Source organism: Triticum urartu, chromosome 2A (assembly GCF_056163025.1).
Source record: "Triticum urartu cultivar PI428250 chromosome 2A, HENAU_Tu73, whole genome shotgun sequence".
NCBI lineage: Eukaryota > Viridiplantae > Streptophyta > Magnoliopsida > Poales > Poaceae > Triticum > Triticum urartu.
The window spans coordinates 740,062,187-740,133,248 of record NC_141874.1 but is presented as its reverse complement, the minus strand read 5'-3'; the positions used below and the strand labels follow the sequence as shown (position 1 = coordinate 740,133,248).

At 45.3% G+C, this 71,062-nt stretch overlaps 4 protein-coding genes, 1 long non-coding RNA gene and 1 pseudogene across 25 annotated transcripts; 4 read left to right on the top strand and 2 right to left on the bottom strand.

Annotated features, from left to right (window-relative positions):
* Positions 1 to 2,792: 2,792 nt before the first annotated feature.
* On the bottom strand, positions 2,793 to 5,099 carry LOC147987505 (uncharacterized). Its single transcript, XR_015615294.1, has 3 exons — positions 4,687 to 5,099; positions 4,098 to 4,247; positions 2,793 to 3,033 (listed from the first exon to the last, which is right to left on the bottom strand). It is a non-coding gene; the product is annotated as an uncharacterized LOC147987505 (long non-coding RNA).
* Positions 5,100 to 8,632: 3,533 nt separating this feature from the next.
* LOC125540246 (uncharacterized) lies at positions 8,633 to 9,871 on the top strand. The gene has a single exon (XM_048703822.2). The coding sequence runs from the start codon at positions 8,712 to 8,714 to the stop codon at positions 9,657 to 9,659; it is 948 nt and encodes a 315-aa protein (XP_048559779.2). The 5' UTR covers positions 8,633 to 8,711; the 3' UTR covers positions 9,660 to 9,871.
* Positions 9,872 to 22,968: 13,097 nt separating this feature from the next.
* Positions 22,969 to 51,542, top strand: LOC125538319 (WAT1-related protein At5g64700-like; annotated as a pseudogene). The gene is made up of 8 exons (XR_015615293.1): positions 22,969 to 23,170; positions 48,179 to 48,350; positions 48,446 to 48,508; positions 49,036 to 49,152; positions 49,327 to 49,566; positions 49,693 to 49,851; positions 50,302 to 50,453; positions 51,009 to 51,542. The product of XR_015615293.1 is annotated as a WAT1-related protein At5g64700-like (transcript).
* On the top strand, positions 24,114 to 34,673 carry LOC147987504 (uncharacterized). The gene is made up of 2 exons (XM_087540354.1): positions 24,114 to 25,302; positions 34,007 to 34,673. Exons 1-2 carry the CDS (start codon positions 24,798 to 24,800, stop codon positions 34,354 to 34,356), a joined length of 855 nt encoding a protein of 284 aa, XP_087396480.1. The 5' UTR covers positions 24,114 to 24,797; the 3' UTR covers positions 34,357 to 34,673.
* Positions 51,543 to 55,587: 4,045 nt separating the features above from the next.
* LOC125540245 (WAT1-related protein At5g64700-like) lies at positions 55,588 to 62,030 on the top strand. Its single transcript, XM_087545362.1, has 9 exons — positions 55,588 to 55,960; positions 57,859 to 58,030; positions 58,142 to 58,204; positions 58,729 to 58,845; positions 59,048 to 59,288; positions 59,361 to 59,519; positions 59,951 to 60,102; positions 60,921 to 61,010; positions 61,300 to 62,030. Exons 1-9 carry the CDS (start codon positions 55,864 to 55,866, stop codon positions 61,346 to 61,348), a joined length of 1,140 nt encoding a protein of 379 aa, XP_087401488.1. The 5' UTR covers positions 55,588 to 55,863; the 3' UTR covers positions 61,349 to 62,030.
* Positions 62,031 to 62,173: 143 nt separating this feature from the next.
* LOC125538318 (uncharacterized) lies at positions 62,174 to 70,601 on the bottom strand. 20 transcript variants are annotated; one of them, XM_087545348.1, is made up of 12 exons: positions 70,071 to 70,601; positions 69,496 to 69,544; positions 69,329 to 69,416; positions 69,160 to 69,237; positions 68,882 to 69,048; positions 68,401 to 68,587; positions 68,140 to 68,275; positions 67,953 to 68,019; positions 66,666 to 66,843; positions 66,378 to 66,465; positions 66,040 to 66,091; positions 64,674 to 64,933 (listed from the first exon to the last, which is right to left on the bottom strand). In XM_087545348.1, the coding sequence occupies exons 1-7, from the start codon at positions 70,596 to 70,598 to the stop codon at positions 68,194 to 68,196; spliced, it is 1,179 nt and encodes a 392-aa protein (XP_087401474.1). In that variant the 5' UTR covers positions 70,599 to 70,601; the 3' UTR covers positions 64,674 to 64,933; positions 66,040 to 66,091; positions 66,378 to 66,465; positions 66,666 to 66,843; positions 67,953 to 68,019; positions 68,140 to 68,193. The 20 variants fall into 20 exon arrangements, with proteins under 20 accessions (XP_087401485.1, XP_087401486.1, XP_087401474.1 ...); XM_087545343.1 differs by lacking the exon at positions 66,040 to 66,091; XM_087545342.1 differs by lacking the exon at positions 66,666 to 66,843.
* Positions 70,602 to 71,062: the final 461 nt, after the last annotated feature.

Sequence of the window (71,062 nt, the reverse complement as noted above, 5' to 3'; positions counted from 1 at the left end):
CGACAACCCCGGCGACGCCGCATCGCAGCCCCGGCGGCCCCGTCGACGCTGCATAGAAACACCGGCTACCCCGGCGATGCGCCATAGCAACACCTGCGAGGCGGCGACCCCCGCGATGCTGCACCGGCGGCCACGACGACTCAACACCGACGAGCCCCTCGCCGCAGCACCCGCAGCCCGCTTGAAGCACATGCACCGCAGATCGGCGGCACGCAACTTTTCCCCGCCGACGGCAGCATCGCCCGTCATGCTTTGCCTTGCAGGAGCGGTTGGTGCTTGCGGCAAGATGTGCACGCCATGGTTGGAAGCAACGATGGTGAGCCATTGTATTGTATCGAGCCCCACTCATCCCTGTCACAGCCTGTGAAAAAATGAGAGAGAGAGAGAGAGAGAGGGGATGGGGGACGAACCAAGAAGACGAGAAAGGAAGAGGATAAGGCTGGGATGGAAAGCGGTGAGCCGGGCCCGCATGCTACGCGTGTAGTGGATAGACGACGCACGCGCGTGAGACGAGCGCCACACGATCGGCTTTGATCGCACGGCTAGCGACACGGTTTACGCGAGGCAAACATCAGTCGGTTTAAAACAAACAATTTCCATGAAAAAAAGATCACTAGGATCTCGCCTGAATTGGACGGCGGGAGGCCCGCGGGGCTGCAGGGTGTCGATAATGGTGTGTAGTAGCCGGTTGAGGCAAGGAGGACAACGCCAAAGTGGATGCGTCCGAGTGGGGCAGAGCGGTGGGGGAGAATGGAGGCATTTTTTACTCCAAGCATGGGCTGTGAGTATATTTTAGGGTCACGAAGGCCACTGAGGATAAATTATCCTCCATAACCCGTTATAAGTGATCTGTTAGGTGCACATTAGAGAAGAAAACGTGAATTTATTCTTCAGTAACCGATTATAAGGGATCTTAGAGATGCTCTAAGGCTCCAATTACTGTTTGACTCTACTCAAATCCACGGACAAGGATAAATGGGGATTGTAAGAAGAAAGGAGAGATTAACATACTGAAAAATCATTGATCATCAAACAATCTCCTTCTGCTTATTACGTCCATAGCTTTGCACATCAACTTCAATTGATACGTATTGCCCTACTCTAGACCTATTGTTACCTGGTGGTGTTCTAATTATAGAACTACTGTTCACATTATCACTATTAGCGTGTATCAACAATGCTTTGAGTACTCATAAGTATGAGAAATAATACGTTACACCTCACGCGAGTAGAAAAAAGTAGTGTGTGATGCTTCTTATTCTTATGTACACAAATCTTGTTGAAGATCAAACTGGTTTAATCCAATACAGATAAATGATGGTCATTTTAGAGGGAAAATATATCTTGATGTTATTAGATTATCCAACATCTTAACAATAGATTAAATGAGTTCAATACGGAGTTTCTTATTTACATGTTAACTTTGAGTCCCTTTGATTCATTTGCTTCTTGTGATGCATAGATGGTAATGAATGAGAATTGCCGAATTAAATCTCAAGAACATGTCAAGTACTAATTTGGTATGATTTGAATTTCAACTTGCCAACTCTGTTGATGGTATGAGAAAAGATTATAGGTGCAAATTCCTTAAAAATTCTAGTGAGCTCTCTATTAAGCTTGTCGAAACAAAATCGTGTGCTTTATGATTTCGTGTATTTACTTATCGAATTGGTGTTGATCTTAACGGCGTCCATTGAGAGCCTTGAAAGAGTTCCAGGAAATGAGCCTAGTGAAGAATAAGTTGAGAAATAGTACGGGTGGTGATCTATTGAGCCATTGCTTAGTGACTTTCAATGAGGGAGCTCTATTTTCAGAAGTATAGTCGATGCTTTCATGGCAACGTGAATGTGTATAAGTAGCTAGTGTTATAACTTTCTACACATGTTATCTTGAGTAGGGCGTTTTGGAGCTCGGCCTTCATGGAGGCCGGTTTTTTGAAAAAAAAAAATCAAAATTCGCACTTTTCAATTTCAAAAAAATCTGAAAAAAATCATACAAGTAAACAAGGATGGTATGTGTATGTATGTAAAATTTGAGGATGAAATACCCTAAAATGCGATCTGTGCAAAAAAATACAAATTCATGGACTTTGAGGATGAATAGTGCATCTACTAAAAGCCTCATATTTGTTCTTTTTGTGTAGCACTCATTTTAAGGTGTTTCGTCCTGAAAATTTACACACATATGCTTTATGTCTCTAAGTATGTGTGTATTTTTTTTCAAAAAAATTTGAAACGTGAAAGTTTGAATTTTGACCAAGCCACTACAACAGGAACCCCCCTACAGCAACGCATCTATGCGTTGTTGTATGTCCGTATAAGTGTTGCACTGGTCTACACCAACGGATTAATATGTGTTGCCGTTGGTGGCGTTGCAAGGGTCTACAACAACGTATATGCATCCGTTGGTAAACGACGTCTAGAAATGTTGCTATCTAGCAACGTATAGGGTTAGAGTCTAACAACACTACATATGCGTTGCTGGTCACCGTGCACAAAAGGCTTTTCAAATGGATATCCAACCCAATCCAGCCCAATATTGGTTGGGCTTTTCTAATGGGCATATATATGATATTGCCATCCAGCCCAATATGGGTTGATTAGTCAACATTTCTATTAGGCCATTACCATCTCTGCTATTTTCTATTGAAAAAATCTCTACAATTATTAGCTGGCTCAATTCCATAGAGGCTACTTTTCCATTGACCAAGTCAATTACCCAACAAAGGGTATTTTCACATCACATGACAAATAATTACTATATAAATATCAATGCCAATTCCATATCACGTTTCATAGTTCACATTCCCCATAAGCCAAAATAACACAAGCTATATATCAACCTGATACAACATGTAGCATCAACAGACACTAAGAAATATATTAACAAACGAGTGTTCTCTTGACTCTCAAACACAATTGTATAGCTATGGCATCTTGAAGGCGGCTAGGGTTGCTTTGGTCTTTATTTGTCCATCGCAACTTCTTGAAAGATGAGCTGCATATCATCCCATCAAAAGAATATGGCTAGAATCTGCAAAAAAGATTTTAACATATCAGTAACCATGAGTTACAAAAATATATCTACCATTGCAACAAAATTCTGAGTTTAGAATTAACCATGTTTTCCTTACTGTAGCTTATATAAATATTACCTAACAAAACACTACTTTTCATAATATTCATGATGACATTTTACATATGCTGATAAGGGAACCATATCCAAATGAAAATGATAAGTAAAGCTAGTGGCTCGAGATATTACTTTATCAGCTAATAAGAACAAAAGAAGTCATGATCTTCCTAAGACAAACCACCAAGATCATTACCATCAGGGATCTGCTTGTCACCAATTTTTTAACACCCATTTGTTCAAAAGCAAGCATCACTCTGCCTCGATAACCATAGCTTGCCCCCCCCCCCCCCCCCCCCAAAGACCAACCAAAAGATTTATGAACTTGTATATGTTCAGAATATGGTCATCGTGACAAAAAGGCAGTCTATGTTTTGTCCGAACTCTAATACACACATATATAGTCAAGACAACAAATTCATTATTGTTACAAATGAGGTGATAATTGTTGATTGAGTTCTACAATGAATTCTGCCATCGTCGTAGTTTTCGCTGTAATTGACTCTTCCCTTGTCCTTGCACACTCAATATTGTGTGATTTATTACGTGATCTTGTCACAAGGTTTTTTTTTGCTGTCTCTGGAGATAACAGCTCATGCTCCATAATCTGCAATTGTATCAATGGCGCCTTTGTCATGTATAATGCAGTGTTGCTACTATAGTAACTAATCAGTTCGTAACCTGTTAGATCTGAATGGTGATCCAAAGCTACTACTTGAAAATATGCTAAACTGGACATGTATACATTTAGAAATCAACCAGATTAGTTGGGGATTCCCTCGTGGGTTGGGTAGCATAGTTGGGAGAATAATATATATTTCGACACTTGCATTTGCCATTGCAAAATTAATCAGATATGCATGCACCTTATCCCTAGCTAGGATTTGACGCGCAGAAATCAATCAGACAGACTAGCTATAGACTACAACATATACTTGTGGAGAAGTACTACTACTTATTAGTACCTGGTGAGTATCCTGAGAGTACAAGAATTCAGCCATCTCACCGGAGTGGAACTGCAATAGTAATCTGTAAAATATCCTGAGCGGTTCCTCTGGCCAAATTTGGATGACCTTTGATGAAGCTAGCATTATCGATCTCACACCTCATTTACCCTGCGAAGGAGAATAGAGCAGATTAGATCACATAAAATGGTTAGTGAACTGCAAGTTTGCTACTTGAGTAGAGGACCGTACTGCCGCAGGGGATGCCTATTAGTAGTAATTGAGTTGGCACTTAAGCAGATCCATGAAGTTATCAAAAGTATGAGGATTAGGTATGGACGAGAGGAAAAATGCATATCAGTGTGGAGCAGTTAGCAAAGGTGAGTTAGCCTAAAAAAAGTTAACAAAGGTGAGTTGAAAATCCATTGGTGAATTAGTTTAAGTTGTTAGCAAACAATCAAACAAGCGGGCGACGGGGGGAGTAAGCATCTGGACTACTGCGGGTTGAGCCATACAGCGGCCTTGAAGGTGCACGTACCATGCCGGCGGTGCTGCCGCGGCGGGAAATAGGCGAAGCGACTACAAGGAGGCATTGGCGAGGTGGAGATACCTGAGGCGAATGGACGTGCGCCACGAGCAGAGCTGCTGGCCGGAGACCATTGAGGAGGTGATGCGGATGGAGCCCGAACTTACGCCGTCCAACATCGGAGGTGGCCCAGCGCCGTGGACCTTGCCATTGCCGCATGATCCAGGAGAAAGGAGGGGGTGGATGAGAACGACGGAGGCAGTGAGGGTATGGGTGGCGACCAAGACTTCCCCACGGTGCTCCTCTTTGTCTCGGCGGCGCAAGGTAAACGAGCGGCGAGAGAACGACGGGGAGGGATTAACCGGATGGAGAGGAAAAACACAGGAGAGGCTAGATTCGGCGGGGAGGCGAGCCATGAAGGCACGAGTAGTGGCGGGTCAGATGAGAGCGGCAGCGCTAGTATAGGGGGCGGTTGCAGCGAGAGAGCCGGCGGCGTTGCGGAGGTGTTGCGGTAGTGGGTTTGTGGGAGATAAAATTTCTTTTAGATCTAGAAGTAATAATATATGGTCACCTGAAATTTCCTAGATCCCGCCACGCACGTCCAAAAACATCTCGCATCGTGCGCTCATTTTTTTATATACGATGTTTTTTTCTGTTGGGTTGCCACGTTACATTATTATTAGTTTTGACTAATCTGGTTGGTTAAAAAATTCTTAGATATACCACTTACTTTGTTCATATCATCAAATTTACCAAAATACTATCCGTATAAGATGTTGTTTTAAGTTTTGAACTACAAAACCGTCTTATATTTAGATATAGAGGACATAAATATTTAGGGTATTTTCAAAGCAGACCCTTAAAATGCACATCCGAACCATGATGTCCGGGTGTAATTTTTCATCTAATATGAACCCCTATTTGTATGTGCGCACGTCCGTGTCCATTTTCCGTAAAGCGGAAGGTTTGTGGGCGTCCGACCAATGCCACATACGCGTCTGACACCCCGGTCTTACCAAAAAATAATTCTGGCACCCTTGCCCTCTCACACGCAACCGCCCTCCGCTAGTCGTGCCACATTCATGATGGCCCAACGCGGACATGACCTGTCACTGGAACCGGAATTGAAGTGGCACGACAGCCGAAAGCGCCGCCCGCGTCGCGGCCCGGTCTCTACGCATGTTCCATGCCGGAGGAACATGATGGCATGGGGAGACAAGACGACTATCTAACGCATTGAAGTCGGTTGACCGTCCATCCGCCCACCGACATTGAACTGTCACGGAGATTGGGAAACCCACTCCGATCGCCCACATTGAAACAACACATTGCACGTGATTGCGCACTCCACGATCTCTTTTGTTCCTCCTCTGTGCACCACCTCCGCCATGACGGCGAGCTCTAGCGCGTTGTGGGAGACCCTCTCGACGGAGCAGAAGTACGAGTTAGCTGGTCTTGCGGCCGGCTTGCCAGCGAGTTCGTCTGAGGTGAGCGACAATGACCCTATGATGGAGAAGGCGTCCGACGATGAGCCGGTGCCCGTGCCCACGCTGGTCCATGCCATCTTCACCATGGAGTAGGCGTAGTGCACACTTCAACATCGTCATGAAGAAGGAGCAGCTGGCGCCACCAGTGTTGGGGTTTCGGCTAGCGCAGAAGGACCAACGCTACAAACCTCACCCTCCTCATGCATCATCGGTTGGTGGAGAGCCAAATCTATGGCGAGTTCATGAGCGAGGGGGGCGTGGTGGATGATTACCTTTGCCGCCACCACCATGTGCCATTGTCGCCACCACCATGTCTATGTCACCAAGGAACCAATACCCAAGCGAAAGTGATGACGTACTAGAACTAATAACAGAGGAAAGGGAGGGGTCACCACTCCTCAAGACAACGACGACGTTGTTGGACCAAAGAAAGGAAAGGCACCGAGACAGTGACAAGGAACCCTAGGCTTTTTTTTTGTTTTTCATGTTTTTTATTTAGAATATTTTTATATATGATTTTTTAAATAACATTTTTGAATATGTGATGAACATTTCTAAAACACGATAAACAGTTTGAAATATATATTAAACATTTTTAAATACATGATGAACATTCTGAAATACACAACGAACATGTTTAAAATACATGATGTGCTTTTTTTTCCTCAGATACGTATTTTCCTTTGAAATATGTGAGTATTTTTTAAAATACATGATGAATAAAATTTGAATACACAATAAATATTTTTAAAATTCACTATGACTTTTTGGTAATACATGATGAACATTATTCAAATATACGATGAACAATTGCTAAATACATGATATGTTTTCATGAAATGGAGCATGTATAATTAAAAATGCACGATGAACATTATGAAAATACACGAAGGTTTCTTTTCTAAAAAATTAAAAATTCCATGTTTTCTGAGAAACACGAACTCTCCAAAATTACAAGGACAATTTTCACTTGCATGAACAAAATTTGCACTACTTGTATTTTGACATGGTTATATAAAATTATTAAAATACAAATATTTTTATAAATAGATTCTTTATTTGATAAAATGTCGGATTTCAAGTGAACATACACGTACAAGTAGCAACTTCATTTTGAGTGTAACATACAAGTAGCAATTTCATTTTGAATGTAACGTACAAGTAGCAATCATTTTTTAGAGAATTTGTACAAATAGATATTTTTTGTGAGTAAATTGCAAGTAGCAACTGAGCGACATTAAAAATCAGCGGCAGCCCATTTCGCTAGGCCCCGTGTGCACGTTCCTGGGCCTGGACTTGCTTTCGTTTTTAGAAGCGGACCTGGACTTGCTATGTCCCAGGTGTGTGTGCGTTGGTTCATTTATAAGGAATCTTACTGGAAACAATGTGAGATAGTTGTCTCAGGTTAATAACCGTGAGGTTGCTGGTTCGAGTATCATGTGCCACTTTTTCCTTTTTAATTCATGTGATGGAATGATAACATGTGATCTGCACAGTGCATCTAATCGTTATTAAACTACATTTTAAAGTAGCAACGCATAGCGTGCATCACATAGTATCCGTTGTTGTTCACACCACTAGCAACAAACAGGGTACCAACACATATATGCGTAGGTATAGAAGATACATGACAACCCATCCTTAAAGCGTTGCAAATTATGCGTTGTTAAAGGGGGGTTCTTGTTGTAGTGAAGTTAAACTCGGGCTCCATGGAGCCCGAGCTCTAAAGAGCATTTTCATGTTATCTTTTATTCATATAAGACTACTTCTCTTGCCAACTATTTGTATTGTATTTTTTTGTGCATATCTGCCATATTTAGTGAACTACAATGTTGTGACACCTTATTAAGCTATTAACATTGTTATTATGTTGGTATAAACTTTATATTAAACGTGTGATATCACATTTTCTAACACACCCTTTGGCAAATTCTTTTTTTAAGGCTGTGGCAAATTCTTTTTTTAAAGGCCGTGGCAAATTCTTATCTCCACCACTACTGATAATGATGCAGTCTACATAGATCATGTCGTGGAAGTGGTCTTGATTGACTTAGAAGTCCTCTTGCCTAACGTAGAGGTCATCCCTTGTATCGCTTTCCCCATGACTACTAGCATATATCCAATCTCTAGAAGACTCTCTTTTTCATAGAATAGCAAAGGTAGACGGGCAATGCACGTCGTAGAGACAAATAATGTACAGAAATCATACATGGTTCATGACTAAGGAAATAATCTTTATTAGAAAAAAAAGGTTAAAGATGTATATCTTAATCATTACGGTGTTATTAAAGGATGAAATGTGTAATTAGGAACACTAAGACAAATTTTTAGATATTCAACATAATTTTAGAGTTGTTGGACTAATCAAAATCCCACATTACAACACCCTTAATTACTTTGATGACACTTCATGTTACAATAGCATATCGTGGACTGATTTTTCCAAGTCTTCCATTGGGTACAATACAACAACGTGCCCTAGGTTTCTAATTTCTCCACTAACTGCCGAGCACACATCAGGGGTTAGCCCTCAATCAACTATATAAACCCTCCACAGCACTAGCCAATCGATCCACAATAATCCTCTCTTCCCAGACCTTGAAGAAGCTTCAACAACTGGCCATGGCTGCCAAAACCCCAAGCTCGTGGTGCTTTAGTTTCCTAAAGGAAGCTCTGATCCTCCCCACGCGAAACCCTAAGCTCTTCACGCCGGTGTTCCTTGTGTTGGCCGTCGCCACCTTCCTTGCCCGCTCAGTCCATGTCGTGTTCATCCAGCCTCTCGTCGACGACATGGTCAGGTCCATCTATCTCATCGAGATGAGGAACACCGGCTTCTCCTGCGCAGAGGGTGCCAAGCTCGAAGAGGGCGCCATAAAGATCATGCTGATCTCCATCGCCCAAGTGATCCTCATGCTGGCGCTTGGCTTCGTCAAGAAGGCTCTCGCCTTCTTCGCGGCCTCCACGACCTACTCCGGCGACCGCTACTCGCTGGCCGAGCTCGTCCGCAAGGTGATCTGCAAGGGGAACACCCTGAAGGGCCCTGCTATCACCTTCGCCGTGGTCACCGCGCTCGACCTGGCGTGGACGGCCGTACTGGTCGCCATGCGTGCTGGTACTGCCGTGATGATGCGCGGTGGGCAGTCGCGGGTCCTCTCCGTCCAGGGCCTCGTCTTCCTCCTCACGCTCCTCGCCGAGCTATGCTTCGCCGTCCTCGCGCTGGTGAGCGTTGCCGCGTCGGTGGTCGACGGGGAGCGCCGCGGCGTGCGCGCGCTCAGGCAGGCGTGGCGGCTCATGACGCGGGTGAGGAGGAAGGAGGGCCTCCTGCTGGTGCTCCTGACGTATCTCCTGCCCACCGTCGTGGCTCCGGTGTACCGGGCTGCTCTTGCGTACTCGAGGAGGAGCATGGCGGCGGGCCTGTGCGTGCTCGCTGGGTATGCTTTTATGTTCGGTGCGCTGCAGCTGGTCTATCTGGCGGCGGCCACGGTGTTCTACTACGAAGCCATGGAGAGCAAGGAGGTGGTGCCTTGTGACGCTTATGCCAAGATTCCTTCCGGTGAAGGAGATGTCTGATTCGTCTCTAAGTGGTCGCTCGCTAGACTGATGAGTTACATGGGAGGCTTTATCCTGCAATAATGTACTAATAGTATCTCTGTAAGATTATACGTAGCCAGAGCCCAGAGGGGTACTATACTACTAGTTCTCTTGGCTTTGGCTTGTGGATAAAACCGTATTCCTATGTTTTCTTTACTAAATGATGATGCGCCACGGGGTTACTATGAGAATCGGTTGCAATATACCTCCTCCGTTTTTAAATATTTGTTTTTTAGAGATTTCAAATGGACTATCACATACAGATCTATATAGACATATTTTCGGGTGTAGATTCACTCCTGCTCTGTATGTAGTCACTTGTCGAAATCTCTACAAAGACAAATATTTAGAAACGAAGAGAGTATTTTATAAAGACTGCAACATGAATATTTCGATAGATAATCTAAAAACAAAAACTGAAAACAGTGGGTAGGCGCAGCGCGTGCCCATGAGATGGTGGGTATGCGATTTGATTTTTAGAGGTCGATTTGACGTGCGCTGCGTCAAACTGCCGGTGCTTCGCACAAGCAAGCAGCCGAGCAATGCGATGGACCGTCCCATTTGCGTAGATACAAGCACAGCCGTTTTTTTCCTTTTACCGGTCTTTCTTATTCTTTTCGTGTTTATATATTTTCACTTTTTCTTTTTATTTCTCTCATTTTTATCTTTCTTTTTCTCCTTTCTTTTTATTTTTTCTTATCTTTTCCCATTTCCCCTTTTTTTCTCTTTTCATTTCTTTTTCTTTTTCATGTTTACTTTTATTTTTTCAAAAAACTGTTAATTTTTTTGAAAATGTTCTGAAATATCAAAAAATGGTCATGCTTTAAAAAAATATTCAAAGCTTCAAAAATATTCGTATTTTCCAAAGTAATTCCTAAATTCGGAAAATGTTCGCATTTTACAAAAAATGTTTGGGATTTAAAAAAATGTTCTGTTTTTTAAAGGAATAATCTTATTGGTGGGCATCGAGAGCCTTGATATAGTTCCAAGAAATGATACTAGTGAAGAATAAGTTGAGAAATCGTATGGGTGATAATCTATTGAGCCATTGCTTAGTGACTTTCAATGGGGGAGCTCTAGTTTTGGAAGTAAACAAAGATGATATAGTTAATGCTTTCATGGCAAAGTGAATGCGTAAAAGTAGCTAGTGTTACACCTTTCTACTCATGTTATCTTTTATTCATATATGATTATTTCTCTTTCCAACCATATTTGTATTGTATTTTTTGTGAATTTCTGACATATTTAGTGATAAGTAATGTTGTAACACTTTATTAAGCTATTTACGTTGTTATATTGGTAAGCTTTTGTATTACACATGTGATGTCGCATTTTTACAGGCTTTGGCAAATTCCTAGCTCCACCAGTACTGATAATGATGCAGTCTACATAGAGAATGTTGTAGAAGTGTTCTTTCCTGACTTAGAAGTCCTCCTGCCTGACGTAGAGGTAGCTTATATCCAATAGCTAGGAAGACTCTCTTTTTCATAGAATAGCAAAGATAGACGGGCAATGCACGTCGCAGAGACAAACAATGTAAATAAATCATACATAGTTCAACACTAAGGAAGTGATCATTACTAGAAAAACAAGGGTTGAAGATATACATAGTGATCATTATGTTGTACCCAATGGAAGACTTGGAAAAATCAGTCCACCATATACTATTGTAACATGAAGGAAGAGTAATCAAAGTAAGGTTGTTGTAACGTGGGCTTTGATTGACATGTCAATGCATCGACCAGAGTTACAAAATATTTATACCAATATATAAAAAACATGAGTTTAATTTCTTGGCCCTCCAATCTAATCTAACTCTAGTCGACCAGAGTTACAAAATATTTAAATTTTTCACAAATTTGTGAGTACTTTTAGATTTATGAACTTTTTGCAAATTTATGAACAATTTTTTTATTGTTGAACAATTTTTAATTTGGAAACATTTTTTGAATTTAGCAAATATTTTTCTAGACAATTTAATTTTCATAATTATTTGGATTTTTTTAAAAAAATTATTTTTCAAAAAATACATATGAAAAAATGGTATTATTCTCAAATTTTGTTCACGAATTCTCTAAATTGTTTGGATTTTTCAAAAATATTCATGTTTTACAAAAAAATTTCACCAATTCAAAAAATGCTTGTGGTTCCAAGAATTGTTCAGAAACTTTCAAAAAATGTTCTTATTTTTATAATTCATGCAGATTGTTTAAATGACTGAGTAGTTTTTTTAATTCATGACTATGCAAAAAACCACGACAGGAAACCAAACTAAAAAAACACTAAAAGCGAGCCGATGAGCGAGCAGTCTTATATCTCGCACAAATGGGCTGGCCCACCCACGCTACCGAGTAAGCGAGGCTGTAGACGATCGCTCGTAAGTATCACTATAAGCGATACATTATCAAAGACCCGGATCAGCTAAAGTACCCTTCTGCTCGCGAGTTCATATGCACCCTCGTAAACAGTAAAATTGAAAAAATATAACAAATAAAAAAATCTGAATCTTTCTGAGACAAACATTGACGAATTTTCAAGATGTGTGCAAATTTCAGGAGGAAAAAACATTCCAAAATGCTTCCATCAAAAGAAAAGAATTGATGCTAAAAAAACAGACTTTTTGGAGCATCAATTTTGTTTTTGATTGGGAGCATTTTTGGAATCTTGTTTCTTCATGAAAACTTGCATGCATATTCAAAATTTCTCGTTTGTTCCCAAACCAATTCTTTTTTTAATTGGTTTACATTTTAGTTTTCGATTTTTCTGTTCACAATGGTGCATATGAGATCGCAAGCAGAAAATCCATGTCCCTCTGATGAGCTCCTTGCTAGCTATTCAGTGACTGCTTATTATTTGAGGTTTGTCTATTTGCTTGCTGCAGCTCTGCTAGCTCGGAGACTTTACATGCGCTTGGCTTAAAAAAGAAAGATAGGACACACATATTGCGCACAGCTTAGAGCAACTCTAGAGAGAACCCCTATATGTTGTAAACCCGCAAAATTCTGGCGAGTATACGGGCTCGGCCCAATTTTCTGGTCAGAACAGAGCCCGTATACTCGCCCGGCCCGTAAATTGTTTTACCGCGGCCAGCAAACCCCCTCCCCCTCCCCCTCCCCCCCCCCCCCCCCGAAGCAGTATATCTATGGGTTCGCGAGGCATATGCGGGTCGAAACCCTATCCTCCCGCCGCCGCGTCTCGCTGCAATTCCCCACTCTCCCCTCACATTTCTTGCCGCCGGTGAGCCCCCTTCCGCCTCCAGCCGCCTTATGGGGCTGCATGTGAAGCTCCGGCGGGGGCGGCGACCCCCAGCGCGAGCGGCGTGTCCGCTCGGACGGCGCTAGGAAGCAAGCGGCGAGGAAATGGAGGAACAAGGGCCTCGAGCCGCCGCCGAGCTTCCTCGTTCGCGAGACAGAGGAGTACGACCGTCGGCACGGGCGTACGCCCTCCTCGGCAGCGGTCTCGTCCTCCGCTGCGAGCTCTTCCCACGGCGTGAGCTCTTCCTCTTCCGGCGCGAGGCTTCTCCCCGTGAAGAGGGAGTCGTCGGAGGAGCCATAGGAGATCGAGGTCGTCGCCGTCAAGTAGGAGCCGGAGGAGATCGAGCGCCGAGGGGTTGTCGGGCCCGAAGATTTCGTGGCCGATTTCGACGTGGTCGCGGACGCCATTGCCGAAGGGAGCTTGCGCGAGGAGGTGGAGCGCCGGCGCCACGACGAGAACTGAGCTCCTCCACCACGTCGTCCTGGCCGCGAGCTTGTCCATTTTGGTATATCGACCTTGGCCTCGCCGCCGCGAGCCCCCCCCCCCCCCCCCCCCCCCGCCCCTCTAGTAGTAGTAGTAGTAGAATGTAGTGTGTATGATAATGTAGGCCGTGAAAGTTTTTTCCAAATACGAGCTCTACTCTGCCGCGCACAATTTTGACCCGTAAAACAGTTCTTCGTCTAACTGCAAACGCGTTTTGCGGGTCATGATTTTACGGGGTCTACTAGAGTTGCTCTTAACCGGTCAACCCATCATCGGCTTTGCGACATTCACCTCACCTAAAATCTAAACTACGTGCGTGTAGTCGGGCACGGCAGAGTGCAGAGAAAAAATAAAACAAGAAAATGGTCATAGGCCGAAACTGCACAACCCAGACCAGCAGCCCAAGCCACTCTTTTTTTTGTCTTTTTTAACATGCATCCGCCAACGCCCGGCCTGTAAATTGTTTTACCGCGGCCAGCAAACCCCCTCCCTCTCCCCCCTGAAGCAGTATATCTATGGATTCGCGAGGCATATGCGGGTCGAAACCCTATCCTCCCGCCTCCGCGCCTTGCTGCAATTCCCCACTCCCCCTCACATTTCTCGCCGCCGGTGAGCCCCCTTCCGCCTCCAGCCGCCTTATGGGGCCACATGTGGAGCTCCAGCCGCAGCTCCAGTGGCAGCTCCGGCAGGGGCGGCGACCCCAAGCGCGAGCGGCGTGTCCGCTCGAAAGGCGCTAAGAAGCAAGCGGCGAGGAAGTGGAGGAACAAGGGCCTCGAGCCGCCGCCGAGCTTCCTCGTTCGCGAGACAGAGGAGTACGACCGTCGGCACGGGCGTATGCCCTCCTCGGCAGCGGTCTCGTCCTCCGCTGCGAGCTCTTCCCACGGCGTGAGCTCCTCCTCTTCCGGCGCGAGGCTTCTCCCCGTGAAGAGGGAGTTGTCGGAGGAGCCAGAGGAGATCGAGGTCGTCGCCGTCAAGTAGGAGCCGGAGGAGATCGAGCGTCGAGGGGTTGTCGGGCCCGAAGATTTCGTGGCCGATTTTGACTCGCGGACGCCATTGCCGAAGGGAGCTTGCGCGAGGAGGTGGAGCGCCGGCGCCACGACGAGGAGCTGGACGACCTCATCCTCCAACAGGCTGTCGCGGCCAACCTTGCCGCGAAGAAGAAGGACAACGAGTGGAGGCGCATCCGCGAGTCGCAGAGGTAGAAGTTCATCGATCTCGTCAGCTCCGACGAGAACTGAGCTCCTCCACCGTGTCGTCCTGGCCGCGAGCTTGTCCATTTTGGTATATCGACCTTGGCCTCGCCGCCGGGAGACCCCCCCTCTAGTAGTAGTAGAATGTAGTGTATGATAATGTAGGCCGCGAAAGTTTTTTTTCAAATACGAGTTCTACTCTGCTGCGTACAATTTCGACCCGCAAAATAGTTCTTCGTCTAACTGCAAACGCGTTTTGCGGGTCACAGTTTTACGGGGTCTACTAGAGTTGCTCTTAACCGGTCAACCCATCATCGGCTTTGCGAGATTCACCTCACCTAAAATCTAAACTACGTGCGTGTAGTCAGGCACGGCAGAGTGCAAAGAAAAAATAAAACAAGAAAATGGTCATAGGCCGAAACTGCACAACCCAGACCAGCAGCCCATGCCACTCTTTTTTTGTCTTTTTTAACATGCATCCGCCAATGCCTCCTCTCACCCCCCAAAATGTTCCTTCGCCTCCCGCCGGCACCAACGTCAGCTCGCCTCTTCTCCGGTGGCATTTGGGACATGGGTCGCGGTGGATCCCGGCCCTTGCCGTCGGGGAGGGCCTTGTTGTTAGACGTTTCTTTGAGTTTTGTTAAAGTTTATGTCTTGTTCAGGAAAGTGAGACGGCGGCTTCCTAATGATGAAATAATGTTATCCCCACCTAGCCCTCGTTCCGGGTGCATCTAGCGATGTCGGTGGGCGTGTGGAGGCGTATCTTCGGTGAATTCTGTCTTTGATGGATCTGCTAAGATCTGGTTGTCGTTCGTCTACCTTTGTGTGTCTTCAAATTAGATTCTCCCGATCTACGCTACTCTTTCTCAGCGGCGGTTGCTGTTCCGGTGCGCTGGTCCTATGGGGCCTTAGCACGACGACTTCCCAACAGTTCACTACAATAAGTTTTGCCCGGCTCTGGAGATGACGGCGGCGTGCCTTTAGCTCGCTTCAGTGTTTGTAGTCGTTGCTAAATAGTCTATAGATCTGGACGTAATATTTATTATTTCTAGTGTACATCATACTTCATAATTGAAAATGAATAGATCAAAAGTTTTCTTGCAAAAGAAAAACACGCATCAGAGGAAGCGCGTGAGCCCTCGGTCCTTTCGGCCATTGGGCCGAAATCTTCTAATGGGATAAAACAACCTGGGACTTAGCCTTCCTGGCATTTGCTACTTGCCAGCCTAAGAGCATGTCTAGTAGAATCCTCAAATCTTCAAACCCTTAAAGCAGTTTTAAGGGTTGAGAAGTGCCAGTTTTTGACACTTTTAAGGGTTGAAAAACAGGGGAAAGACTAGAGCCCTCAAACCCAACCCTTAAACTGCTTTAAGGGTTGGGTTTGAGGGTTCTAGTCTTTGCCTCAACCCTAATCTTTAAATCTATCATTTCACATATCACACATTTCATCATATGACATATCACAAATTCCATCACATTTGACATAAAACAATAATCATTCTAGTTATTATTACACCACTGAATAAAACAATAATCATTCAAATTATTACAACAATGTTTGAGAAAATTACAATAATTGTTCGAATCAAATAGGACATAGAAAAGTAAAACAAAGATACATCATGGGCCAATGCGCCGCCCATCCAACTGTCAGTGGTGCTCTACTAGATCATCCTGGAACCGATCATGAGTGGTTGCATCCTCAATCTCACGATGTGCTTGAAGAAAAGCGTGTATGCGAGAAGGGTTTCTTTCCGGTTCCACACGGGTACCAACATTGTCATAGAAACAAGGGAGGTTTAACCCTCTCTCATCCTCTAGGATCATGTTGTGTAGAATCACACAACATTTCATGATGTTCACCAAGGTTTTTTTGTCCCAAAACCGAGCTGGACCCCGACTATGGCAAACCTTGCTTGCAAAACACCGAAAGCTCTCTCAATATCCTTGCGGACTGCCTCTTGTGCCTTGGTGAAATGAGTCTCTTTTCTTGTTAAGGGCACCCCATTTTTCTCCTTGATGGACTTCACAAGAGTTGCCCATTCGGGATAGATGCCATCGGTGAGATAGTATCCCACTGAGTACTCATTGTCCATGATTTTGTAGTTGCAGGCTGGAGCATCCCCAGAAATTAATCTTTTGAACAAAGGAGATCTATTGAGGACATTGATATCATTGAGTGTTCCCGGCAACCCAAAGAATGCATGCCAAATCCATGTATCTTCCTCGTTTGGTGCCTGAAGATACTGCTCACCATACAACCGGACGACCAACTTGGCAAACCTACGGACGGACTCCGTGGTTGTATCTTGCCCAATGCGAAGATACTCGTCGGTATAATCCGCGGGTATGCCATAAGCGAGTAGCCGCATTGCCGCCGGTATCTTTTGATATGCACTAAACCCCATGATATCGGCGGCAGATCTACGACATTTAAAGTAATCGGAGGTGGCCTCACAATCGGTGACAATCTTCACAAACAAACTACGATGCATTCGGTACCTTTTGCGAAAGAGACGAGGAGGGTATGTAGGTACCTCCGCGAAGTAGTCTTGCATCAAATGCTCGTGTCCGAGAGCGCGGTTCCGGTAGATGGTGATTCACCCCATATTCGACCCTCTCCTCTGATCCATAAGCTTCACGCGGTCTTCAGACGCTTGCACGTCGACGAGGAGGCTCATCATCTCGATGTCGTCGTCTTGCAACAACTCGTCAATGTCCGAATCGTCGGATGACGACCAATCCGACGAATCGGACAACGAGTCCATGTCGTCGTTGTTCACCTCCATCTACATACCGAGTGGCAACAATGTGAGTGCCAATGAAGCAAAAATTAAAAGCTGAAAAATAAAAAAATCTCACCTTCGGGATCCGGGGGCCGGCGTCGAGCGGGGCGGGGCCGGCGTCGGAGGCCGGCGTCGAGCCGGGCGGGGACGTGTCGGGGGCCGGCGTCGAGCGGGGCGGGGACGCGGGCGGGTGGCCGGGGCGGGGCGCGGGCGGGGCACGGAGGGGCGGCGGGCGGGCGGCCGGGGCGGGGCGCTGAGGGGCGGCGGGCGGGCGGCCGGGGCAGGGCGCGGAGGGGCGGCGGGCAGGCGGGGCGCGGAGGGGCGGCGGGCTGGTGGCGGCGGCAGCGGGATCGGGGAAGGGCGCGGCGCGGGGATGAAACTTCCCTCCCGCGCGAGGGTGGAAGAGGAGTGCGGGTTGGGGGGAGTTTTTCCTCCCAACCCTCACTTGTACAGGTTATGAAAATGTTCAAGGGTTGGACCTCTAATTTTTTTTATGGGTTTAAGGGTTCTAGTTTACGGCCTTTTTTAACGAAAACTGTAAAAAAAAAGCAGTTAGTTTAGGGGTTTGAGGGTTTGAGGACTCTACTAGACTTGCTCGAGCGATAGCAGGGATCAACTATTTTCCCCGCATGGTCACCCTCAGTTCCCTCAGTCGGGGAGCAACTAATTTTTTTGAACACAGTATAGACGCAAGCGCTCATATAAATGCGCATATACTCACTCCTATGAACACACACACGCACACCCTACCTCTATAAGCACCTCCGAGAGACTGGGCCGGCATATCATCTTGAGATTTTACGATGTCACCGTAGACGCCTCGTAGTCGATGGGAATGTCTCCTCCCACTGAAAGCGTATTGCCGGAATTCCTGAAATAAATCCAGGATATATAAATGCGAGCACTAGGATTTAAACCCTGATGGATTGAGGATACCATTGTTCACCTAACCATCTCAACCAGAGGTTGGTTCGCAGGGAGCAACTAATTGACAGGTACCCACTCCGACTTTTTTTTAGCTGGTACTAGCACGGGAACGTCCCAGCATGCCATGTAGTGCCTTTGAACGCTGCCACGTATCCCGTGCTTGGCGCTTTAGCGGCAGCACAATTTTTTTAAAAGTGCACACATTTTTGGGTGTTTTTTGGGCTTTTGGATTTTGCTTAGCTTTTGTTAGGTTTCATTGATATTTTTTCCTGGAATTCTTGTGTGAAGCACATGATGTGAAAATCACAAGTGTGCTTCATGGTGAATAACAAGTGTGCTTTTCACATGAAGCACACGTGCCGCTAAAAAGTAAAAAAAAGCACATTTGTGTTGTCCCTATTTTGGATTTTTCCTACTTCTGTTATTATCCCATGGTTTTTTGTTTCCATTCTTTTCTAGTTTTTTGTATTGTTTTTTCCTTTTTCCTGGTTTTGGTATTTTTCCTGATTTTTTTTCGCTTTTCGATTTTTTACAGCTCTTTTCATGGGATCTAATTTTTAAGATATCGACAAAAGAAACTCAATGGTGAAAATAGTACTTAATTTGGACGCACAATTCAAGAATAAAAATTAAAATGTTTCAAAAACAATGTATATACAAAGAAAATCACAACTTCCAGGTTATAACAAGTGTACATGTAGTACACCACTTGTCACCCACATAGAAGGCTACCCTTAAACTAAAGTTGTGATTTCACCCAACTGAGAATGTTTCCACAGCCGTGGCAGCCAGCGGCCGTAGCATGGTCGCATAGTCTAGCAGCCCCGCTCACACAACCCATAGCCCCAACACCAAACTTGGCATTCATGCCGCCGCAACACCGACCTCCACGGCCACCTCAATGCCCTGTAAGCCGTGCCCCAGCCTTGTCGATGAGTTGCACAGTACGTCCAGTCATCCTTGCGCAACCTGCCTTGCTTCCAAGTGCCATTTCACCCCAACGCCTTGTTGCGTGCACGCCAGCCTGTTGGGTCTGGCTAACAGTGCCATGCCATGCACCACGGCGCACTAAGCACTGCGCACTAGCTCTAGAATTGCCACGGCTGATGTACCTAGCAACCCGTGACTAGCACGCACTAGGCACTGCTGTCGTTCCCGTTGGCTAGATCAGTGAGCGGCATTGGTGGCTATCGTGCATACTGGCACCAAGGGCTTCCGCCGACGGGGTTGCGCCCGCCTTTGTCTGAGAGGATGAGTTCACGCCGTAAATCATTACACTTCAGCCTGCTTCCGCTAGGGGAGTTACCGCGCCCAGCCGATCTTGATGCCTCCCCGCGGACTTTCTGTGCCATCGTAGCGAGGTCACGCATGCGTTTGCCATCATCGGTGATGCCCTGAATGATGGACGGGCGATGGTGCTTCTTTTCTCGTTGTGTATAGGCTCGGATGGAATAGATATGCATGAGTGAAGAGACGTGCAAGAGAAAATTAACAATCAAATCAATGGTTAAACGATCATGAGAAGATCATTTCGAATATGAAAACTCTAGATGGTGCTCTAAAGTTGGCCGGGCCTATGAACAGATAGGAAAAAAACTCATGTCTTGTCCCCTATCAGGTAAACAGCCCGGCTGCGCGACAGCTGTGACCCGCCAGCAAGCCCCTCCCCACCCCAATCCCCTCCACCCAAAGTAGTCCTGCTTGCCTGATCTCCCACTCCCCTCTCCCCCTCCTGATCGCCGTCATCGAAGTGCCTCTCTTGGAACTCGAGACGCTGCTGGCTCTCCAGATCCTAATCGACGCGTTCAGGATGGAGATGGCCCATGCCGGAGCTCGCGCTGCTGACATGTGTCGGTGCGCCCATAATGGAGATGACGCCGCGTTGGTCCTGGGGAGGCTGTCGTGCGGATCCGGCCCTTGATGCTTCGTCCTCGTAACACCTAGATTTGGACATATCGGTGGGTGGCACCTATTGCGCGCATGATGCCTTGGCTCCCTATTCGTACTGAATGCCTCGTTATCCTCTTTTGCTCTGATAAACTGTTGTTGCTTCAACCCCCTTCCACCCTAAGGACCGCCTTAAGTTGGTGGTGGTTCGGGAGCATGCCTTGTCGTCCGCGGAGATGCTTCGGCTACCACTTACAGAGGTAGTTCGGTTAAGGTGAAGGGCCACAAGGATTCTGTGGATGTGTATAGGGAAGTCATGTTGTGCTGTCACCCTCCCCGTCCTTCCACACGGCTTCCCCACCTGCGTTTGCCCCTCTGTCTCGCCTCAAATCTGTGGTGGTCCAGGAGCTCGCCGTAGCGATGTGCGTTGCTGGCCGCCCCTTGCCGCTTGGGTCGCTGCCGACCTTCCGAGGGGTGCCTGTAGTGAGTGGGTTAGTCTAGATGAAGATGTCATTGCTACTTCACCCTCCCCTCCGCGGCCTCGCCTCAGTTCGGTGGTTTTCAAGGACGAAGCAATGGCGACTGGGATAGGGGATTTGTTGGCTGCCACAGACTATGGAGACTGGGTTGACGTGTGGGGGAGTAGGGGATGCCCGGATACTGCTACGGGCAGGCGGGTTGCGCCACCGCATCTGCGTCCGGTGATTAGCCCGTCCGAGCGCATTTTGCGGTGGACTACCAGGAACCTCTGAAGTTTTGGCGCTACTAGAAGGATTTCCATCTTCCTAGCCAGTGCCCTGGCCCTTCATCGGATCCCTCCTCATCGGCGCCTCCATCCGGTCCTCGACTCGGTGTTGGGGTTGGTTTGTGGCGTGCTAGCCAACCTTGCTTCTAGGATGCGTTCGTACGTTGAGGCTCTCTTGGTGCCATTCCTTGGAGATCGCTCATCTCGTGCCATGCACTGTTGTATCTTCCCTCACCCTCCTTACAATTCGAGCATGATCTCCTTGTTGCTATGCTCTCGGTTTGGATGGTGGGCATCGATGCGCAGCATCGTAATCCTATGCTTGATGAAGCATTGGTGCCTTCTACTCAAGTGTTGTCTGCCGTCAACTGTCTTGTGGGCTACTCTGCTTGGGGCAATTATGTGTGGTTGACACTTGGTGGATAGTCGGCGGGGACTGAGAAATCCATTGATCCAATGTGCTCGGAGGCTAAGTTCTGGTTGTCCTGACCCGATGGCTGCTCCATGTCTTCCAATGTGCGGAGCCTTGCATGTCTGATTCTTCAGAGGAACCACTTGGTTTCAATGCCTTTCGCAAGCTTGGCTTTCTAGTTGAGCCTCTGGTTGAGGTGAGCGGTGTTGTTGCGAAGGCGGCGCAGGTAAAAGCACCACCATTATCTCCAGATGACTTTCTTAACAAGGTTACTTGTGCGGTCCCATGACCTCTACTTAGGACATCGATGCCTTAGCATAGCTAGAAGGATGACTAGCGAAAAAGTGGGCGTCTAGAAAAGAAGAACAATTTGTGCAACATTTCGATGTCCAAGCACGTGGAGCATAGGTTGTTGAAGGCTTTTGGTGAGCTTCCGGAGATGAGCAAAGCGGAGGGGGCAAGCAGAATATGAAAGCATACCTAGACATGCACAAAAAACCGCTCTCACCGCAAGTGATTGAGGCGTTGCAAACTTTTGCAGGCATCGTGGGGAAGTTGAAGATGGGTCTTTCAGGATGTTTTTCGCCTGATAATGTTAGCACATGATGCTTTTAGGCTGATACAGAAGAGCCATACGACATGAATGGTTTCTCTTCGGGAACGTGGTTAGTTCGGTTGCACTTGAGCCACACCTAATTGCTTTGGGCCATGGTGCTCTAGTGTCTAGCTCTAACAATGTTCCTTGATGTTGCATTTGACCAAGCTCTAGTGATTTTTTTCTCCTTTTTGATTTTTATTAATTAATTGAGAATGTTAAGTTTTTGGGTCTGTTTTTTCTCATAAACTACACCATCTCTCTTCTCTTAATGAAATGCAGAAACACCTTGCCCTCCGTGATGAGGTCTCTCAAGAAACAAAACTTCAGATCGATTCCTCTATGGACCCATGCATTCTGCCGTGGAAAACCTGGTTCGCTCCGGCGTTCAGTGCCGAGGGTGATGGCACCACACAGAGGCAATTCTTCTCGTCTGTTTCTTGTGTCGATTGATTGTTCCTTTGCCGAAGCGATGAGCACTGTCGCCGTGATTCTTTGTTCCCGTCTTGCCATGAATGGTGGCCTTCCGCCGTTGTGTGTGGGTAACTGCCTGGATGGCCTCTCTCTATGAGCACAGAGCAACGTGTTTCTTTTCGTATATACTATAAAGAAATCTTTGAGAGAGTGAATCAACCGCATCCTTTATCGATGATGATTTGGACAATGCATGGTCCACATGCAAAAGCCGAAGGTCTTCATCTTTTTCTAAAAAAATCGATGATGATTTGGACACCCTGCAGGTACGTGTCCAACAGACACCACCGCTTTGGAGAGACGGGAGGAGATTATCCACATAATTATTTACACGTTAATTATTTTTCTAATAATTTGGTACACATTAAATGTCGGTAGAGACACAACGTTAAATTATTCCAGCTGGCCAGCACGTGTTTGGGCGGTGGCGTAAATGTGGGTACTGTTAGCCGACGGGGACGTACTACCAGCTGCCCAATCAAGGTCGTCCATGCTACTAATTTGTGCCATCGCTTCCAGCCATCTTTCTCTAGCACGGTTGTCATGGCAGCATCCACCCTAGCGGACACCTTGCTCGACTCTTCCCACCCCATCGCTTCTGACTCTGGCGCGCTCGCGTCCATAGCCAACCGCAGCCAGCCGCGCCCTCCAACCCTCCTACCGGCGGCATTGTCTGGACCTGGCACGAGCGCGGTGTGTGCTCTCCACGGCCCAGACATAACCATCCAAGTCCAAGGTATTCAATTTGGTGAACAGTATAGTAATATCAAGTATGAAAGTTCTTCAACGTCTTTTTTATCAAAGGACCATATAGTGATCCGATATAGTAATATTTTTGCAAAACAAAAAATGATTTATGAAAAGCCACGATATATTTGTTTGTGTTTTCTTTTAAGACGGTCCCAAATTGATACGAGCCGTTCATTTGTAGCAATCCAATAGTTAGTAGTCCCTCCGTTTTTAAATATAAGTCATTTTGCTAGCAAGGTAAATAGTGTTTGTACATAAACAAAAATAATACTTGCACCCAGCTTGGCAAGGGGGGTGTCATGCCCTTCGTCTTGCTAGTTACAAAACTAAAAGCAAATAGATAGATAGTGATACAAATAAAGTAAGACAAATATAAAAAAGCAATTTTGGGGAGTTTGTATTGATCGAAGAATAGAACCCGGAGCCATAGGTTCACTAGAGGTATTTCTCTTGAAAAGAAGGCAAACGACATGATAACAAATTGCGGTTGGACAATTGTCAAGAATAGCAACGAGTATGACTATGATCATTCATGGTGTAACTAATCCCATATAGGCAAGTAGATCGTTAATACAACTACATCTACTATTATTACTCCGCCACAAGACCGCTCCTCCAGCATGCATCTCAAAGTTTTGATATGTATATCCCGACGCTAGCTTCATCGCTTCCACTCCGTCGAGCCATCTTGCCAGATTGCACGGATTTTGATAGAAATTATATATACACGCACACACACTCATCACTGAGGCTCAATACAACACACATCATATTACGCCAATTCTTCTTTCTAATCCTTTTACTTGGTATCTGTCGCAAGTTCCTGATCTATCTCCACCCTAGCTTCTGCGTAGCGCGGCCCCCATGGAGGTCGATGGGGTGGGGGGGGGGGGGTACTCATCCAAGGGGGGGGGGCACTCATCCAATGACTGATATACGTTTTTTGTTTTGTTTTTCATTCTAAGATAGATTTGCGCCGCCTGTCGTCTGTGGACCCTATGTGCGCCACACTGGCTTCGACTACACCGACCTCCAACTCATTCATCCAGTTGCATCCAAGGCGATCCAGCGTAGGTGCGTGTGGCCGGGGGTGCTCCGTCCGCCACTCACATCCAGCGAGCTTCCGTGTCCTGCTAAGAGCATCTCTAACAGGCGCGCCAAACTAGCGCCGCGCCGCAAAATTCTCCCTTTTAACGCGCGCAACCAAAATAGCTGCTCCAGCGGGCGCGCGAAAATCGCGCGCGCGGGCCGAAACGCAATCGCGCGCCGCTTATTTGCTGCGCCCGCTCCCGCGCGCTGGACTCTCGCGCGCTCGCTCGCACCTCCCACCCCCCTCCAGCCGCGCCACCGCCGCCGACCGCGCCACCCGGCGACCGTTCCGGCGCTTCCCCGGCCTATCCTTGCCCCGCGCGCGCTTTCTCCGGCCCCCCTCTAGGCCCGCCGCCCCGCGCACGTGCTGGTCCGCCGACGAACAACGTCCGCGCGCTCGCTGCCGCTCGGAGCCCGCTAGGCGTTCGACAAAACGCCTAGAAGGTATGTATTGCTCAAAAGCCATGAATTTCGTGTATGTTGATTGTAGTTTTTTATTTATAGCATAGTATTCAACATTGTAGATGAGTTCGTCGTATGATTCTTCCGAAGAAGAATTTGATATGGAAGTGGAGGAGGATCTTGCAATGATCCGAGCTATGCATATTAATAAAAAACCGAAACACGGTGGTTCGGTTATGGGTCGGCAAAAAATTTGGAGGGATAGGATCGATGCCCACAACAGATTGATCAGGCATTATTTTGCGGAGAATCCCACATACCCCGAATCGTATTTTCGTCGCCGGTTTAGGATGAGCACCGAGTTGTTCAGGCGCATTGCAGAGAAACTAGCGAGTCATGACCGCTTTTTTCAGCAAAGGAGGAATGCCGCCGGAGAGCTCGGGCATAGCACTTTTCAGAAGGTGACAGCCGCTTTGCGTATGTTGGCAATCGGTATACCGGCTGATCTAGTTGATGATCACTTGGCTATGGGTGAGAGCCAAGCCATCATGTGTGTCAAGCGCTTCGCTGTCGGAATTGTGCAAGTGTTTGGCGAGGAGTATTTGAGATCTCCAAACGCTGAAGACTGTTGGGTTTCGTAGTAATTTCAAAATTTTCCTACGCACACGCAAGATCATGGTGATGCATAGCAACGAGAGGGGGAGAGTGTGATCTACGTACCCTTGTAGATCGACAACGGAAGCGTTAACTTGGTTGATGCAGTCGTACGTCTTCACGACCCGACCGATCAAGCACCGAAACTACGGCACCTCCGAGTTCTAGCACACGTTCAGCTCGGTGACGATCCCCGGACTCCGATCCAGCAAAGTGTCGGGGAAGAGTTCCGTCAGCGCGACGGTGTGGTGACGATCTTGATGTACTACTGTCGCAGGGCTTCGCCTAAGCACCGCTACAATATTATCGAGGACTATGGTGGAAGGGGGCACCGCACACGGCTAAGAATATGATCACGTGGATCAACTTGTGTGTCTAGGGGGTGCCCCTGCCTCCGTATATAAAGGCTCAAGGGAGGGGGGCCGGCCGGCCAGGAGAGGCGCGCCAGGAGGAGTCCTACTCCCTCCGGGAGTAGGACTCCCCCCCTTTCCTAGTTGGAATAGGATTCGCGGAGGGGGAAAAAGAGGAGAGAGAGGAGGAAGGGGGGTCGGCCCCCTCTCCTTGTCCTATTCGGACCAAGGGGGGAGGGGCGCGCGGCCCATCTCTGGCCACCTCTCCTCTCTTCCACTAAGGCCCACTAAGGCCCATATACCTCCCGGGGGGTTCCGGTAACCTCCCGGTACTCCGGTAAAATCCCGATTTCACCCGGAACACTTCCGATATCCAAACATAGGCTTCCAATATATCAATCTTTATGTCTCGACCATTTCGAGACTCCTCGTCATGTCCGTGATCACATCCGGGACTCCGAACAACCTTCGGTACATCAAAATGCATAAACTCATAATATAACTGTCATCGTAACCTTAAGCGTGCGGACCCTACGGGTTCGAGAACAATGTAGACATGACCGAGACACGTCTCCGGTTAATAACCAATAGCGGAACCTGGATGCTCATATTGGCTCCTACATATTCTACGAAGATCTTTTATCGGTCAGACCGCATAACAACATACGTTCTTCCCTTTGTCATCGGTATGTTACTTGCCCGAGATTCGATCGTCGGTATCCTATACCTAGTTCAATCTCGTTACCGGCAAGTCTCTTTACTCGTTCTGTAATACATCATCCCACAACTAACTCATTAGTTGCAATGCTTGCAAGGCTTAAGTGATGTGCATTACCGAGAGGGCCCAGAGATACCTCTCCGACAATCGGAGTGACAAATCCTAATCTCGAAATACGCCAACCCAACATGTACCTTTGGAGACACCTGTAGAGCTCCTTTATAATCACCCAGTTACGTTGTGACGTTTGGTAGCACACAAAGTGTTCCTCTGGCAAACGGGAGTTGCAAAATCTCATAGTCATAGGAACATGTATAAGTCATGAAGAAAGCAATAGCAACATACTAAACGATCGGGTGCTAAGCTAATGGAATGGGTCATGTCAATCAGATCATTCAACTAATGATGTGATCCCGTTAATCAAATAACAACTCTTTGTCCATGGTTAGGAAACATAACCATCTTTGATTAACGAGCTAGTCAAGTAGAGGCATACTAGTGACACTCTGTTTGTCTATGTATTCACACATGTATTATGTTTCCGGTTAATACAATTCTAGCATGAATAATAAACTTTTATCATGATATAAGGAAATAAATAATAACTTTATTATAGCCTCTAGGGCATATTTCCTTCAGTCTCCCACTTGCACTAGAGTCAATAATCTAGATTACACAGTAATGATTCTAACACCCATGGAGCCTTGGTGCTGATCATGTTTTGCTCGTGGAAGAGGCTTAGTCAACGGGTCTGCAACATTCAGATCTGTATGTATCTTGCAAATCTCTATGTCTCCCACCTGGACTAGATCCCGGATGGAATTGAAGCGTCTCTTGATGTGCTTGGTTCTCTTGTGAAATCTGGATTCCTTCGCCAAGGCAATTGCACCAGTATTGTCACAAAAGATTTTCATTGGACCCGATGCACTAGGTATGACGCCTAGATCGGATATGAACTCCTTCATCCAGACTCCTTCATTCGCTGCTTCCGAAGCAGCTATGTATTCCGCTTCACACGTAGATCCCGCCACGACGCTCTGTTTAGAACTGCACCAACTGACAGCTCCACCGTTTAATGTAAACACGTATCCGTTTTGCGATTTAGAATCGTCCGGATCAGTGTCAAAGCTTGCATCAACGTAACCGTTTACGATGAGCTCTTTGTCACCTCCATATACGAGAAACATATCCTTAGTCCTTTTCAGGTATTTCAGGATGTTCTTGACCGCTGTCCAGTGATCCACTCCTGGATTACTTTGGTACCTCCCTGCTAGACTTATAGCAAGGCACACATCAGGTCTGGTACACAGCATTGCATACATGATAGAGCCTATGGCTGAAGCATAGGGAACATCTTTCATTTTCTCTCTATCTTCTGCAGTGGTCGGGCATTGAGTCTGACTCAACTTCACACCTTGTAACACAGGCAAGAACCCTTTCTTTGCTTGATCCATTTTGAACTTCTTCAAAATCTTGTCAAGGTATGTGCTTTGTGAAAGTCCAATTAAACGTCTTGATCTATCTCTATAGATCTTTATGCCTAATATGTAAGCAGCTTCACCGAGGTCTTTCATTGAAAAACTCTTATTCAAGTATCCCTTTATGCTATCCAGAAATTCTATATCATTTCCAATCAGTAATATGTCATCCACATATAATATCAGAAATGCTACAGAGCTCCCACTCACTTTCTTGTAAATACAGACTTCTCCAAAAGTCTGTATAAAACCAAATGCTTTGATCACACTATCAAAGCGTTTATTCCAACTCCGAGAGGCTTGCACCAGTCCATAAATGGATCGCTGTAGCTTGCACACTTTGTTAGCTCCCTTTGGATCGACAAAACCTTCCGGTTGCATCATATACAACTCTTCTTCCAGAAATCCATTCAGGAATGCAGTTTTGACATCCATCTGCCAAATTTCATAATCATAAAATACAGCAATTGCTAACATGATTCGGACAGACTTAAGCATCACTACGAGTGAGAAGGTCTCATCGTAGTCAACCCCTTGAACTTGCCGAAACCCTTTTGCGACAAGTCGAGCTTTGTAGACAGTAATATTACCGTCGACGTCAGTCTTCTTCTTGAAGATCCATTTATTCTCAATTGCTTGCTGATCATTGGACAAGTCAACCAAAGTCCACACTTTGTTCTCATACATGTATCCCATCTCAGATTTCATGGCTTCAAACCATTTTGCGGAATCTGGGCTCACCATCGCTTCTTCATAGTTCGTAGGTTCATCATGATCTACTAGCATGACTTCCAGAACTGGATTATCGTACCACTCTGGCGCGGATCTCACTCTGGTTGATCTACGAGGTTCAGTAGTATCTTGTTCTGAAGTTTCATGATCATTATCATTAGCTTCCTCACTAATTGGTGTAGGTGTCACAGAAACAGTTTTCTGTGATGCATTACTTTCCAATAAGGGAGCAGGTACAGTTACCTCGTCAAGTTCTACTTTCCTCCCACTCACTTCTTTCGAGATAAACTCCTTCTCTAGAAAGTTTCCGAACTTAGCAACAAAAGTCTTGCCTTCGGATCTGTGATAGAAGGTGTATCCAATAGTCTCCTTTGGATATCCTATGAAGACACATTTCTCCGATTTGGGTTCGAGCTTATCAGGTTGAAGCTTTTTCACATAAGTATCGCAGCCCCAAACTTTCAGAAACAACAACTTTGGTTTCTTTCCAAACCATAGTTCATAAGGCGTCGTCTCAACGGATTTTGATGGTGCCCTATTTAACGTGAATGCGGCCGTCTCCAAAGCATAACCCCAAAATGATAGCGGTAAATCAGTAAGAGACATCATAGATCGCACCATATCTAGTAAAGTACGATTACGACGTTCGGACACACCATTACGCTGTGGTGTTCCGGGTGACGTGAGTTGCGAAACTATTCCGCATTGTTTCAAATGTACACCAAACTCGTAACTCAAATATTCTCCTCCACGATCAGATCGTAGAAACTTTATTTTCTTGTTACGATGATTTTCAACTTCACTCTGAAATTCTTTAAACTTTTCAAACGTTTCAGACTTATGTTTCATTAAGTAGATATACCCATATCTGCTTAAGTCATCTGTGAAGGTGAGAAAATAACGATATCCGCCACGAGCCTCAATATTCATTGGACCACATACATCTGTATGTATGATTTCCAACAAATCTGTTGCTCTCTCCATAGTACCGGAGAACGGCGTTTTAGTCATCTTGCCCATGAGGCACGGTTCGCAAGTACCAAGTGATTCATAATCAAGTGGTTCCAAAAGTCCATCAGTACGGAGTTTCTTCATGCGCTTTACACCGATATGACCTAAACGGCAGTGCCACAAATAAGTTGCACTATCATTATCAACTCTGCATCTTTTGGCTTCAACATTATGAATATGTGTGTTACTACTATCGAGATTCAATAAGAATAGACCACTCTTCAAGGGTGCATGACCATAAAAGATATTACTCATATAAATAGAACAACCATTATTCTCTGATTTAAATGAATAACCGTCTCGCATCAAACAAGATCCAGATATAATGTTCATGCTTAACGCTGGCACCAAATAACAATTATTTAGGTCTAATATTAATCCCGAAGGTAGATGTAGAGGTAGCGTGCCGACCGCGATCACATCGACTTTGGAACCGTTTCCCACGCGCATCGTCACCTCGTCCTTAGACAATCTTCGCTTAATCTGTAGTCCCTGTTTCGAGTTGCAAATATTAGCAACAGAACCAGTATCAAATACCCAGGTGCTACTGCGAGCATTATTAAGGTACACATCAATAACATGTATATCACATATACCTTTGTTCACCTTGCCATCCTTCTTATCCGCCAAATACTTGGGGCAGTTCCGCTTCCAGTGACCAGTCTGCTTGCAGTAGAAGCACTCAGTTTCAGGCTTAGGTCCAGACTTGGGTTTCTTCTCTTGAGCAGCAACTTGCTTGATGTTCTTCTTGAAGTTCCCCTTCTTCTTCCCTTTGCCCTTTTTCTTGAAACTAGTGGTCTTGTTGACCATCAACACTTGATGCTCCTTTTTGATTTCTACCTCCGCAGCTCTCAGCATTGCGAAGAGCTCGGGAATAGTCTTATTCATCCCTTGCATATTATAGTTCATCACGAAGCTCTTGTAGCTTGGTGGCAGTGATTGGAGAATTCTGTCAATGACGCAATCATCTGGAAGATTAACTCCCATTTGAATCAAGTGATTATTATACCCAGACATTTTGAGTATATATACTCACTGACAGAACTGTTCTCCTCTATCTTGCAGCTATAGAACTTATTGGATACTTCATATCTCTCAATCCGGGCATTTGCTTGAAATATTAACTTCAACTCCTGGAACATCTCATATGCTCCATGACGTTCAAAACGTCGTTGAAGTCCCGGTTCTAAGCCGTAAAGCATGGCACACTGAACTATCGAGTAGTCATCAGCTTTGCTCTGCCAGACGTTCACAACATCTGGTGTTGCTCCAGCAGCAGGCCTGGCACCCAGCGGTGCTTCCAGGACGTAATTCTTCTGTGCAGCAATGAGGATAATCCTCAAGTTACGGACCCAGTCCGTGTAATTGCTACCATCATCTTTCAACTTTGCTTTCTCAAGGAACGCATTAAAATTCAACGGAACAACAGCACGGGCCATTTATCTACAATCATACATAAACAAGCAAGATACTATCAGGTACTAAGTTCATGATAAATTTAAGTTCAATTAATCATATTACTTAAAGAACTCCCACTTAGATAGACATCCCTCTAATCCTCTAAGTGATTACGTGATCCAAATCAACTAAACCATGTCCGATCATCACGTGAGATGGAGTAGTTTCATTGGTGAACATCACTATGTTGATCATATCTACTATATGATTCACGCTCGACCTTTCGGTCTCCGTGTTCCGAGGCCATATCTGTATATGCTTGGCTCGTCAAGTATAACCTGAGTATTCCGCGTGTGCAACTGTTTTGCACCCGTTGTATTTGAACGTAGAGCCTATCACACCCAATCATCACGTGGTGTCTCAGCACGAAGAAATTTCACAACGGTGCATACTCAGGGAGAACACTTCTTGATAATTAGTGAGAGATCATCTTATAATGCTACCGTCAATCAAAGAAAGATAAGATGCATAAAAGATAAACATCACATGCAATCAATATAAGTGATATGATATGGCCATCATCATCTTGTGCTTGTGATCTCCATCTCCGAAGCACCGTCATGATCACCATCGTCACCGGCGCGACACCTTGATCTCCATCGTAGCATCGTTGTCGTCTCGCCAATCTTATGCTTCCACGACTATCGCTACCGCTTAGTGATAAAGTAAAGCATTACAACGCGATTGCATTGCATACAATAAAGCGACAACCATATGGCTCCTGCCAGTTGTCGATAACTCGGTTACAAAACACGATCATCTCATACAATAAAATTTAGCATCATGTCTTGACCATATCACATCACAACATGCCCTGCAAAAACAAGTTAGACGTCCTCTACTTTGTTGTTGCATGTTTTACGTGGCTGCTACGGGCTTAAGCAAGAACCAATCTTACCTACGCATCAAAACCACAACGATAGTTTGTCATGTTGGTGCTGTTTTAACCTTCACAAGGACCGGGCGTAGCCACACTCGGTTCAACTAAAGTTGGAGAAACTGTCACCCGCAAGCCACCTATGTGCAAAGCACGTCGGGAGAACCGGTCTCGCATAAGCGTACGCGTAATGTCGGTCCGGGACGCTTCGTCCAACAATACCGCCGAACCAAAGTATGACATGCTGGTAAGCAGTATGACTTATATCGCCCACAACTCACTTGTGTTCTACTCGTGCATATAACATCAACATATAAAACCTGGCTCGGATGCCACTGTTGGGTTTCGTAGTAATTTCAAAATTTTCCTACGCACACGCAAGATCATGGTGATGCATAGAAACGAGAGGGGGAGAGTGTGATCTACGTACCCTTGTAGATCGACAACGGAAGCGTTAACTTGGTTGATGTAGTCGTACGTCTTCACGGCCCGACCGATCAAGCACCGAAACTACGGCACCTCCGAGTTCTAGCACACATTCAGCTCGATGACGATCCCCGGACTCCGATCCAGCAACGTGTCGGGGAAGAGTTCCGTCAGCACGACGGTGTGGTGACGATCTTGATGTACTACTGTCGCAGGGCTTCGCCTAAGCACCGCTACAATATTATCGAGGACTATGGTGGAAGGGGGCACCGCACACGGCTAAGAATATGATCACATGGATCAACTTGTGTGTCTAGGGGGTGCCCCTGCCTCCGTATATAAAGGCTCAAGGGAGGGGGGCTGGCCGGCCAGGAGAGGCGCGCCAGGAGGAGTCCTACTCCCTCCGGGAGTAGGACTCCCCCCTTTCCTAGTTGGAATAGGATTCGCGGAGGGGGGAAAAGAGGAAAGAGAGGAGGAAGGGGGGCCGGCCCCCTCTCCTTGTCCTATTCGGGCCAAGGGGGGGAGGGGCGCGCGGCCCATCTCTGGCCACCTCTCCTCTCTTCCACTAAGGCCCACTAAGGCCCATATACCTCCCGGTACTCCGGTAAAAATCCCGATTTCACCCGGAACACTTCCGATATCCAAACATAGGCTTCCAATATATCAATCTTTATGTATCGACCATTTTGAGACTCCTCGTCATGTCCGTGATCACATCCGGGACTCCGAACAACCTTCGGTACATCAAAATGCATAAACTCATAATATAACTGTCATCGTAACCTTAAGCGTGCAGACCCTACGGGTTCGAGAACAATGTAGACATGACCAAGACACGTCTCCGGTCAATAACCAATAGCGGAACCTGGATGCTCATATTGGCTCCTACATATTCTACGAAAATCTTTTATCGGTCAGACCGCATAACAACATACGTTGTTCCCTTTATCATCGGTATGTTACTTGCCCGAGATTCGATCGTCGGTATCCTATACCTAGTTCAATCTCGTTACCGGCAAGTCTCTTTACTCGTTCTGTAATACATCATCCCGCAACTAACTCATTAGTTGCAATGCTTGCAAGGCTTAAGTGATGTGCATTACCGAGAGGGCCCAGAGATACCTCTCCGACAATCGGAGTGACAAATCCTAATCTCGAAATACGCCAACCCAACATGTACCTTTGGAGACACCTGTAGAGCTCCTTTATAATCACCCAGTTACGTTGTGACGTTTGGTAGCACACAAAGTGTTCCTCTGGCAAACGGGAGTTGCATAATCTCATAGTCATAGGAACATGTATAAGTCATGAAGAAAGCAATAGCAACATACTAAACGATCGGGTGCTAAGCTAATGGAATGGGTCATGTCAATCAGATCATTCAACTAATGATGTGATCCCGTTAATCAAATAACAACTCTTTGTCCATGGTTAGGAAACATAACCATCTTTGATTAACGAGCTAGTCAAGTAGAGGCATACTACTGACACTCTGTTTGTCTATGTATTCACACATGTATTATGTTTCCGGTTAATACAATTCTAGCATGAATAATAAACTTTTATCATGATATAAGGAAATAAATAATAACTTTATTGTTGCCTCTAGGGCATATTTCCTTCAAAGACGTCGCAAGGCTTTTAGCGATGAACAAAGCTCGCGGCTTTCCTGGCATGCTTGGCTCAATAGATTGCATGCATTGGACTTGGAAGAATTGTCCAAAGGCATGGCATGGGCAATTCCATGGCCAAAAAAAGGGTTCCACTATAATCCTTAAAGCGGTGGCCGATCAAGAGACTTGGATTTGGCATGCATTCTTTGGAATGCCTGGATCTTTGAATGACATCAATGTTGTCAACCAGTCACCGCTGATGAGTAAGATTGTAAATGGGGAGTTGCCACCGGTGCAGTTTGTAGCAAATGGTCGTACATACAACTATGGCTATTATCTAGCGGATGGCATCTATCCAAAGTGACAAACCTTTGTCAAGCTGTTGAAAAAGCCAGAAGGTAGTGTAGAAACTTTATAGGTCCGTCCCTAGGATGACGGTTGGTTGTTTAGGTCTGGCGATAGAGTCGATCCAGGTTTTTCGTGCGCCGCCGCCTGTGTGCCAGTCCACCACCGCGATTCGGTCCCCGACCTCCGTCCTTTCCCGCCCCCCGCCGTGGGTGGTTCTGTGATCGTCTCCCCTCGTCGTAACCCATCCATCAGAGGCCTTTCACATGAGCTAGGGCGTGTGATCGTACACCAATTTAAACCCTAGTTTGTCTTGGTCTGATCTTGGGTTGAGCGGCCATGGAGAAGGTAGAACACTAGTGCAGAACCGGGCAATAGCACCGATTCGTAAGGTCCTTTAGTGCCGGTTCAGGAACCGGCACTAAAGTTTCGGCACTAAAGCCCCCCCCTTTAGTACCGGTTCAGCACGAACCGGTGCTAAAGGGGAACCACGTGGCACGAGCCAGCTCCGGGGGCCGGGAGCCCTTTAGTACCGGTTGGTAACACCAACCGGTACTAAATGGTTGTGGATTTTTGTTTTATTTTGTATTTTTCAATTAAATTTGTGTTATCAATTTAATTTAGGATTGTTTTACGTTATAATGAGTTGTAGTCGTCATCATCATCATCATCATCGCATATTAATAAATAAATAAACTCTAGCTAGCTAAAAATCATCGTAGTCGTCTAATTACCACTATTTAATCATCATAGTCATTACCGCTAGCTATCTAATCATCATCAACGCTGGCTAGCTTAAAGAGGAAACATTCACTTTGTAACAGAAGCAAAGATATCATCAAGTTCAACATAATCATCACCAACATCGAAGTTCAGGACACGGACATGAGACAAGTACTAATTAAGAGCATGAACTAGTAGCTACTGATCCTGCTGCTCCCTCTCAGGTAGAATAGCATAGAACATGTATAGCTCTCCTGATTCATCATACTGGAGCATGCAGATGAATCTGTCTCCTAATCTTGGGTTGCGCTTCTCCTTACTGCCCCCTAGTACTTCTCTGCGATCGTTAACAATTTTGCTCCAATCTTTCACTATTAAGCATTGTTCGCTTTCAGAAATCCTGAATGCACTCATGTGCAATGTAGGAAATCTTGGTCGTAAGCTAACCATTGACATGCGACCTTTTGTCTCGATCCACTGAGGCACAACTGTCATTGGAAGTCCCTTTTGAACAACATCGTATAGTAATTAATATACTAAGCAATGAAAGTTTAGCTTCAAAAATAATGTATGCAAAAGATGCACTAATTAAGGACAAATATTTAAAATCTTACCATCTTTTGATTATAGATGTGACCGTAGTTCAATACAATCACCATTGGTCGCACGTTTTGAGTACTAACATTTCTAAGTTTAGGAAAAAAATTTGTCTTGACAGTATTAAGATCCTCAAGCCATGAAACATAATGACTTATCTCCTCGCAGTTTAGTTGAGCCCCGGGGCAGTAGTAGGTCCTGTCTACCAAGCGCCGGACATGTTTGCTTGAACCGAAATAAGCTGACAATACAAATTAGTTGTCAACTATTTTTGAATAAACTGTATGAAAGACATAAACATATGCATGCATGGTTGAGAAAAACTCACCAAATGGTAGAACTGGAGGCGTTTGCACATCGACCCAGATGTCTATATTACCTTCAATATCATCTTCCGAACGAATATCAAAGGTGATAACCATATCAGGCTCAAATGCATAAGCCTTGCATAGTGCTTGCCAAGTTTTGCATTCGAAATGGGTGTATGTGTCTCCATTATGTAATTTGACGTTGAAAGTATACCCATGCTCCGTCTTCAAGTAAACTCTCTTTACCTCCATATCATCTATAGCACTATATATTTAACTTTTCTATCTAATTCATCTAACATTCGACATTAATCTAACATTTATATAAACTCAAAATATATAAAAATTAAATAAACAGAAAAACTCATTAACAAATAATATTTTAATTAGATCATCAAATCTCATATACCTAAATTTTCTTACTAAAAATAAACTAGTTATATTAATTATTCAACTAGTTCTAATCTCATATACCTAAATTTTCTTACTAAAAATAAACTAGTTATATTAATTATTCAACTAGGTCTAATCTCTAGTTCGACAATTTTTCTATCTAGCTAGCTAATTCATCTAACATTCGACATTAATCTAACATTCGATCATCTAATTAACTTTTCTAAAAAACAGAAAATAAGTAAAAAAATGTCTGTGTGTGTATGTGTGTGTATGCTTGTGTGTGTATATATACGTATATGTGTGTACGTATGTGTGTATGCGTGTGTGTGTGGTATATGTGTGTGTGTGTGTGCGGCCCCGTACGCCGCCGCCCCGTACGTACGAGCGGGGGCGCCGGCGTACGGGGCGGGGGCGCCGGTGTGTGTGTATGTGTGTGTATGTATGTGTGTGTATGTGTGTGCGGGAGCGAGAGAGAGACGTACGGCCGCGGCGATGACGACGGACGGCGGCGGCGTTCGGGGCGGCAGCGCGAGACGACGACGACGACGGGCGGCGGCGGGGACAGCGACGATGACGACGGACGACGGTACGGGCGACGGGCGGCGACGACGGGATCGAGCGGCGCGCGCGGCGGAGGTTGGAGACGAAGTGGGGAGATGAAACTGAAATTTTCGTAAGTGTTATATATATAGGATGGGCCTTTAGTACCGGTTCGTGGCTCCAACCGGTACTAAAGGCCTATTTTCGCCAGGCCAAGCGGCAGGAAACAAAGGCCTTTAGTACCGGTTGGAGCCACCAACCGGTACTAAAGGCCTTGCGCTGCCACCCTAAAGTTTAGTCCCACCTCGCCCGGCGCAGGGCTGCCGCACTGGTTTATAAATCCAGCCGCGGCTACCTCTTCGAACTCCTCTATATAGCAGGCTTCTCGGCCTAATTAATTAGGGCACGCTGCCCTGTGAGCCTGCTGGCCCGTCTGGGCCTGCATTTGCACACCCTAGGTTTGGCAGGCCCACTGGGCAGCGTGCCAACAAATTTTTTATATAATTTTTTTTCTGCATTACTTATTTTCTTCTGTTTATTTTTGAGTAGTTTTTTATATAGTTTTTTCTTTTCTGCATTATTTATTTTCTTCTATTTATTTTCTTCTGGAAATTGAATGCTGCATACTGAACAATTAGGTAAATGACCGAAAAACAACAAATGATGTCAGAACATGTTGAAAATTGATGACGTCGCATTAAATGCTGCATACTGAACACAAAAGAAGTCCGGAGTTTAAATAAGTTATTAAAAATAAAAAAGAGGTGCAATGCTGATTAATTTGCTTCAAGCCTTTCGAAATAGTGTAGACTGCACTGCACATAGCTCAGTGCAATCTATGCTATTCCGCAAGGCTTGAAACTAATCAACATGGATCACAAGATAGTTTGGTTAAATTGCATTACTTGTAAGTCCAGTTAACATGGATGCTTATGATGCAAGAGCAATAGCAAAAGTAAAAATTTGGCACAAATAGGTAGTTGTGTAACTAAAATAGGTAGGAGGAGAGATCGATAGCTCTTATGTCATAAAAAAGAAGTTGTATCAAACCTTTTATGTCGGATCTAGAACAAACCAATCGGTATCGCCATCATACAGCCCAACCGTTGCTCGTGATGCATATATATGCATATCAAATGCACGGTTGGACGTATGATGGCGAATCCGAATGATTTGTATTCAGTCGATGAACTGGTAGATGTATGCAGTCGATGAACTGGTATATGTATGTAGTCGATGAACTGAAAGACTTATGCAGGGAAGGCGAGAGGTGGGCTATATATAGGGTCGTCTGGCTCACAAAGTGATTGTGGTAGTTTCGATCCAACGACTCACATGAGCTAGGAAGAAACACAACCTTGATCCAACGACTCGCAAGAGCTAGAAAGAAACACACGATCCGTGTGATTCTTCCTGATTGGTGGGATGCACATTAGTACCCACTCCGTACTCCGAAACCCTGATACTCGGAAAGAGTTTGTCCAGTTTGTACACGAAGTGCGTCCAGTTTTTGCCGTGACCCTCTCTACTCTTTCGCGCATGCTATGCGGGTGATATGATGATACCATGCCAAGTTTCAACATTTTCAGGATTCATTTTGTAGTGATTTTCAATTTCACGGTCATTTAGCTCTCTAAACAATTAGGTAAATGACCGAAAAACAACAAATGATGTCAGAACATGTTGAAAATTGATGACGTTGCTTTAAATGCTGCATACTAAACACAAAAGAAGTCCGGAGTTCAAATAAGTTTAAAAAACATTGAAGTGGCCATGTAACAGATGAGTTCTCGTCCGAAACCCTGATACTCGGAAAGAGTATATCCAGTTTGTACACGAAGTGCGTCCAGTTTTTGCCGTGACCCTCTCTACTCTTTCGCGCATGCTATGCGGGTGATATGATGATACCATGCCAAGTTTCAACATTTTCAGGATTCATTTTGTAGTGATTTTCAATTTCACGGTCATTTAGCTCTCTAAACAATTAGGTAAATGACCAAAAAACAACAAATGATGTCAGAACATGTTGGAAATTGATGACGTCGCTTTAAATGCTGCATACTGAACACAAAAGAAGTCCGGAGTTTAAATAAGTTATTAAAAATAAAAAAGAGGTGCAATGCTGGTTAATTTGCTTCAAGCCTTTCGGAATAGTGTAGACTGCACTGCACATAGCTCAGTGCAATCTATGCTATTCCGCAAGGCTTGAAGCTAATCAACATGTAGATGAGCATTGCAACTCTTCGTCATTGTCTGTGCACTCACGGCTTATAAACCGCTCATACTGCCTCTCTCTTGGCGAGGTGGGACTAAAAACAGCTTGCCATAACCTCATTAGTACCGGTTCGTGGTACGAACCGGCACTAAATGGTGATGGTGGGGCCATAGCCTGACCACAGGCTGACACAGCCTCTTTAGTACCGGTTCATGGCATGAACCGGTACTAAAGGTTCGCCACGAATCGGTACTATTGATTGCCGCCACGAACCGGCACTAATGTACACATTAGTGCCGGCTCTAATTCAAACCAGCACTAATGTGCTTCACGTTTGACCCTTTTTCTACTAGTGGAAGGTCTACTGCAGAATCTCAAGCTGTCCGAGAAGGAAAAGAAGAGCATCAAGATCGGCTGGAAGGGGGCAGGGAAGATGGGAGTTGTGGAGCCGCAGGCCCTGGCAAAACTTCTGTCAGAGAAACCGGTTTTCGTGGAAGCGATGGCGGAGACCCTGGGTAGGATCTGGTGTCCGATCAAAGGCCTGGATTGTAAGGAGGTGGGGGACAATACGTTCATTTTTACCTTTGGCCAGGAATCAGGGAAGAGGATGGCTTTGGAGGGCGGCCCTTGGGAGTTTGGCAATGATCTGTTGGTTCTTGAAGATTTCGATCCGAAAAACGTATTGAGGATTATCGTTTCGATACGATCCCGATCTGGGTGAGGATCCTGCGTCTCCCCCTCGGTATGATGAATAGGGAGGTGGGGAAAACCATTGACTCAGAGATTGGTGAGGTTGTGGATGTTGAAGCTCGGGCAGATGGGCGTGCGGTGGGGAAGTTTCTGCGGGTGAAGGTTAAGCTAAATATAAAGTTGCCGTTGATGCGGGGTCTCACTTTGGATGTTGAGGGGGGGAAGGCAGAGGCGACTAGTAGTGTTGAGGTGTCGGGAAAGCCAGTGGTGGAGGAGGAGGAGGGAAAGAACTGGTGCCCACTGGAATATGAGTTTCTGCCTGATTTCTGCTATGTGTGTGGTATCCTGGGTCATATCGATAAAGCATGCTCTCGAAAGCTGAAGAGGGGTGAGAAGCAACAATTTGGGCCATGGCTCAGAGCTTTTATTCCACGCCATTATGGTGAGTCTGGTGGGAAATGGATGGGGCCTAGAGCAAATACCAGCGGTCGCAGTTTTGGGAATTGGAGGGAGGATGCTCGCCATGGTAAGTCGCGTTCTGCAAGTGACGCACCATCATGGAGGAAGGGGAAGAAGAGCTGGGGGGAGATTGCTGTTGATGAAGAGAAGGGGCAGGGGGTGACAAACCCTCTAAAATTGGGGGATAGAGAGGCTACGGATAAGGGTGCCTCCCGGGGGGTGAATAAACAATGGACCTTTTCTAGGGACCCACTGGGGCACCATGAGGAGGAAGAAGGTGGGGGGAGGAGGCACGGTTTGTCGGAATTAGGGGAGGCAGGGATGGAAAAGCACATCAGTGGGCAGAGAGAGGTGGAAGGCGGGAAGAGTACGTCGTGCATGGACACTGGGACCGAGGTCATGCAGCCCCTGACTATGGTCGACGTAAACAGCGCCACTCTTGTTGAAGGACGGGAGACGGAGGTTGGGAGTCAGACAGTGCGGGAAGCTACAAGGGGCCAAAATACCAATGGGCGCTACAAGAAACTGAAGCATCGCAAGCATAATGGAACGGGTAAGGGAGATGGGTCAGTGGTTGGTGATGGTAGAGGCAGTGGTAGTAAGCGGGGGCTCGACGATGCCCTAATGACGGAGGGGGCGGTGGAAAGAAGCAGAAGGTGGTCGAAGGTGCTGGGGTGCAGTGTCACGGTCTATCCGATGTGGCGGGGCTGCCAATGCAGTCCTGCGAGCCCCAATGAAAATGGTTGCTTGGAACTGCCGGGGACTGGGGAATAGGCCGGCAGTTCGTGGTCTTCTAGAGCTCCAGAGGAAGGAGGATCCCGACATCCTGTTCTTGTCTGAGACCAGACTTGACGAGAGGAGGATGTGTAGGTTTCGTGATCTGTTAGGACTTCACCATATGAAGGTGCAGAATAATAATGGCAAGAGCGGAGGTTTAGCTTTGTTCTGGCGGCGTGGAATAAATGTGTCTGTTAGGTGGTCTGGGAGGATGCACATTGATGCAATTGTGGAAGAAGAAGATGGCTTTAAGTGGCGCTTGACGGGAATTTACGGCGAATCTCATGCAGACAGGAAGGTGGAAACATGGCGGCTGTTGCGTACTCTCCATCATCAGGTCCAGCTACCTTGGGTCTGTCTAGGCGATTTTAACGAAATCTTGTTTAGTCATGAGAAGCAAGGTGGTGTTCCTAGAGCGCATAGGTGTATGCAGAATTTTTGTGATGCACTTGATTATTGTAATTTGCACGACCTTGGTTTTGAGGGTGACGTTTTCACCTGGAGGAATAAAAATTATCGGGTTGATGGTTACATTCGTGAGAGATTGGACCGTGGGGTGGCTACGCCTGATTGGTGTACCAGGTTTCCAGCATATAAAATTGTTAATGGGGATCCCCAGAAGTCAGATCATAGACCAGTGATTCTTATGCGGGATGGTAACCCTCGTGTACAGTTTTCTGGCTCTGGGGTACGGCTGGTGCGCTTCGAAGCGAGGTGGCTCCTGGAGGAGAATTGTGATAGCATTGTGAAGGAGGCATGGGAGGAGGGAAGTGGTAGAGGAGTGAGCTCGAAATTAGCTGCGGTGTTGGGCAAGTTAAATGCATGGAGCCGGGATGTCCTTGGTGACCTCCGGAAGCGTATAAAGAAGCTCAAGGCAGAATTGGAGGTGGTTAGGAAGGAGCCAATTTCAGATGGTCAAGTAAGGAAGGAGCAAACTTTATGTTTTAAACTGGAACGACTGGAGGAACAAGAGGACTTAGTTTGGAGACAAATAGCTCATGTGAACTGGCTGATTCATGGTGATCGGAATACTAAATATTTCCAAGCCTTTGCATCTGAGAGGAAGAAGAAGAATATGATACAGAAGTTGAAAAGGGAGGATGGTGTGGAGGTGGCTGGTGAGGAGGCCCTGAAGGAACATGTAACTAACTATTTTTCTTGTCTTTTCATGTCCGTAGCAGGTGAGGATACAAGTGGAATTCTGAATCATATTACCCCAAAGGTGACGGCCCTAATGAATGATTTCCTTATGGCTGAGTTCACGGCAGATGAGGTCAAGAAGGCCCTTGATAGCATGGGTGATTTAAAGGCACCGGGTTTGGATGGTCTACCGGCGATCTTCTACAAGCACTATTGGCAGCTAGTTGGAGAAACTGTGGTACAAGAGGTTTTGCATGTGTTGCGAGGCGGTAGAATGCCGGAGGGATGGAACGACACTCTCGTAGTGCTTATCCCAAAGGTCCAAAATCCTGAAACTCTAAAGGATCTACGCTATTAGCCTTTGCAACGTGGTGTACAAACTTGTGTCCAAGGTCTTGGCGAACCGCCTCAAGAACATCTTGAGTGAGGTTATTTCTCCGAACCAGAGTGCCTTTGTCCCGGGGAGGTTGATCTCGGATAATACTATCCTAGCTTATGAGATGATTCATTATTTAAAGAGGAAGAGATCGGGCAGCACAAGCTTTGCAGCGTTGAAGCTTGATATGAGTAAAGCGTACGACAGGGTTGAATGAAACTTTCTTGAGAAGGTGATGAGACAGTTGGGCTTTGCTGATGCCTTTGTGCAGCTGATTAGTAAGTGCATTAGGATGGCGAGGTTTCGCTTTAAGGTGAATGGGTCTTGTACTGATGAAATAATTCCGGGCCGGGGACTCCGCCAAAGGGATCCAATATCAACGTACCTTTTTCTCATATGTGCAGAGGGTTTGTCCGCACTCCTACACCATGCCGAGTCATCTGGCCAGATTAAAGGTATCCAAGTTGTCCCTAATGCACCTACTGTGAGCCACCTCCTTTTTGCGGATGACTCGTTACTTCTGTTGGAGGCGACACCGGAAAGTATTGCTGTTATTAATAATATTCTGCAAGTTTATGAAAGGGGTTCAGGCCAAGTGATCAACAGGGCGAAATCTGCAGTCTTATTTAGCAAGAACACTTCGAATCAGAAGAAGCAAGTTTTGTTGGGGCTCCTTGGGCTTCAGGCCGAATGTTTGCAAGGAAAGTATCTAGGGTTGCCAAGCTATGTGGGGAAATCACGTCAAAGATGCTTTGAGTACTTGAGGGAGAGAATTTGGGAGATATTGAAAGGTTGGAAGATTAAGCTGTTATCTAAGGCGGCGAAGGAGGTTCTTATCAAGGCTGTCATCCAGGCAGTGCCCACATATGCAATGGCCTGTTTTGACCTTACTAAGGCGCTTTGTGATAGTATCAGCAAAATGGTATGCCGATTTTGGTGGGAAAATCAGGAGGACGAGCATAAACACCATTGGATAAGTTGGGAAAAGATGATGTTGCCAAAGGACCAGGGAGGAGTTGGGTTCAGAGATCCACACGTATTTAATATTGCAATGCTTGCAAGACAGGTGTGGAGGCTAATACAGGCGCGGGAATCATTGTGTGCTCGCGTCCTGCAAGCCAAATATTACCCGGATGGCGAGGTTCTGAAAGCTTCCGCTTGGCCAGGTATGAGCTATGTATGGCGGAGTATCCTGCAAGGAGTGGATGTGGTTAAGGCTGGCATGATATGGCGTGTGGGCTCAGGAACTAACATCAAAATCTGGGAGGACCCCTGGATCCCTTCGGATGATACTAGGCGCCCTGGTACTCTCCGAGGGAGCCACCTGCTCACTACTGTGAACGAGCTCATCGACCCAGAGAGGCCTGAGTGGGATGCCCAACTTGTTCGTCAGACTTTCTCTCCAAATGATGCGGCTGCGATCCTGTCGATCCCTATTTTTGAACAATATGATGATTTCGGGGCTTGGCACTTTGATAGTAAAGGAAGATTCTCCGTCAAGTCGGCTTATCGGGTTTTAATGAATCTCCTAGAGAACCAAAGAACCAGGCAGCGGGGAGAGAATTCTCTAAGCAACTCAAAGGGGCAGAAGTTTTGGCAGCAGCTCTGGAAAGTCAAATGTCCTCCGAAAGTTCACCACTTCCTGTGGCGGTTCGCCCATAACAGCCATCCATTACTTCGGAATGTGGAGCGGATCGGTGTGGAGTTAGACAACAAGTGTGTTGTGTGTCGTCGGTTACCGGAGGATGGCGCGCATCTTTTTCTTAAGTGCAAGGAGGTTAAGAGAATGTGTAGAAGTTGTTCCCTGGAGAACACTAGACAGAAGTTGCTGGGCTGTGAATCGGCGAGGGACTTACTACAGGCTGTGTTTCGGTTACCTGAAGTGGTACAATTGCGTACAATCTGTCTTCTATGGGCATGGTGGTCTGAACGCAATAAAGCTAATCATAAGCAGCAAAGGTTGTCAACGGATGCTTTTGAAGCGAAGGTTGGCTGCACTACTGCTGAATGGTGTGTGTTTTTGAGTCCGGAAAGAGTTGGTAAAGCAACGGTGCTGCAGAAATGGTCTCGGCCTCCCTCGGACTTCGTTAAACTAAATTTCGATGCTGCTTTTGATGCTTCATCACGGCAGGGGGGCTGGGGAGTCATCGCAAGAGATGCTCAGGGAGATGTGGCGCTGGCCGCTTCAGGGCCACTGACCCATATCGGATCCGCACTGCAGGCTGAAGCCCAAGCATTGCTGCACGCGATCCGTCTGGCCGAGCAACATGGTATGGGTCGTGTTTTGTTTCGGGAAGCAAAGTTCCAGCTTAACACTGGCTTCATAGACCATCATGTTGTTTTCTCTCCTAGGACCTGTAATTTCCCAGCGCATGTGCTGGCCTCTCTTGGTTCAAGGGGTTCTACCGATGGCCAACATATTTGGTACTCGGACATCCCTGACGATGTTCGTCGTGCTGTGACCGCCGATTTGGTTGGTCCTGAGTAATTGGAATGCGAGGTGTTCCAGATAAAAAAACAAAAAGCCAGAAGGTAAGAAAAATCTTGATTTCCACAATGCTCAGGCGGCGGCTAGAAAAGATGTGGAAAGAGCTTTTGGGATTTTGCAAGCCCAATTTGCTATTGTGAGAGGACCAGCTAGATTTTGGGATCAAAAGATGCTTTGGTACATAATGCACGCTTGTGTGATCATGCACAACATGATCATCGAGAATGAGCGTGGCCAAGATGTAGACTACTCTCAGTATGAGCTCTTGGGATATCCCGTGCGAGTGCGACGGAGGGCTGAAAGGGTGGCCCGTTTTGTTGCCTCCTATCATGCCAGTCGACGTCCTGCAGCGCATAATGATCTTCAGAAGGATCTCATTGAGGAGTGGTGGGCATGGAATGAACGACAAAGAGCATCATGATTTGTGCGTTCGTTATTGTATTGTTGAACTATTTGTTGTGTTTAATTGTACACTATTTGTTGTATTGAACGATAAACTGTTTGTTTGAGTTGTAATAAACAAAATTGAATTATTTATTTTTGTTTGTTTTTGATTTTTTTGTTTTTGTTTTTAAATGCATATGTTGTTTGTGCGAGTCGCGCGCGCTGCATTTTTGCGCGCTGTTAGAGCGGCGCGCGCTGCATTTTAGCGCGGCTGCTGGAGCCAGCGCTGCGCGCCGCGCCAAACCAGGCAATGTGCGCGCGGCATACGTGTTTTTTACGCGCGGCACGACCGGCGCCTGTTGGAGATGCTCTAATGACCTCACATACATGCACATGTCTTGTGCATCTTGCATGCGCCGATGCAACTGCTGGACGGGACGTTCTGGACGTCTGGAGCTGGACCCGATCTGCAGGACGCCGCTCCTTACAGGACACAGCATCCTGGGTGCCAGTGCTGCGTCAGCCGCTTGTTGCCGGTCAGTCAATCCACGCTGCGTGGCCCAGGTTACTCTCGCGTTCCCCGTAGGTGTTGGCTACGAGCACGCGCGATTCGCTGTTTGCACAGTTGTACGTGATTGGATCGGCCTTCGCACCTGATGCGTGTTCTTTCTGGGCCGAATGCATGGTCCTGTCACGGCCGGTCGTCTGTCGCATGTCCGATCTGATCAACAGGGCGTGCGCATCTCCTTGGATCACATGAAGATCATCATCGAGCATGTCTGCATCTTCATCAATCCAGCAATGGGCTGCCGTTACATTGTCCTTTGGGCCGTACCATCATTGCCACGAAGTCCTCCTCACCGTTGCATCACATCTACCATGGTGCAAGCTATCTTTGGTTCCACTGACCAATTCTTCGTCTTTGTCTGGCACTTGCTCATCACAAACGTCGTTATCATCTTCTCGACCACTTCGTCTACTTCGGCAACCGCGGGCAACATTCGACACTATACCGTTTTGCCCCGCAACTTGCAACCGTCCTGGAGGATCTCTGCTGCTCCCCCCGACATGGCATACAATTCTTGCTGGTCCTTGTCTACGCATGCCTGGGGTTGGCAACACCAACACATGCCTTCGTCCTCGGGCTTGAAAAAACCCTGCATGGTGCGTCGTCTACAATGGCTCAAACAATCATCTTCAACATCAACACCCTCCTTGACGACTGCATTGATCGTATCATCGTTTTCTTCCTGGGGCACTACCGCGTCTCTGATTAAATGGCGCTTCCTTGCGCCCGCGACTACCCAAACATCGGCAACCCCGACTCGAGATCGACCACAACATCTCTCACACGTCTACATCTACCATGGCTACACTATCCTAAGCTCTCAACTACCTTGACATCGGAACAAATGGTTATGACCTTGCTTGAACAACTCCTCGCCTCCTCTCTAGTCAATGAGCCGTAACGCGACACTGTCCACAATACTCCCGCTACGACTATGGGCGGATGTCAGCCTATCGGCTTCTACCTTTGATTTCTCTCCAGTCTGACCATCCACAACATTGTAGTTTGCAATGCTATGGCTACGAGGCTTCTTGCCATCCAAGTCTTGTTCTTTCAAGGCTTAATACAACACACAACACATTACGCCAATCCTCTCATTTCTAATCCTTTTACACTTTCCTCGCCCTCGCTACCTGCCGCTCGCTCAACCAGTTGTCCGCCCCAGCCGTTTGCCCGACATCATTGACTAGAACTGACATGGGCTTGAGCTAGACTTCGTAGGGCGTTGTCATGGGACGGCCATGGTGTGCACTGCTTCTGTCCATGAGCAGGACACCAGCATGTCCAAGCAGGTGCTCCCTTCCTTCCAAAATAATATAAGTTTTAGGATTGTCCTAAATCAACAAATCGATAGAACAATCTACTAAGATTTATAATATCAATTTGGTTTTGGAGATGTTGATATGTTTTTATATACACTTGGTAAACTTATTTAAGTTTGACATAGGACAAATCTGGAATTTCAATTAGTTCGAAACAGAGGGAGTATTACATATGTGTGCACCCAATCCTTTTGGATGTGTAAATTGTTGAAAGTACCATACATACTTTGCTTGTCACAAATTTTGTGTTTTCTTGCTTGAAAGACGGTGGATTTCAGCTCTTGAGAAGTTAATCCTCACATTTCAAAATCTCATCCATTCTTAGAAGCTCATCTCGATCACCTAAATAAAGTGGGAAAGTTCGTTGCCACATCTGCAAGCTAAATATACAACGGAAAGTTCATTCTTTTTTGTGCTCATATTTATGAAAACAATTACTTTGAAGTTTATGCCAATGAAAAATTGATACCTTTGTTGCACGTATACTCCATGCATGCATGCACTAGACGTGTTCTTCATGGGATACAACACAATCTTATCTATGTTCATGCTTCAGAGCGAATTATTTATCTGGTAGGTGCAAGTATATGAGCCTCACATGAGGTTTTGGTATGAATTTAGAGATTGACGAGGTAATACTTTGGGGGAGGGGTGATGTGTGTTACTTCTAACATGAGTAATGGTATTGTTATGTAATATGTTTACTTAAATCCTACTACATAGTTCACTTGGGCGACGGTATTAGCACGTTTTGCTCAACGTAGTTATTCATTCTCTCACAGTATATAAGATTTAAGTAAAACTCTTGCGTGGGAATAGGAATTCTATTCTAATATTGTGATTGAAATTGCCGCACAGGAAGCAGGTGGAAACCCATTGTGTGTGTTGTCCTTGTGGAGCTCTTTAAAACAGGAAATATACTGCTAGGCAAGGTAGTAGTTGATGGTGGCATGTTTGTGTTCTCATTATTGTGCTATAGAAGCATTCTAGGTGCCGTTTTCATGTTGCCATTTTCCCTAATCCTCGAAAGGTGAGATTATTTTGAAACAATCTATTATTTTCATGGAAAGTAATATTGTAAGTTTTAACCATTGACTCAAGAATATGCATGACAAATATATGCAGTGGGAAGTGGAAAGAATTGGATAAGCATGCTCTTGGCTGGCTCTTCATCAATGCTTTTGTCGGGTATATACACCGTCGAACAACCTTATATACTTTTTACTAACATAAAATAATTAGTTTTGTAGTTTTGCTCCTCTAAACTCTATGTTTTTTTTTCAATGCTTATATATGTGCATTTTGTCCTATGTTCCCGTCAAAATCAATCAGCCAATTTGGAGATGTGGTTATATGTTGGTCTAATGATGACAAAGCATGCATTAGCCAACTAATTCAATCAACACATTGGCTCCATGTCAAAACTTAAACTGAACCCGACTGATTCTCCAACCCCCATATGCTAACATTTTTTTCAAATCCTCAAAATAAATGGAAAACTTTTCTGCCAGATTCTTCAAATATCTTATTCCTTTTGTTTCTTCATAACCACAAAAGGAATTAAGAGGTTAAGTTGCACAACTACAGTTTAATTAATTTCATAGCGCATTATATTGATCAAATGTTAAGTGTGATATAGTTACTTTTTATTTGAGTATATGATTAAGGAATCATGTATATTGATACTGACAATGATATATCTTTACTTCGTATAGATACTCATTGCCTATGGCCTTGTACTACAATGGGCTACATGACACAACCGCCTCCTATGGCGTGATCTCCTCAAGTTTGACTCCGCTCTTCACTTTTGTCCTGTCAATATTGCTTGGGTAAACAATTCGTTCCTCCAACTGAGAACACCATAACTCCTTTCTTCCAATGTAGAATACAACAACTAGGGGGTGCTACCACACGATACTAGCAACTTCATCCCTACAAATAAACAACTTCTTAATCAATAGAGGTTTAGAAAAAAAATAGAAATCTCAATATATATTTTGCAGCATGGAGAACTTGCACCTCAAATCCAAGGAGGGCAGTGCGAAGTGGTTGGTGCATTGGTATGCTTTGGTGGGGCTTTGTTGATTAGCTTGTACAATGGAAAGGAACTGCATCTCTGGTCCCCGGTTATGCAAGGTATCACTAAGAGTTCCAATGCAGTTGTCGAAGGACACCACCATTTGAGGGGTACCTTGCTTTTGTTGGGTGAATGCATATGTTATGCATTTTCATACCCTGTACTGGTATGTCCAGTTTTGATATGGTATTTTTAACTAACGCTTGGATCTATATTACCCTAAGTGGCATAACATGATTTCAATTTTTTCTCGTTTTTGACCGCTAAAAACTAAGGGTTTCTAATAATGAAGGTAAAAGTTTTAAAGGTTTACCCATGGAAACATTGGTCATCAGTGTTGACATGTGTTCTAGGTGGTTTCCAAACATGTGCCATAGGAATAATTTTGAGAAGGGACAAACTGGCTTGGCAAGTGGGATGGAACATTCAACTATTAACAATTGTCTACTCGGTAAGTCTTTTCCAGAATGACTCAAATTTCAAAATCCCTTATTATTGAATGAATTTTCATTACTTTCCACATTGTCAGATCTAATTGATATTCCACTATATCTATAAACTAATCTTAGTTTATCAAGCAAAAAGCAAGCAAGCCGAGCAAGATAGATTTTCATTTGTAGATATAGAAGAATTTATGAGGAAAGTATTTGTTAGATATTATTTTGCAGTGTATTCAACCTTTATTCTAGCTATCAAAATCAATGGGCATATCATTGTTGAAAGTTAAATTTTAGCTTAGTTCAAAATTGACAAAACCTTCTTATGAGGAATTCCTATATTGTTCGAGATCTAATTGCTTCATGACGTTGAATATTAAAAACATGTGTTTTGAGTTTTTTTCGTCACATGATAGTTGAAAAAAATAGGCAGTAATGTGGCACATACTTGATTTGGAATGTAGGCTGCACTTGGCACATCAGCCAAGTATTGGTTAAACCTCTATGCCGTGGAAAAGCGAGGCCCCGTTTTCCCACCAATGTTCAACACCTTATCGGTTGTCTTCACCATGGTTCTTGGAGCATTATTACTAGGAGAAAGCCTCACGGTTAGGAGGTACGTGTACCTTGTCTCATATTTGCACTTATATTCAAATATTTTAGTTTTTCTTACACATATGTGTGTATTATAGTTGTACAATTTTTGTGACTAGAGGGTGGGTATTCTCACGTAGTTACCATTATATAATAAAGCATGATTGAAGGCAAAATAGCCTAGGGAGAAATCATTCTTGTGACCTATATAAAAGTGCCTTTATTTAATTTTAAGAAAATGATGCTTAAATATTTTGTGTTTATCATGATGTATGTCCTACGTGTGAAGCGAGTCTTATGAGTGATATAGCCAGTGTAATTGATGTGTTCTGTTCCTGATGTGGCCCCTGTGGCCATCTAGTGGTTTTGAATGTATATATTGAAAAAGAAATGTTGCTTAATGTATTGCGAAAAAGAAATACCGGGCAATGTACCTTAGCAAATGTGTTGTGACTTGGGTGTACAATTTTGCACTAGAAGTACATCAAATATTATAGTTTGACTGTTGGTTCTTTTAGTATTTACACTTACAAACACTTATATTCCACAACTGATACATTTTACTGTTATATGGCAGCTTGCTGGGTAGTGCAGTGGTTTTCAGTGGTCTGTATATGTATCTCTATGGAAAGGCCAAAGAACTACGCGTGACGATGACATCAGGTTCAAGCAATGAAAAGCTTCAGGTGCAACCTACCCAGAACTCAAAGTGTGAGGATCCATCATCTCGCCCTTAATTTTGGGGAAACTAGTCTTGTGAGCTTTGAGAATTAGCATTTAGACACCAACTCAGGTTAATATGTGAGGTAGTAAACTAAAATGGGTTTACCAATCCTAATATGTGTCATGGTTTATTGACGTTTTCTAGCGAGGAAAAGGACTAGTTTACAGGGTATCTATCTTATCATATTATGTAGTTATAATGCTCGCTAGGACAATATCTTCAACTTGAGAAAATGCACGAAATTGCACAAAGTGGTGATTTGGGTGATGGTGTCTCCATCACGAAACGTGTGAATATATTAGTAGGACATGTCGATGGGCAAGGCGTAATTTTTTTTGTACTAATATTTTGATGTAACGATGCAATAACATTATTTGGTGAATTTCGTGTCTCGGTGTTGCATTCTTGTTTCTCAAGTGGTTGCCGCAAGCTGTGTTTGTTATCATCTTTATATATCTTTTTACCTTTGATGGAAAACTCAATCCAACCAATGGATCGAAACCTCCCAAGGTTCCATTTGCTTTGCTTGCGAAACTACTGCCTTAGTGCCTCATTGGACGCCCAATGCCTAAGCATCTCCGACATATTTTTCCACGAATACGCAATTCCGTATCATTTCATTCATAGATAGGGCCTGATTACACATGCGTAACTAGACCTAAGCGAGCAGAGGAAATAAGGGGTTGTTTAGCCCCAATAAGCGTTTAGGGATGTGAGGGATGTCTTTCCGGAAGTATAGCAGTTAGAGCATTTCCAGCCGCGCCTCTAAGAAGGCCCTTCAGGCGATTTTTCGGTCGCCGGTGTCAAAAAATCGGTCCAGTCACGCCCCCAAGTGCCCAGTTTTCGGCGGTTTGGATCAAAATTGACGCCGGCGGACCCAACCCGAACGCGGCGCGCTGGGGGTCACTCGGGGACGCCGGGCGAATCGTTTTGGGCACGAAGAGCCACGGGCCAGCCGCGTCAGCGACTCGATTCTCTTCTCGCCGCTTCGTCGTCCTCATCGCCTCGTTTCCCGCGGCGAATCAATGCCAAAGCTGCGCGCTGCCGCGCTGCCGCGCCGGTCAGCCTCCATTGATGCCTCACAGGCGGCGCAGTGAAGGCCGGGCGACGCGCGTCCCCTCGGCCGCCACGCCATCAAGCCACGCGTAACGCGCCGGCCAAGCCTACCACGCGGCGCCTCCGCCTATATAAGCCGACCACCAGCGCGCCGGAGGCACGCACAGACACTCCATCGCCGACGCGCCCATTTCTTCCCCCTTCCTCCTCTCGCCGTCTCCAGTTCAGAAAAATGGGCGAGCGCTTTCCAAGCGATGGCGCGGCGGCGAATGGCTTCGGGCGCCGCCATCTTCACGAGGACGAGGCTCGCCTCCTTTTCGAGGCCGAGTACCCGGTCCCACCGGACATGCGGGTGCCCGGGGCTTGGAGGATCAGCACCGGCCGCGTGCCGGTGCCACCACCACCCACCCGGGCGGCGCGGCGTGTGGAGATCGCACGTATCCGCGCGTCCCTGCCGCGGGCGGCGAGGGAGGGGCCACGTTACGTCCCCGACGGTCCGCTCTGGGAGCCCTACTTCTGCCGTCGTCACGTCGAGCAGCTCGAGGCCACCAACGGTGTCGTGCCCTCCGGCAGGCTCAACTCCGATGGCCGGCGCCGGTGGTGGGGCGTGCCTGGCCGCACGTTGGAGGCCGTCCTCGAGTACATCAAGGGCGGCAACACGCCGCGCCTCGAGTACCCCGCTCCCCCGTCCTTCTCACGCCGCCGTGGAAGCTCCTAGACGCCGAGGCGCATGGAGCTGCCCGGGGCGTCCTCCTCCTCGTCCGGCCGCTCGTCGGGCTCTCCCTGCCTCCGCCCCGTCAAGCCGGAGCCCCAGGACACGCCTGTCAGCGCGCGCACCCGCAGCTCCGGCGTCCGCATCGACGACTCCGCCCCCCCCCCCCCCCGGCCGCTTCGTCCTCGTCGAGCCCAAGCCGGAGCCCGGCCTCCCCGCGGAGTACGAGGAGATAGCCCGACGCGACTTCTCCGACGAGGGCGCCCTATGGTGGGCGCGGGACGACTACCTCCGGACGGAGATGACCCGGCAGACCCGGGCCTTGGAGGAGATCGCCGTCCGCAAGCGTGGGCGCGAGGACGAGCACGGCATCGTGGTCCTCGACAGCGACGACGACGACGACACCCCCGGACCGTCCAACCCGCCGCGCCAACCGGGGGAGGGATGCAGCAGAAACGGCGGCGGCGGAGACGACGACGACGGCGGCGGCGGCGGCGGCGACTACACGCGGCGCCTCCTCGGCATGTAGAACTGCAGAGGCGGGCGGCGAGCGGCGATGGAGACGGCGGGGGCAGCCCGTGCTAGTTTTTTTTTTTTTTTTGTAAAATATGTTTAAATTTGAACGAACTCGTCGATGTTTGCGTTAAATTTGAGCTATGTTTGTGCTGTGTTTGAATTTTCTAAAAAAACGTGGACGCCGCGACAGGGGCATCACGCCCCCAGTGTATGGTTTAGCGCCGATGCGCTTCGAGGGCGATTTTTAGCCCCTCCTGGGGGGCCAATGGCTGAAGATGCTCTTAGGCGCTTGGCTCCGGCAGAAGCCCAGGCATGCACCTCATCGCAGATGAGTTGGAGTCGGCGCACAGTAGTCGGACGCTCCTTGTCGAAGGTGGATGGCGTTTCAGTGCTTCCGGATGCACCAAGCAACGAGAATAACCAGCGAGGCAAGGCCTCTCCAGAGACCGACTGCAGCAGCCACCGTAGATGACGCCCACCAGTCAAGGAACTCATCATCTCCAGCCGAGAGGGACATTGCTAACATGTAGGCGGAGAGAGTTCCATGCCAGAACACGCGCCGAAAAGAACAACCGATGAGCAAGTGATGCATAATCTCAGGAGCCTGATCGCACGGTACACAGCTCGGAGCGTGAGGCGGCCCTTGACGAGAGAGAGACATGCAGCCGTCCAACATCGGTCTTGAATCGCTAGCCAAGCAAATAATTTGACGCGCATCAAAGCCCATGTACGCAAGGGAGATGTGAGTGGGGTGCCTACAGGGATCCAAAGCCCAGTCCTCACAAAAGGAACATAATTTTTTTGCTTTGTGATGCGAAAATGAAGACCACTCGCGACCACGATGTACGCAGCGTTGGCAGCGGCGACCGCCCTATTGTCTGTGCTCCGGCTGCCTCCGCGGCCGGCGAGATCGGATCTGGGTTGCATGTTACGTGCTCTATTCCTTCCCCCTATCCGCTGCTCTTCGATGGGGTTCTCGCGTCCGTGCTCACGGCGGAGGGGATCAAAACGCCGTCACCCAGCCTGCCCCATCCCAAGTTCCACAACGGCTGCACTTCATGTGAATTTCAAACTTTCAAAACAGTTACGCTATATTTGTTAAAATTTGTTACGTTGTCCGTTGTCATAATGTGTGTTAAGGCACAAAATTTAATTTACATCTCCCCGCAATAGAAAAAAGTCCATTTTACATCAGCTTCACCTTGTAGCACCGATTGCAACTACTCCCTCCATTCCATAATATAAAAACGGTTTTTGACACTAATTTAGTTTTAAAATTGCTCTTATATTTTAAGACAGAGGGAATAGATCTATGTGATGTATGGAATGGTCGTCGCGTCCAGCCCGCCCGCAGTTTGGAACACGTTGCCGGGAAGCAGAGATCGCGCGCTGATACGATTAACGATCTGGAGGTACTAATTAGAAGAACCTACAGTACCTATAATTAGTCTAGCACTTTGTCTGTGCATCGGGTTCGGTTCTTGGACCAAAAAAGCTCTCAGATCGAGGTCGTCCATGACATGACATCCAATCCAACTCCAATGAATTACACCGGTGCATGTACTCACTTCATTTTTATTTATTCCGCATATTAGAGTTGACTGAAGTCAAATTTTCTAAAGTTTGATCAAGTTTATAGAAAATAATATAAATATTTACCATAACAAATTTATATGGTGTGGAATTATATTCAATAATAAATCTAATGACATTGATTTGTTATTGCATATGTTAATATTTTTGTCTATAAACTTTGTCAAAGTTTAGAAAGCTTGACTTTGACCAAAGCTAATATGTGGACTAAATAAAAACGGAGGGAGTACAGTATTTCGGTTCCTTTGAGCTTCGAATGGGCCAAGTTATCAATTATTGGGGCCGGTCGATCGACGTGCTGGCAGAGACTATCTGTCTCTCGGCGGCTGTACATACTGCAATCGCCATTCGCCGGTGGCCACTAGCACTGTGCGATCGATCGCCGCATCTTCTCCCCCGCCCCGACGACTCGCCTCGTCGTCGGGTGCATGCGTGTACCAAGTGTCGGTAAGCGACGACCGCGCCTGATACGATCAACGATTCGGTGGCAATTAAGTACGCCCACCACCTGCCTGCTCATCGGGCTTCGGTTCCTGGACGAAAAACGTGCTCATGCACGCACATGCAGCTCACAAACGGTCCCAAAACCGAGGTCTCCCGTCCATGACTACTAATTCGACCCATGTATCCACTGGCCAGTGAACCGAACTTGTCACTCGATATGTATGCCCCGCCAGCCATCTTCCCTTCTCGCACCATTGCCATGGCAGCGTCCAAGCTTACCCCCACCTTGCCCGTCTCTTCCCTCGCCCTCGCCACCTCTCGCTCGCCGTCCGGCCAGCTGCGCTCCCCAACCCTTCACCCGGAGGCGGCGTCGGCGCTGGAGCTGATATGGGCTTGAGCTGGACTTCGAAGGGCGTTGGCCGTGGCACGACCGTGGTGTGTGCTACTGCCGTCCACGGCCAGGACGCCACCATCCAAGTCCAAGGCATATGCATGCACCCACTGTTTCCTTTCAGTGTGTAAAGTGTACCATGTGCGTAGCAGCTATAGCTTAAAAGTTGTTATTCTATCAACTTCGAAAGTACTAGCCGTACTTTGTTTGGTGCAAAGTTTATGTTGTTTTGCTTGAAAGCAGCTGGAATTCAGTCCTTGAGAAGTTAGAGCATCTATAACCGGACTTGGCAAATTCGGCCTCTCAAACGTCCGCGGACGCGTCCGCAAGCACTGACCGAGCACCCGTCAAATCCCATCGTCCACATCCATGTATCTCATATCCGAACCCCTATATCCATACTAAATCATGCAACGTCGATGAAACTACATAGATCAGCTGACCGGACATAGAATCAGACATAGGATAGCACAATAGTTCACCAAAAGATTACGAACGGTTGTTCAAAGGTCCACCAAAGTTCACATAAACGACGGACAACTTTATACTACATCTAAAACTTGAAATGAAATTGAACTTCGCCACTTTCGGGACGGCCCTTTCCCCTTCCGGTCGCCGGCGCAGCTGTGGCCATCGGCGGCTGGGTGGAGGATCGTCTGATTTGTCAGACGAGGAGGAGGAGACGATGATGAGGCCCTTCAGGCGCTAGACGGCCCGGTCCTGCTGGCGCCTGAGCTTGGCCAGCCGAGCCACCTCTGTCGCCTTCTCCTTCGCCTCCCGCTCGGACTGCTCGATGGCAAGCCAGAGAGCCTTCGCGTTCTTCCGGCGGAGCTGCCGAGCGTTCGTCTCCGCCGTCGTAAGCGACCGACAGTAGACCCATGTGAGGAGCTTCTCGTCCTCGTCGGGCTCCACCGGTAACCTACGGCGGCGGCGGCGGGCAGAGCTCTCCGCCGTCGTCCCTCTCCCTTGCCCGCTGCCTCTCGCGGCAGGCGGCGCGTGTCCGTGCCGGCGGGGTGGGCACAAGCACCCAACGCTGCCCACGCGAGGGAGCAGTAGCCGAGGGGGGGGGGGCAGGGGACGACATGGGGTTGAGGCGGACTGCACAACCCTTGCAGAGCTGCGCGCGGGCCGGGAAGAGCCAGCGCTGGTGTCCTCGCTGCGCCGGTGGGGGAGAGGCGACACTACAAATCCAAAACTGCCGCTTATGTCCACCTTGGACCTCTTGAGGGCAATGCGGAGGGCGAGCTCCTCGTCGATGTCCATGTTGGAGTTAGAGCAGCTGCCGGCGCTCGACATGGTCGCCGGAGCTGTCGGATGGGTCGAATTGGAGGGGAGAAGAAGGGACGGAGCGAGAGCGGAGTGAGCTAGGGTTTCCGGATTAGGGGTAAATGTGAGGACGAGCATGGGATCGTGGTGGGCCGAGCTGACGTGGCGAACACGCCCGGATCCCTCATATTTGGGCTGGATATGAGGGGTGCCGGACAGCCCGGACGTTTGAGGCACCCGTCTGGGTCAAAAAATCGTGACTTGTCAGTGACCGGGCGGGCAACCCGGGCATTTGAGGCCGATTTGGTCCACCCGGCTGTAGATGCTCTTAGTCCGCACATTTTGAAATCTCATCCATTCTGCGAAGCTCAGCTTGATAACCTAAGTAAAGTGGGAAAGTACATTGCAATATCTGCAACCTCTACTAAATATAGAGTGGAAAACTCAGTGCTCTTTTGTGCTCATACCTTTGAAAACCTATGGACAATTATCTTAATGTTTATGTCAATGAAAAAAAAATACTTAGGTTGAGTGTATGCCCCATGTATCTATGTACCGGGCGCGTCCTTCATGGGATACACAATCTTATCTGTGTTTGTGCTTCACAACGTAATACGAGTATTTATCTAGTAGGTGCAACTATATGTAGCTCATATGTGGTTCTGGCATGAAATAGAGATTGACAAGTTCTACTTTTTAATATTGTGATTGAAATTGCCGCACAGGAAGCAAGTGGAAACCAACTGTTTGTGTGGTCCTTGTGGAGCTCTTCAACACAGGAACTATACTGCTAGGCAAGGTAGCGGTTGATAGCGGCATGTTTGTATTCTCATTGCTTTGTTATAGAAGCCTTCTGGGTGCCATTTTTATCTTGCCATTTGCCCTGCTCCTCGAAAGGTGAGGAGTTTTGTTTATCTTTATTATTTCTAATAAAACCTATTATTTTCATGGAAAATAATAATATAATTTTTAACCATTGCCTCAATAATATGTTTGACAAATCTGCAGTGGGAAGTGGAAAGAATTGGATAAGAAGGCTCTTGGTTGGCTCTTCATCAATGCTTTTGTCGGGTATATACGCTCGATGAACTATCTTATATACCTTTGCACTAACATAATATAATTAGTTTGGTAGTTTGTTTGTTTTTTATCCTCTAAACTCTATATTGTGTTCATTGTTTATATATGTGTATCTTGTCATAAAAGATCAATCAACCGAATTGGGGAAGTGGTTTTACGTCGGTCTGAAGATGACCAAGCATACATTAGCCAACTAATTCACTCGACACAAGTACAAAGCTTAAACTGGACCTGAATGATTCTCTAACCCCCATATGCTAACACTTTTTTTAAATCCTCCTCGGACATATGGAAAACCTGTGTACCAGATTCTTCATCGAATGTTTTATGCCTTTTTTATTCATTTGTAATTGCAAAATAAATTAACAGGTTGAGATGCACAACTTTTGTTTAATCAATTTCATAGTTTATTATATAGACCAAATGTCAAGTATGATACAGTTTCTTTTTCTTTGAGTATATGATTAAGGAATAATGTTTATTGATATTGACAGTGATATTTTGACATTGTATAGGTACTCGTTGCCTATGGCCATGTATTACTATGGGCTACATGACACAACTGCTTCCTATGGTGTGATCTTCTCCGGTTTAACTCCGCTCTTCACTTTTGTCCTTTCAATATTGCTTGGGTAAAAAAAATCCTTTCCTCCGACGTACAACACCGTAACTCCTTATCTCCAATGTAGGATGGGACCCCCCCCCCCCCCCCCCCCCAAATCCTGCTTTCCTCTACTAATTAATTAGTAAGTCCGTCTCCACGAATAAACAACTTAGTTATGTACCTTAATATCCTAGAGATTAAAAAATAAAATTTCAAAATATATTTTGCAGCATGGAGACCTTGCGCCTCAAATCCAAGGAAGGTAGCGCGAAGGTGGTTGGTGCATTGGTATGCTTTGGAGGGGCTTTATTAATAAGCCTATACAATGGGAGGGAACTGCATCTCTGGTCTCCAGTTATAAGAGGTATCACTAAGAGTTCTAATGGAGTAGCCGGAGGACGCCACCATTTGAGAGGCACCTTACTTTTGTTGGGTGATTGCATATGCTATGCTTTTTGGTACCCCATACAGGTATGTCCAATTCTGATACGGTGGCTTTAGACTAAGTCTTGTATCTATAACGAAGGGTTTCTAATAATGCAGGTGAAAGTTTTAAAGGTGTATCCGTGGAAACATTGGTCATCAGTGTTGACCTGTGTTCTAGGTGGTTTGCAAACATGCGCAATAGGAATATTTTTGAGAAGAGACAAACTTGCTTGGCAAGTAGGATGGAACATTCAACTATTAACAATTGTCTACTCAGTAAGTCGTTTCCATAATCTGCTCAATTTTAGAAATCTCTTACTATTGCATGATTTCCACTACTTTCCACATTTTCAGATCTAGTTGATAATTCCACTACATTTATAAGCTAATCTTAGTTTATCAAGCAACCCGAGCAAGATATGTTTTCATCATAGATATGGATAGCTTGTAAGGATAATAGTTGTTAGAGATTGTGGTGTATTCAACCTTTATTCTAGCTACAAGAATCAATGGGCATATCATTCTTAGAAGTTAAATGTTAACTTAGATCAAAATTGTAAAAACTTGCTTATGAGGACATCATATATGGTTTGAGATCCAACTACTTCATGATATTCAATATTCAAAATATTTCTTTCTATATTTTTCTTAACTTTATAGTTTAAAAAATAGGCAATAATGTCTCACATACTTGATTTGGAACATAGGCTGCACTTGGCACAGCCGCCAAGTATTGGTTAAATCTCTATGCTGTGGAAAAGCGAGGTCCTGTTTTTCCACCAATGTTCAGCACATTATCGATTGTTTTCACGATGGTCCTTGGGGCTTTATTGCTAGGAGAAAGCATCACCGTTGGGAGGTACGTGTATTTTTGTCTAGTATTTGGACTCACATTGAAAGCTTTTTTTTATGTATGTGTAGGTATTATAATTGGACATAACGTCTCTATCCCTAGGGTGTGTATATTCTCAATGTAGTTATCATTATCTAATCAAGTTACACAAAATTATAAATCATGACTTGAAGACACAATAGCATTGGGAAAAAATCATTCTTGTGACAAATATAAAAGTTCCTTTATTTAATTTCAAGAAAATGGTGCTTAAATATATTTGTGCTTATCATGGTGTATCTACCTACGTGTGAAGCATGCCTTATGATCCATATGATCAATGAATGTATAATTAATGAGTTGTGTTAATGCAGTGTCCCACCTAGTGGTTTGGAATAGAGATAGTGAAAAATTGTACCTTAACGTATGATGAAACGGAAATGTTGAACAATGTAGCTGTAACGTCCCGGACACACCCGCCGGTGGTCATTACTCCTGGAGGGATCTAGACTGGCCCCACTTTTCTGCGCACTTTGTCATCACTCATGTGCACCCGGGAGCAACTTGCCGGTCGATCACCCATCCTGAAACTACTCCAAGCTGAGGACGCTTAACTTTGGAGTTCTATCCGAATGGGCTCCCGGAAAAGAAGGAATTCCTTATTGATATGAGTAGTCTATCATCCCTAATAAGCCAGGCTATCACAGTAGCTTAATGAATGTTGTGATTTAGTTATACATTGTTGCACTAGAATTACATCATATACCATAGTTTGATTGTTAGTTATTTTAATCTTTACATGCTCTTTTATTCCGTAAGTGATACATTTTACTGTTATATGGCAGCTTGTTGGGTAGTGCTTTGGTTTTCAGTGGTTTGTATATGTACCTCTACGGAAAGGCCAAAGAGCTAAATGTGAAGATGATATCATGTTCTCTTCCAAGAGTTCATCCACGAAAGGAATGGGATATTTTTATTAATGGTAAGGCTATTTAGTTTCCTGTAGTCTATACACAATCGCCAACTCCCACCCATCCTACCTACAGGTACAGGACTTGAAAAGGGCAAAGGGCTTGAGCTTGGCCTAATCACAGCAGCTGCTAACATTTCATCGACCAACTTTTCAATGGCTGCCTTTTGATCGTGCGAGTATCTATACGGCCTGAGATTAATCGGCCCGGAAATAGAACCCAGCCCCCTTTCTGATCCATTCATTTCTGCAAGAAGCAATGAAAAAGCTTCAGGCGCAACCTACCCACAACTCAAAGTGTGAGGATCCAGGATTTGGTCCTTAATTTTGGGGAAACAAGTTTCTAATGAGCTTCAAATTAGCAGTTGAAACCAACTATGTTTAACATGTGAGATAGTAAACTAAAATGATTTGACCAATCCTAAGATGTTTCATGGTGCGTTAATGATTTCCAATGAAGTAAAACCCTAGTTTACAAGGTATGTATCTTATCGGATTATAGTATTGTGATGCCACCTAGGACAATATCTTCAACTTGAGAATATACGCAATTGCACAAATTGGTGATTTGGTGTTATGGGTCTACGTCACAAAATGTGCCCTCTATGTATTAGTAGGAAACATGGTCAAACACGGTGTTAGTAATTTGTTGAACTAGTATTTTGTATGTTGTGGTACAGTAACATTATTTGGTGAAGTTAGTTGCAGTAAGCTGTGTTTACTATCATGTTTTCTGCATTTCTTACACTAGATGACCCGTTGCGCCAATGGCGCAAAGGCCGAATGTAAGCTAATCGGTGTGAGAGTATGCTCTAACCTATTATTGTTCAAAAAGAATAGCTTATATACATTGGTTGAATGTGTACAGGATCGATTGGGAAATCTTAATATGAGCTTGTAAGTGCTGCAGATATGATCACAGGGAATGTTTAATGCAAACATTAGTGTGAAAGCATGGATAAAAGGAAAGGTTGTTTCCTTCGGTCATAGTGTTGTGAAACAACAGTAGAAGAGGAGACCTTCACATATATACAATAAGCGATGGTAAACCGCTCTTAACTATACAGACAACAATAAAATCTAAAGATCGTAAACTACATCATAGACTACTTTTCACCATAGAGGCAGCAAGGGAGGACTAAAGTCTATACATATCTTGTTCGGAGTAGTCCAAAATGGGAAAGATGCTGGTCTGATAAATATGAAACAAAAGGTGGTTGTTGCGGTAACCGATGAAGCACGCTATCCAGGATACATTCAGCAAAGTTTACCAGAAACTGTTTCTGGTTGCTTCAAGGCGCTGCTCAAACTTCATAGCAATGTAGCGTAGCCTTTGCGTCAGTCCTTCGATGCTTGCAAGAGCTGTTTTCATAACTCCTTTGGTGTTGTCCTGACCTTTCAGGTGGCGAGCAGCTGTTGTGTTTTCTATCTGGGCAGAATATGAGTTCATGTACCTGACAGCGTAGTAGCATGTTTTGCGCAGCTTCTTGATTGTCTCATTGGATGAAGTCAACCATTTGACCAGGTGCGTCACTTGATTTTCTAGCCTCTTGACATGGGTGTAGTGGTAGCCCCTCATTTCTTTGCCATATGCATTCTCCATGAATCTAATAGCCTCCATAGCAGCACTGTCTTCTGCATCTTCATAGCTATCTAAGATTGCACCTGGTATAGAACTCGGGACAAGTGAACCATCTAGCAATTCCAAAGTAGAAATGAAAGTCACTATCACACGATTCTTTCCGCCTGGGTATATTTTGTGCTGGTAAGTTGCAGGGGGCAGCTTTAGAGCTTGCAGCATGAGGCCAAAGATGTGAGCATAAGGAATCACTATCAGGTAGTCATTATCCTGTAGGGACAAAGCAAGGGTAAATTTCTTTTCTCAGAAAATAATAGCTGAACCAATAGATGAGAAGTGCTAAAAGCTGCTAGCCTAATTAACCTAATAGCGGAACATTAATCCCTCAATTTAGCAAATAATTGAAGATATACCGCAACCATATAGATCTAATAGCAGCAGTCTTAACCAATGACAATAAATAAACTACCACTATTTTCTCCCGTAAATAAACTGCAAATAATTAACATAAGCATTAAATCCGTCACCCAAATTAACTTAATAGGTTAACACTTATCTTTCTCTAATGAAATAAATAACATCATGCATCACCGCAAGACAGTATAAATTTCACACTCAAAATCTAATCAAAACTGCATCTTGTGCCATTTATGACACTTGGATCAACATTTAAGGGAATAACAATAGATCACTGTCAAGTGGGAATGTTTTACTGAATTTCAACTTATATGATAAAATTATTAGGCAAGCTTTGAAAATAAGTTTATAAGCTTTCAGAATCCTATCCGCAAGCACATGAAGATAGTAGAAGAAATTGACTTAATTTCATGATCAAAATAGGCAGATTAGGGAAATGATTCTAGAATAGAAGAACATAATAGCAAAATATAATTTTATATTTGTGCATTATAAGTACTGAAGGCTAAATATTGCAACGATTTGCATTTGGTTTTCAAATATTTCACATAGAAAGAACAAATAATTATGTAGTTATCATCTACAGCTATAGAGACAGATCCTTCTCAAATCTCTGTTATCACGAAGATTGCAAGAAAGCAAATGGATTGAAAAAACAAAGAACTGAAACAAAAAACATGGCATACAAAATAAAATAAACCAATATCTTGCATTTGAGAAATAGTGATTCCCTTAGTTATTTGAAATGGGGTAGTATCAAGCCTTACGTACAGTAAGCCTTGTTTATCCTTATAAAATGTATATCAAACAATTTCTAGCTATGTACATGAAAGAAAAATACACCTAAAGAATTTCATAAACCGGTCTACGGGTCGCATATCTCTAGCATTACTCAATCTGGAATACTGGACACGAGAAAGCAAATTGTATTGTTCAGTTCTTATCAAGCCAGGAAGAAAATACGAGGTGAAATTCATATATACAAAGTTCAGTAAACACGCCGGTAAGGTTAGATGCAAGAATCAAATTTTGTGCTATGGAGACGAGAAATGAGCGATGATTACAGAAAACAATCAGCAAGAACTTCATAAAGGCTACGAACTCATCATGGAAACCTGCCCAGCGCATGTTTAACAAATTTTGTAGTATATACAGCTAGGTCTAGTTTAAATTAAGAATGAACACGAATACATATATAATCTCACAATTACTACAGGTGGAATGCAGATCCGGAGAAGAAAAGGTGTCATGTTCAGGAAAATCACAAATTAGGGGTCAATAACGTAGGAAAGTCACAAATTAGGGGCCAATAACGTGAGTAAGAGAGGGGGGGCAGGAGGAGGTACGTGAGTAAGAGAGGGGGAGCAGGAGGCTATCTCTACGATGAATGGAGTATAACAGGTTTTTAGAATATTACATTGGGCACAGGCGTTCCTGTCCTTGACGCTATTGATCCTGGGGAACCCTCGTCACAGACGATACCAATGTCCATGTCCTCCATGCGTGAGCTTCTGGATCTGAGATTGAAGAGGATACTACAGTCAGGAGAAAGGAAATAGAGAAGGAGATTGGAAAGCAAGGATGAATCAGAAGGAAATAGAGAAAGAGATTGTATAGCAAGTGATGAATCACCTCTTTCTGTACCAGGGGCTGATGGATCGTTGGTGGAGCCGCGCCGGTCAGTAGGGATATTGTTGGTTACTGTTTCTGTTCATGATTATTGTTTCTCCTGGAACAGTGTGTGCTAAATGATAGTGCTATATCCCTTGAGTGGAAGGTGGTCGCTGCCAGGTAGGGCATGCCTCTTCCTTGCTTAGCATACAAGCAACATCCACCTTCAGGGCCTGATGCATAAGAAATGGCCTCTCAAGAACCATATCCATTCAAGTAGGCTGTAAAGGGAAAGAAAGATAAAGATAAACGATTAACAATGTTGATATCATGAAGCAAGACATGTGGAAACAGAAGCAAATGTGTCACATATTGAAGAAAAGTATTTTAACCATTAAGATGGATACAGAAGCTAATATCGCGCTTATTATTACACAACTGATTAAGTATAAATAAGTGAAGCATTCGTTGGTGTACAATATTAGCATGTAGGCCTAGGATATGGTTCCATTCTTAGTCCATCTGGAGCAGCAAGTATAGTTATTATCTCTAGCATATCTTGCTTTTCAGACCATCTGCAGATGCCCATATAGTTAAAAGGCCAAATGACCAAAATACAAATTCAGATGAGGAGATATTAGCAAATAAATGCTTAGCATTACAGATAGTACATAACAATCAAATTTTTGCTACTGAAGTGCATGTCCTTTTCTCTGAAATTAATGGTCGGGTGGAACATATATATTCACCAAGTATATCCACTCTTCTCAGACCAAGACTACACAATGAGGTATCATCTGTTTCCTAATTACACTGTAACCTGAAATCTGTGTGCATATGCACATGGGCATATCCATTTTATTCCTAATAGGAAAATATGCCAAAACATCGGTCACTTTCTCTTTTGAGCTGGAAAGACTGATCACTTGGTTAATATGCATGCAGACGCCTCTAATCTAAATAGAGGAACTGAAAAATCCGTCACTATGATTTTATTAACTATATACATATACATTCCAGTCAAGCGCCTTTCTAGAAAATGACATGCTTAGCAGTGATTTTCTTAAATATGCACCACCAAATATTGAAAGGTAGAATAATATCATCATCCTTTTAGTTCCCATCCATATGGAGGAGCATAAAGATAGCAAAAATGTTAGTACTGTATGCACCTTTTACTAAAGTATCACCTTCATAGCTAGCAAGAAAAAACAGAGCTTGGAAGTTCTGAATCTTTTGTTGATCACAACAATGGTGTGAGCTGATTGGATAAGAATATAACAAATATTTGCTATCTTCATCTCCAGAGAGAGAACATATTCACATGATAAATTAGCAGCCAATTGTCCAAACTTAAATACAGAATGCAATGCGAAGAACTGCCCACCTAATCATTGCCAACTACATCGCCAGCAGTATATTGAGAGAAATCATCAAATCTGGCCAGAACAAAAGGTTCCCATGTAGCTAGCTTAATTAGTATATGTCCAAAATATTGTTTCCAAAAAGAAACATGAGTTACAGTTTAGTAGGACCGAGAAGGATTCAAGATTATAAAAGGAGCTGGGATACACATTCTTATTAAAATTATTGGTTCAGATCTGTGTAGCTTTCAAGGGGCTACCAATCAATCCATATGTCCATCAATGCAATACTTTCAGAAGGGCATCACTCAATCCATTTGAGCATCTCCTTTTTGCATTAATAGAAGAGGAGCTAGCATACCTGTAGATGGGTTGGTGATGGTGAGGTCGCCAGCAAGTAGACCTAGCTGCAGAGGACACCGCCTCCCCCGCACTGTACTGCGTCAAACCTGGAAGTGCACATATTAAAGCAAGAGTTTATCTGCCACATAAGAAAGCACATACATAAAAGCAGCAACAATTGAGTTGGGCACACACGAACATTGACAAAGCAAATAAGGAGAAGGCATGCGACTGGCTACCGAAAATAGAGAAAACCACACAAGCATGGATATGAATACATAAATAAATATACACATGGCGACCCAACCTTGAGTCACAGAACCTCTTTTCCTCCAGTCATGCCAGTGCCTTGAGAATTATTTGTCTTCGTGCACATGCTAGCGGTTACACTCGACACTTGTTTAAAAGCAGAGAATGACATGTACATGAGTGGACGACATGATGGCCTTGATGGAAAATGAAACGTACACAGCAAATCATCCTCCCTTGAAGCCAATACAAAAACGACGGTCTCACTCATTTGACCCGAATAATGAACACAACATATTTATGCACGAAGAAATAGTTTTTTGCTACAAATAGATGAATCAAAGTAAATAGGAATATTTTGTCCTGTAAGCAAAAAAAAAAACTCTAGACAAACACAACCGAAATGTACGCACTGAAGCATAAGATTTCCTCAGCACAACACACCTAAAAAATGTTGGCGCATGAGAAGCTACTTCCTATATGAACACAGAAGAAACCAATCATCATGCATTCTGAATCTAATTCCAATGCATACAAAATGCACACCTGATCATCAATCAAGTTCTTTAGGTAAATCAGTTACTTTGAATGAGCGTACACATTTGAGTTATCTTAGCTGCTCAAGGCCTGAACCAAACAGTGATTACCACTATTAATCCATACATACAACAATAATCATAGCTTGAGTGCTTAGCTGCGTACCACCCATGTACATGGTTAGAAAACTGCAATGCTTACAATTTTAAGGACCCATCACCCATATAAAAGGAAATGAACCTTCAGAATGTGATATTACTTGTTTCTTCTCTCTCAGTAAAACAACTCATGGCTTTTCTCTTGAGGAGAAAGGGGGGGGGGGGGGGGCAGCTAGGAGGGAGGTCGAGGAGGGACGGTCGCGTGCTGTCATGGGCGTGGGTGGGGAAGCTAGGTTTTTAGTCGCTGCCAGCTCACTCGCTCGCTCGCTGCACTATTCATAGCCTACGTGGATGGCTTGGTTCTGCCTAGCACCCCTTTTAAATTATTACAAAGACGACATTGCCTAGCATGATTCAGAATCCAAACAAAATAATTTTGAAATTCACCATCAAATGTAAAATTTCTTATGGTTACCAAAATGAAAACATCATATAATGCATCTTCTGTAAAGCAAAGAAACCACACATATATCTTTTTCCTTGAAACTGAATGATCCTTAGCACCAGCCCAAAACAACATTCTACTATCAAAATCCACAAATTAGTAAAAGAAACATTTGCATCACATTTTTACTACCTGTACAAACATGCCTTGCCAAAGTTGAAACATAAGTAAAGCAAAAGTATTTTTCTCAGACTCACACACACACCTTTTAACTGCGGACAAGAAGGGTGATGCCTCAAAAAACTTCCAAAGATCCTAAAACCTCCAATTTTCTGGACAAAATAAAGAAACAGTAACTGATTAAAATCCTATTCAAAAATTCCTAGCTAATTATCAGATCATGAATAAGATTGTAACATCCTGGGTGCCAATAATCACCGAGGAAAAATCACCTGAACTGATCATACATAGTCTGTGAAGCAAGAGTGAGCACGTGATTGCTGGAGCTACTTGGCAGCGGTGGTGGCTGCTGCTCCTGTACCACACTGACAGCTCGAACATCCAGGCATAGCCGAGGGAGAGCCGCTGCTTTAGCACGAGCACACGTTAATTAAAAGGATAAACTCAAATCCCTAACAAGAACTTTCTTTTAGAACAAACTCAGAGGGGACTGAATTGGAACAAACTGAAAGTGGCTGGAAGAGGTAAATCACCTTGGACCGGTGCTTAGATCGCCAGAATTAGAATTAGAACACTTCATTGATTTGTAAGGGGAGTCGTGATGCTTTTGCTTTGGTACCAGTTGCTTCTTTCCAACATCAGACTCCTGTTTATTAGTTAGTGATCGACACATTACAGGTTGTATGTTCCTTCCTAAGTTGAGAATTTCATACCTCTTCCCTGCAATAACACAACAGATCAATATTCAGGTGAAGCTATTACTTACAGTTTCACAATTTGATTTTTTTTCCTATTTATGTTATCCAATGTTGCATTTGGAGAAGTTAAAAGTCAAGATGATATCTAGAATGGTGCAGACCTGATAGTAAGCTAATAGTTCAATCTCAAAATTTCAAGCAAAGTAACATCAGTTAAACTGAATGTGGATTGTTCAGATAGTCCATATCAGCATCACTGCTTTCATTCATCAAGAAAAGCTAGTACAGAGCCATTATGCCTCCATGAAGTTTGCACCTGGCATCCTGGTAGCATCCAAGACTGGAAGTGACACCGACGTTGACCGAGAAGCATTCAAGATTATAAAAGGAGTTGGGATATACATTTTTATTGAAGTTCTTGGCTGCTGAGATGTGTATCTTTCAGGTGGGTACCACTCAATCCATATGTCCATCCCTACAATACTACAGCAGAAAGACAAAATTTAAAACTATATCTCATTGGCTACTCTCCAGATTTGAGCTTCTCCTTTTGTGCATTTGCATCAAAGAAGAGAAGAGGAGGAGCTAGCATACCTACAGATGGGCTGGTGACGGTGAAGTAGCCCGCAAGTACACGCAACTCTGACACGGGAAGCCGGCTCCTCCACGCTGCTGAGACATGGGAAACAATAAAGTAATAAGTCTCAATGGACGACCACTATTTTGAGCAGGTTTGCAGAGCGAAAGACGAACTTGGTTTTACAGGTGCTTTTCTTGAACAGTTCTACACAGGGAATGAAGATACTCGAGTGGTTCGCGATGCTTATGGCAGTTCGCGATGCTTACTTGGACTGCACAGGGAAAATTAAGAAGGATTTAAAGGCAAGCATAAAGAACCCATATATAATACAAACTGAGACACATGGTTACCATTGGCATCTTCAGTGGCATCTGGTTCTTCTTGTATAACTGTCACTTTCTGCAAGCAAGGAGTAAAGTTGTCAACATGATATATTTCTTGGTGCTTTAGTTGGGATCGTTAATTGGAAAGCATGAGTATATTTATAAATCTGAAACTTGCTCAAGTGATTTTGATTCACAAGTTTTATAATTAAGCACGGGTTCACAATATCTAGAGACTCAGAGTTAGATTTTAGGCTATATCTATGGCACACAGTACTGTATCTTGTATGCATAGGACTATTATTTTGCGTATTTCCATCGAAGATTCTATTTGTGCAGACTTTTTGTACATATATATTTGTTCACCAACCATTTATTTTCTGTTGAAACGAAGGTAATACTTGATTATCAATTTTTCAAATCTATATCATTGTTTTGCTGCAACATAGCATAGTGAGGCATTGCTAGCTAGAATCCTAATTCGCATATCAAGAGGGATAAAGGGGAGGATGGTAGGAAGGCTAGAGATTGCAATTAGCCACATCAAATACATCAACGTACATGTTCCTGCCAGTGGCCTACCAAGTAGAGCGAAGACAAACCTGAGTTGGAACATGCTGCAGGTTGGAGTCGGTACGGTGGCGGCCTCTCGCAAGGAGATCCCTGGATCGAATCCCCGTGCGCCCCTGCTCGCTTGAGGAGGCGGATCCGCCACTCCTCTCCGCCGGACTGGGAGGAGGAAGATGCGGCTGGTCGAGGCCCGGCCATGGAAGGAGAACCGCCTGGTTCCTCTTGCCCGCCTCCCGATCTGTTGCCTCCTCGTCCACATCGCGTGGTCTGGCTGTGCTGGTTGGGTGAGGAGGCAAAGAGAGGAGGAGGTGTTGGAGGCGGGGGAGACAGGCGGCCGAGAGGGAGGAGAAGCAGCGGCGGTGGCGGCGGCATGGAGAAGAGGAGCGGGATGGGAAGAGACGAGGGAGAGAAAGGGGGTGAGGAGGGAGATATTTCTGTCGATCCACGTTCGATCCGCGGTAAATAAAGTAAAGAAGGGGCCTGACAGCCCACGATCCATTGGCCACAGCCCACGACCGACCCACCCCTGATCTCCATCGACAAAAGCACGCGCCCTTCATCCCACTGCGAGACTGGCCCACACACAACCGCGGCCCACTCGTCAGCTGCTCCTGGACCGATTATGCACCGTACAAAAAAACAAACGGCTGGATGTTTACCACCGCGATTAAAAGTACAAGTACCGTGGACAGCGAGGCAGAACGTGCGGGGTGGATGATTTTGAAGTGGACAGCGAGGCAGAACGTGCGGGGTGGATGATTTTGAAGTGGACAGCGAGGCAGAACGTGCGGGGTGGATGATTTTGAAACCCAGATGGCGCTGGTTTAGGGGGTACCATAGGAGGCTTTATATGTTAGATGAGAGTTGCTACACATACGATGAAAATTCGTCTGCAGGATCAGATTGATGTAGTGTTGTTGGCCACAACATATGGAAGCGGGCCCTTCTCTTGTCATACAGGAATCGGATGGAAAACTCGACCCAACAAGGGATTGGAACCTGCAGGTTCCATTTGATTTGCATG

Bases quoted from the DNA above. Each gene is read 5' to 3' on its own strand.
- LOC125540246 (XM_048703822.2), top strand. From the start codon at position 8,712: ATGGCTGCCAAAACCCCAAGCTCGTGGTGCTTTAGTTTCCTAAAGGAA.
- LOC147987504 (XM_087540354.1), top strand. From the start codon at position 24,798: ATGAGTTCGTCGTATGATTCTTCCGAAGAAGAATTTGATATGGAAGTG. The intron at 25,303-34,006 runs GTTGGGTTTCGT...TTTCCTTCAAAG, and splicing joins ATCTCCAAACGCTGAAGACT to ACGTCGCAAGGCTTTTAGCG.
- LOC125540245 (XM_087545362.1), top strand. From the start codon at position 55,864: ATGGGCTTGAGCTGGACTTCGAAGGGCGTTGGCCGTGGCACGACCGTG. The intron at 58,846-59,047 runs GTAAAAAAAATC...TATATTTTGCAG, and splicing joins GTCCTTTCAATATTGCTTGG to CATGGAGACCTTGCGCCTCA. The intron at 59,520-59,950 runs GTAAGTCGTTTC...TTTGGAACATAG, and splicing joins TATTAACAATTGTCTACTCA to GCTGCACTTGGCACAGCCGC.
- LOC125538318 (XM_087545345.1), bottom strand. From the start codon at position 70,598: ATGAAGGGCGCGTGCTTTTGTCGATGGAGATCAGGGGTGGGTCGGTCG. The intron at 69,049-69,159 runs GTATGCTAGCTC...TTTCTGCTGTAG, and splicing joins CGTCACCAGCCCATCTGTAG to TATTGTAGGGATGGACATAT. The intron at 68,276-68,400 runs GTGATTTACCTC...CTCGTGCTAAAG, and splicing joins GATCTAAGCACCGGTCCAAG to CAGCGGCTCTCCCTCGGCTA.